We start from the raw sequence: 72,089 nt of genomic DNA, 5'->3' as shown, positions 1-72,089 counted from the left end.
TTGTTTTGTGGGTATCTTGTGTTTTTGTGTTACTGCTATGAAATTGAGGGTTCTTGTTGTGTGTTGCTGATAGCCCATCTATTACTGTTGCATGTGCCAGCTTATAGTAAAAGGTTAGTTTTTAGCCTAACATATAATGGCAATATTCTAGTACTGTACCAAATAATATTCTACAAATTCATAGCACAACAATTTATGATTTACTTAAATGTTTCATTTGGTACTAGTCAAACTTAGAAGTTAGAAGGGTTATGATCATGGGTATGGTATGATATTTCTATTTTGTCTAAATCTACTTTTATCTCCTATTCAAATTGTGCTCAGACTGTTACTTGCTGCCCCTGTTAATTCATAACAATTCAATTTCAGTTAGTGTCCTACAGTATCATAGGTCTTATTTCTTATTATAAGGTGTCACTCTACATGGATTGATTTTAGGAAATCTTGACTTTTGTAACTATATCTGCATGTGCTTTGTCTATTGTCATTGTTAATAGAATGATCTTAGGACTGAAGTTCTTGGAAAATGTGACTGTAGAGGAGGCTATGACATCGATTGAATCAACATTTTCGTTGGAAGTCAATTCAAAATTGGATTAGTGAGTTTGTTATTGAATTTTCCCATAATTGCTTTTGCTTAGTCTTAATTCTTGCATTAATCAAAATGGCTAAGGAAACTATTACTCTTTTTTTTTTTTGGATTAAAATTGTAGCTTTTGATTGACAACGTTATCATGACATTGTTCAAATTGTTTGTTAGGCTCTAATTTATTTAGCCATGAATAATAGTATGCTTCTTTTTTTATTGTTATTTTTATTTCAGTTAATAGACTTAGTTTTCTTTTTCTTTCTATTTTCCCAATTATCCCTTTCAGTTGCTGCCTTAAAAGGGATAATAAATTGGATTTCTGTAGTTAAAAAAGGGCGTTCCAGGGATAAAAATTTAAAACAGTCTCCGAACCACCGTATGGCTCTTATGGACAGCTTCCCTTTCACAAATAGGACTTGTGACAACTGATGAAATGTAATTAGGACGCGTAGGCTTGGGGTTAGAGCCGAAAACGCCTTAAACTTAGTTGGAAAAAAACATTCTGAGGGCAAAAATTCAAAACAGTCCCTGAACCATCATATGGCTCTCATGGAAATCTTCTCCATGACAAATAGGACTTGTGACAACTGACGGAATGTAATCTAGATCCGTAGGTTAGGAGTTAGAGCCGAATACACCTTAAACTTACTCAAAAAATGGTGTTTCGGGGCCAAAAATTCAAAACAACCCCCTAATCACCGTGTGGCTCTCACGAACAGCTTCCCCATGAAAATTATAACCTGTTACAACTGACGGAATGTAATCCGGACCCGTAGATTGGGAATTAGAGCCGAATACACTTTAAATTTACTCGAAAAAGGGTGTTCCGGGGGCGAAAATTCAAAACAAGCCCCGAACCACTACGTGGCTCTCACGAATAGCTTCCTCGTGACAATTACGACCTATTACAACTGACAGAATGTAATTCGGACTCGTAGGTTGGGAGTTAGAGCTGAATACGCCTTAAACTTAGTCGAAAAAGGGCATTCCGGGGGCGAAAATTCAAAATAGCCCCCGAACCACTGTGTGGCTCTCATGGGCAGCTTCTTCATGACAAATAAGACTTGCGACAACTGACGGAATATAATTCAGACCCGTAGGTTGGGAGTTAGAGCCGAATATGCCCTAAACTTAGTCGAAAAAGGACTTTCCGGAGGTAAAAATTCATAATAACCCCCGAACCACCGTGTGGTTCTCACAGACAGTTACCCCATGACAAATAAGACTTGTAATAACTGACGGAATGTAATCCGGACTCGTAAATTGGGAGTTCGAGCCGAATACGCCCTTAACTTACTCGAAAAATGGCATTTTAGGAACGAAAATTCAAAACAGCCCCTGAACCACCGTGTGGCTCTCACGGACAGCTTCCCCATGACAAATAGGACTTGTGACAACTGACGAAATGTAATCCGGACCTGTAGGTTGGGAGTTAGAGCCGAATACGCCTTAAATTTACTTGAAAAAGAGCATTTTGTGGGCGAAAATTCAAAACAGCCACCAAATCACCGTGTGACTCTCACAGATACCTTCCCCATAAAAAATAAGACTTGTGACAACTGACGGAATATAAGTCAACATAGCCTATACATAGCCTCAAAGATCCATCCTTTTTTTTGACAAACAGGACTGGAGCACCCCAAGGCGAAGTGCTCGGACGGATAAATTTCTTGTTCAGCAGTTCCTGAAGTTGAGTTTTCAACTTTTTTAGTTCCGAGGTAGACATTCCATAGGGAGTCTTGGAAATAGGTTATGTTCCCGGAAACACCTCAATAGTGAATTCAATTTCCCTATCAACTAAGTCTCCAAGTAAGTCATTCGGAAACATATCGGGAAATTCACAAGCAACAGGGATAGTTTCTACATTAGTACCGTCAGATGATGCAGTCAGTGTACAACACAAGTAACCCCTACATCCCTTCCTAAGCAGTTTTACAACTTTCATAGCCGAAATCAGATATGGGAGAGGAACTACCCATTCCTAGTAAAAGTAAATTCAGGCATACCCGGCGGTCTAAACACAACAGATTTACTTGCACAGTCAATGGTAGCACAGTATTTAGTCAACCAGTCCATTCCCAAAATGCAATTAAAATGATCAATGTTCAAGGGCAATAAGTCAACATATAACATCATATCGTCAATCCTAATATCACATGCTGGATAAACATGAGCACACATCATAGAACCCCCAGACAGCGTAGATACAGATAACACATATGTCATAAGTTCTAATGGTCTAGTCAATTTTTGAGAGAAAGCATGCGATACAAAGGAATGTGTAGAACCAGAATTTATCAGTACACATGCATTTTGAGAACATACAGAGAGTGTACCTGACACCACAGTATAGGTGTTTTGTACGTCACCAGGCACCAAGGCAAACACTCGACCTTGTCTCGAAGGTTCCTTCCCAGTATTGGCCTTTGCATTTGTTTTGGCTGTAGAAGCGAATCCAGTTGAACTTGCCGTAGGATGGCTAGTATTGTCAGACCTGAGTGGGCAATCCTTCACTACATGACCTGCCTGGCCACATCAGAAACAAGCACCGGATACTCGGTAGCACACACCCTTATGCCTTCTACCACAATCAGAACAGACCGCGATAGACCCACTACTTTGGCTCGAGCTGCTTGTAGATCCCGTGTTCTGTTTCTTGTTGACATAAGACCGGCCTCTTCTAAAACCGAACCCAGACCTTTTTCCTCTCTAATCAGTTGTTGTAGCTACTGGGGCTTTACTTTGTTTCATAGCGGCTATGGTGGCTTCCGCCATTAAGGATCTGTCTAAAACTTCTACATAAGTAAGCAATTTCAATACGCCTACCCGATCAAACACCTCTAAATCTAGTCCACCTTCAAATTTTCGTGCTTTCTTGTAATCAGTATCCACCATATGTGGAGCAAATCGTGCCAGTTGGGTGAATTTGGCTTCATACTCTGCTACAGTCATTCTTCCATGTTTAAGTTCTTGAAACTCAGACACATTCTGATCCCTGAAACATTAGGGAAAATATTTATCATAGAAGACGACATTAAACTGTGCCCACGTCATATTCTCATTGCCACTTCGAATCAGTAACCACCACCTTCGGGCTTCATCCTTCAGAGTATAGGTGGCTAGGAGGACTTTCTGGATTTCAGAACAAGGGAACACCTCATATAGCTTTTCCATTTCTAGTAACCACATCTTCGTTTTCAACGATTCAATTCCACCATAGAACGTCGGCGGTTTCATTTTCATGAATTTTTGTGTCAAGTTGATGATGTCATTATTATCTACTTCAACCAGTGCCGGCGGATGTAGAGGAGGCAAAGGTTGTTGTCTTTGCTGTTGTGACAAAGTTTTAGTCAATGTTACAAGCATTTGTTCCATTTAGCCCATGCGAGCCTCTGAAGATTCGTTTACATCACTTCCCCATGCATTCTCCATATTACTATAGAGACATCAAACGATAATAAACATAGGCATAATCTTATTCGTTTCTTTCAATTCATTTGCTCAAATTTACATTCAGTTTTCACATTCATTTGGATTACCACACACTCACACATGCAGATAGAATGCCCCTAACTCTTACTAGGACATCCTAAGCTCATATGGACTTGTGTATGCGGTAGAACACATGCTCTGATATGACTCTGTCACGACCCAAACCCGCCCCTGTAGGTTTAACATTGTAATCAGCCAGTAATCCGTGGATTACCAAAGGCCTCTTAACAGATCAGCACATAATAAGGGGCGGAAGCAATTATACAAAATAGACAAGGTTCAATGAGCTGTGGAAACATACATGGGACAAAATATTTCAAAACTTATATATATACATAAACGTCTCAGTTGAAGGACATCAATATTACAAAACATTTACAAAAATGTAATTCCCAAGACCCGACTTTACCAAACAAACAGAGACTAGCATAAGTACAAAAACAGCCATGTAACTAGACTTCGATCGGAACCTCCTCGGGAGGCACAACGGTTGGCTGACAAAAACAGAAATGAAGGCCGTCAACTCTAGCCTTGATCACGCGTCGGCTCACCTACATACATAATATAAACTGTGAGCAAAAACTCAGTGAACAATAACAGAGTAAAGGGGTTTCAATGAATGAGTCCGTACAGATTTAGAAATCATAATTTAGTTTCGTATCAAATTCATAATTTGTCCAGATCATATACTGTCACGACCCAAACCTGCCCCTATGGGTTTAGCACCGTAACCGGCCAGTAATCCGTGATTACCAAAGGCCTGCTTAACAGTCAAACAATAATACAGAGTACACGAGCATGGCGGAAGCCAAAACAGTAAATAAACAATGTCCAATGAGCTGTGAGAGCTTGTATGCAAAAAGACTTTTCATACATATATACAATCAGTGCAAAGCAAAACAGTATGTACAACATTTACAATCGTTCAGGACAGGGACTTAATCCCTGTTAAAGCAGTACAGTAACAATGTATACAGTCTATACAAAAACAGGACAGAAAGGGGGAAACTAAAACACACCGTAGCCTTAGCTTGAACGGACTCGGAACCTTGCAGTGAGGCAAATAGGTTGGCTTGACAAAACTGGAGTTTACCCCGACGCTTCTAGCAACGGTCCGGTGCCTGTACACCTACATATATATATGAGCAGTGAGCTAAAACCCAGTGAATAACATAATGCGTAAAGAGGTTAAGAATGAATGTCCTTTCAGTATTGAAAACAGTCAATTGATGCAGTGTATCAGTCATTCAGTCATAATAGTCATATGTGGTACATCCATTAGCAGAACAGTACAGTAAACAGTAGGTCTTGAAAGACCGAACAGTCAATAATGGCCATCAGTAATGGTTCCAAACATGGGAATCGACAGAGATCTCTCTAACAGTAGCAGTAACAGTTCAGTAACAGTATATTGCTAAGGATGCCACAATACAGTTCAGAATAGAAGACAAACATTCATTCAGTTAATAGTAAACAGTTTAGAAAACAGTTCAATTGATCATTCAGAAAATATTCATTTTCGAACATATCTTTACAACATTGTTACTCACAGAGTTCTGGGCTACAGTTAAGCTAGAGTGTGTCCTCAGATGCCAACCCTACACAGTTACAGAGTGAACACACACTAAGCTATACAGTTGGGAAAAATAGTAACTTAATCCCTAATTTGCCTCGGTGTGGTTCTACATCTATATCCTCATTAAGATACATAAACTAGGCCAAGGAATGCCTAGGATAAAATGAGAATGCAAAGATGCACTTAAAAAGCATTTTCAGAAGTTTCAGAAAACAGGGGTCCCGCTCGAGCGTCGGTTACTCCGCTCGAGCGGACATGTAGACAAAGGTTTCCGCTCGAGCGTAGACTTACCCGCTCGAGCGTAGACTTACCCACTCGAGCGTACTGTAAAACAGTCAAAAGTGCTGGATAGGTGAAATTCACGCTCGATTGGGCGCTCAACACCCGCTCGAGCGTAAGACACAATGTCCCTTTCGAGCGTAAATTACCCCACTTGAGCAGACTACAAAACACAACAAAATGCTGGGAGCACGATTTTCACGCTCGAGCGCCAGTCACCCCGCTCGAGCGTGAGTTCAAAATCTGGAATTCCTAGATTTGAACCTCAAGCTCAAATTCAACTTCAAATGTAACAAATTCGATTCTTTTTGGCCCATTTCCTGGAAAACACTTGAAAATACCTAGTATGACATGATTCAAAGCTCAATTTGTAAAATTAAGGCCCAAAGGTGAGGGAATTAAACCCAATTTCAAACAACACTTCAAGAACATGATGAATGTGTAACATCCAAGACTTTAAACCACTTTCAAGCTTTAAATACTTGCTCTATTAAGCCAATTCATCCAAAAACAAGATGAAATCATGGACTTTAACATAAACATGAACATGCATGCACCAATTGCCATGAAATCAACATCCAAATGCAAGGATATAAGCATGCATGCATGGAATGAGCTTCAATTCAACATATAAGGACCAATTCTAGGCTTAAATCACAAGAGGCTCAAGAACCATGCAAGAATCAACTCAAATACACAATCAAGAAGGTAATTACTCTACCTTAAGTCTTGTATTCAAGGTCTAGGAGCTCAATTTGCAATCTATACTTCAATTCTTCAAGTTCTTCAAGCCAATTCACAAAATCAAGTTAAAATCACTCATATTCTCTCACTCTCTCACTCTAGTCGGTTGTGGCCTCTAAAATGGCTGAGGAAGAAATGTTATGTGATCAAGTGCAAGGCTCAAATGTGTTAGGTAGTGGGCCACTAGGATGGCAATAGGGTAAATAAGGCAACTTATGTAATTTAGCTCATTTTAATCTAATCTAATCACCAAATCACAATTCAGATAAATATGCCATAAAATCACATAAATTACGATTAACACATATCACTAATCAATTTCAGATTCAGCCGCCGATAAGGTCTTCAATTTGCAGTTTAAAGCATAAAGTATGAACAGATAGTTTAACAGTCAATAGATAGATATGCATTTAAACTAGCACATTCAATCAATCAGTTCAGTGATTTCAGTTAATTCAGTCAATTATCATAATCAGTCTCAATTTAATAGTAATCAATAGGATTATCAGTAATCAGTAGTGGGGGTTATTACATATACAGAAATCATGAGGTATGCTTAAGTTTACGTGATATATCCATTAGCATTAACAGAACAAATACAGAACATATGCAGGCACGTGAGGGTTACGAATAACCAGTTCCATAAAGGAACCTCCAGATTCGGGTAACAGAAAATAAACACGCTGAGCCCTATGATGTAGCCTCTGATACGAGTAACAGAGTACAGACAGATTAAGTTCCATGATGGAACCTCCGATACCGGGTAACAGCCAACAGATATCACATGATACTAAGGATGTCATGAATACATATCAGAAATTGGACAATCATTCATTGTACAGAACATATCATTTCAGAAAACAGATCTTAATTCATCACATAGAAAATAAATAAAGTGGAACATAGCTTTACTATGTTATTATTCACAGTTGGCCTTGAGACAGATAAACGAAGCAGATTGGTCAAACGGTATGCGGCGCGTGACCTACATAACACATAACAGACACACACTTGAAACACACGTTCTAATTATACATAACTTACTTCGTTGGCTCTTAGTGTGTTTCTAACCTTTAATCCTCATTATGGAATCTTAAACATGACCTAGGAATGCCTAGAATGGAAGGAGGATACAAGAATGCATTGGAAATAATTTCTTAAAATTTGCTAAAAATAAAGTCCACGCTCGAGCGTGGATTTCCCCGCTCGAGCGGACATGCAGACAAGGAAGCTTCACTTAAGTGTGACTTTCCCTGCTCGAGCGGACTGCTAACTTTTGAAAAAGTACTGGATGCCTGATTTTCACGCTCGACGGACGCTCGACCTTCGCTCGAGTGTGAGACTCAGACCCTCGCTTGAGCATAGATTCCCCCGTTCGAGCGGACTGCAAAACACAAGAACTTCTGGGTATATGCATTTTACACTCGAGCGTAAAACTCGACGCTCGAGCGGAGGTGCATGTACTCAAAGTGCACGCTCGAGCGTGGATCAAATTTCTGGAAATTCCAGATTTGATCACCAAGCTCAAATTCGACTTTTGAAGCATCAAACTCAATTTCCTGGGCCTATAATTTGAGGAAATACATGAAAACTCATAATACAACATGTTTAAAGAATCATTTTAAGAAATCATGGCCCAAGAGGAAACCAATTATGCACAAACTCAACTTAAATTTTGTAGGTGGCCCAAAACATGACATGCATGAAATGATTTAAGCTTCAAGCCTCCAAATCATGATCAAATGTTACCAAATAACATGAAAATCATTGTTTTCCCAAAGTTAAAGTGAAATCAGAACATACACGAGGGAATCCTTTGAAAATTAAACTCAAAACATGGAAATTTATGCATGCATGCATGGATTGACTTAGTTCCCTCAAATCCTAGCTCAAACCTTACATGAATTCAATTAATTTGCTTCAAAACTCACAAAATCTAGTTCGATTACATAACCAAGAGCTTGTTGTCTTACCTAGTGACGTGAATTCTCAAGGGTTGAAGTTAAAGTCCTCTAGTTCTTCATAATTCACCAACCAATCTAGCAATTCCCCTCTTGTTGAATTCAAATCTTTCACGTTTTTGGGTCTTAGAGAACTCAAAGGTGCATGTAAGATGAAGAAAGGAGTAAGTGGAGTGTCAAAGTGGCTTGTAGGAGGGTAGCAATTAATCCAAAAGTAAGCTAAATGATCAAAAGTAAGTACATAGCATTAATTAAATCTAACTTAATCGTTCCGAACCGAATTTTAATTAAACCTACCATAAAATTCTATAAATCCTAACCAGCACATAAATCAAGTCAATTTCTGATTCGAACGCCGATAAGGCTTTCAATTCGCAAACCGAAACTAAAGCGTGACCAGATCTTTCTACGCCTAACAGATATAGACACAAACAATGCATCACACACATGCAATTTAATATAGAATTCACCTCAATTGCTAATTAGGCATAATTAATCATGGATTAACGTTAATCAGAGGTTGGGATTGTTACAGTAGTAAATGTAATTTTTATATAAGGAGGGCTTTGATTTTTGTATGATTTTATATTTTGTACGGAATTATTATTTTAGTTTGGACAATAGTTGGTTTGTATAGACTTTGACATTTAAAGTTATTTATTTTTTGTATATGCATACAGATTGTGGAATGGTTGATAGTATATGTATCATTTTGTTTATATATGTATTACAGGTTGCATGGAATATAAACAGGTTATGAAGAAATTATAATTTTACGATAAAACATAATATTATGTTTTTGGCGACTAAACAATTGGTAGCTAAAAAGAAATTGGGAAGATAGTTTGGGCGACTAAAAGTTTTGTATCAAAAGAAAAGCAAAGATTTAGCGGCTAAAAGTTTTGTAGCCAAAAGAAAATCAAACATTTGGCGACTAAAATATTTCGTAGCTAAAAACAAAATCTAAAGAATAAAAACACTTTTGCCGATTAAAAGTTTAGTAGCAAAAAATGTGGGACTTTAGGTGATCAAATATTTAGTAGCCAAAATAAGAACTCTTTGCTGACTAAAATTTTAGTAGTCAAAAATATGAAATTTTAAGCGACAAAATATTTAGTAGCCAAAATAAGAACTCTTTGCTGACAGAAATTTTAGTAGCTATAGATGTGGGACTTTAGACGACAAAAAGTTTAGTCACCGAAAATGTACTTGAGAGGGAGATTTATGATCTAGTTTCGGCCAAACAAGATTGGGCCGAGGTATTTGGCTTCAGGATTGTGCCATGGTTTTGCTCAGTAATGGCAAAGGGCCTGCGGAGCCGAGCTACTTGGGCTCTTTGGTATGAAGGCCGGTCAAGTTAGAGCTCGGCTGAGACGTCCGCGGCCTAGAAGGGCATCATGGTTCGTGCGTTGCTCGGTCGGAAGGCGCGCACCCATAGCTCGGCGTGAAGATTCGTGCCTGAAGCTCGGCAGGAAGGCCCCTGGTTGACCGGAATGACCAATCCCGTGGTATGAAGGCCGGTCAAGTGAGAGCTCGGCTGAGACGTCCGCAGCCTAGAAGGGCTTCATGGTTCGTGCGTTGCTCGGTCGGAAGGCACGCACCCATAGCTCGGCGTGAAGATTCGTGCCTGAAGCTCGGCAGGAAGGCCTTTGGTTGACCGGAATGACCAATCCCGTGCTCGGTGTCGCCAGAATGCGGTCGAGCACGGCTGAAACGAAGCTCGGTTATTGGAAGCACTTGGTCTTGAAGTGCAGTATGGCTGTTGGCAGCCGAGAAGCTGCAGCCCGGCTGCCGAGCTCCCAGTAGAGTGGGCTGGCAGTTGGGTTAGGTGGTGTTCAGCAAGGTTTATGCTGACAGATGGGATAGCGGAGCCACGTGTCAGGAGATGACTGGGAGTGGATATGGGGCGCAGAGGGTATATAAGTATGTCTACACCCCCCAAAGGCCGGTCAAGTTAGAGCTCGGCTGAGACGTCCGCGGCCTAGAAGGGCTTCATGGTTCGTGCGTTGCTCGGTCGGAAGACGCGCACCCATAGCTCGGCGTGAAGATTCGTGCCTGAAGCTCGGCAGGAAGGCCCTTGGTTGACCGGAATGACCAATCCCGTGGTATGAAGGCCGGTCAAGTGAGAGCTCGGCTGAGACGTCCGCAGCCTAGAAGGGCTTCATGGTTCGTGCGTTGCTCGGTCGGAAGGCGCACACCCATAGCTCGGTGTGAAGATTCGTGCCTGAAGCTCGGCAAGAAGGCCTTTGGTTGACCGAAATGACCAATCCCGTGCTCGGTTTCGCCGGAATGCGGTCGAGCACGGCTGAAACGAAGCTCGGTTATTGGAAGCACTTGGTCTTGAAGTGCAGTATGGTTGTTGGCAGCCGAGAAGCTGCAGCCCGGCTGCCGAGCTCCCAGTAGAGTGGGCTGGCAGTTGGGTTAGGTGGTGTTCAGCAAGGTTTATGCTGACAGATGGGATAGCGGAGCCACGTGTCAGGAGATGACTGGGAGTGGATATGGGGCGCAGAGGGTATATAAGCATGTCTACACCCCCCATACGCGGACAGATGAACATTTGGTGAGACATACACTAAACACTCAACACTCTTTCTTCTCTCTATCTATCCCCTGGTGTGTGTTCTAACTTGACCGTCGGAGGGGTTTTTCGGCCACACACCGCCGGGTAGCTCACCCACATTGTGCTTTCAGGTGATCGGACAGAAACAGAGCTTGGAAGAAAGGAATACGGGCTTGCCTGAATATTTGCTCCCCGTACAATTGGCGCCGTCTGTCGGAACCTTGACAGACAAAACCTTGTCTTCCAGGCTCGTCTGATCGCCGTCCATGGCGAACAACGATGAGTTTCCGTTGTCTGCCATAGACGGAGCCACCCCGGAGTATACCCGAAGGAGAGAGGGACCTCTCGCCATCCATCCAATGGCGGACTTGGAGACGCCCACCGGAGGACAGTCAGGAGACGCGCGAGATAAGCGCGGAAGAAGTTATGGTCATTCACGAAGTCCGGACGGTCATCGGCGGCGGAGAGAATCACATGCCCGACGTCTGGAATACAAGTTGAGGGACCAAGACGCTGTCATCCGACGAATGGCAGCGGAGATGGAGGAGCTCAAACGGCATGTCAAAGGGAAAGGTGTAGCTGGAGTGGGTGACCACAGTGAGCGCACCCCATCCCGCCGTTCAGGCGGACAGAGTCAGCGACGCACTCCATCCATTTCTATCACCAGAAGTTACCAGGTTGGTGATTATGACCTGTATGCAGAGAAGTCTAGCGCGCAAGACAGCACCTACCGACCCTCGCGTCCGGTGACAACATCGAGGTACTCTTACTCCCTCATTCGGAGGATTTGCGGGCGGTCTTGAAGGAGCGGGCTCGCCGGCGCGAAGCCCAGAGGATACCGGCATTCCAGCGGTTATCCTACGGGGTTCACGCCAGCGAGGAGGTCGGAATGCCTCCACCCCGCCAGGTAGCGCCACTCCTAGTGGATTCAGATTTGGCTAGGTTAAGTGCCACCCCTTTTTCCCTGGAAATAGAGACAACACCGCTTCCGGCAGGCTTCCACCAGCCTAAGTTCACACTCTACGATGGAAAAACCGATCCTTACATGCATGTAAGCCACTTCCGACAGGTTATGGCCGGACATAGGCGAAATGACGGACTTATGTGCCTGTTCTTCCCGTCAAGTTTAGGTGAGCTGGGCTTGAAGTGGTTCGAGAGGTTGCCGGAAGGGAGCATACAACAGTGGCATCAGTTGGCCGAAGCCTTTGTGACATGCTTCAAAACTAACACAAAAACACCAAAGGAAGTCGATCATTTACTTAGTGTCAGGATGGAACCAAGCGACACTCTCAAGGCGTACAACTCCAGGTACTGGGATACCTTCAATGAGATCCTAGATTGCCCAGTCAAACTGGCAATCACCCAATATAAGCGCGGTCTCCCGCTCGGACATAGGCTGAGGGATTCGCTTACAATGAGCCAGCAGACATCCATGTGGCACCTAATGCAACGCATCAATGAGCACATCCGAGTAGAGGACGATGCAGCTAGGGGTGTGCGCGGTGCGGGTCGGTGCGGTTTGAGAGAAAAATAGAAACCGTATGGCGGGTGGCGGATTGATAAAAGTGTCACTAGAATTTGCCATTTTTCTTATCTAAAACCGGCGGTTCGGTTGGCTAATAATGGCGGATTTGCCTTGGCGGTTCGGGCGGATTGGCGGTTTGTAAAAAATATAATTCAAATTACAAAACTTAAATCAAAGAGTAAAAAAAAAAGAGAGATACCGTGATGTTAAGCATCTTGCGAAACTTTCTTCTGATGCAGCAAGTATAGCAACAACATGATAATATCAACGACTATGCCATCAGTTCATTACAAGCATCTATGGAAGCTACAATGATCAAATACAATACATAAAATTCCCCTCGAGCAGTAATGTAATACTATATTCTAAGGTATAGAACAACAAGCAAACTTAAGTAAAAAATAATTTTTAGAATCTTATAAAACATGATTTAATAGCGGTGCGGGTCGGTGCGGTTTAGAAGAAAAATAGAAACCGGCGGATTGATAAAAGTGTCACTAGAATTTGCCATTTTTCTTATCAAAAACCGACGGTTCGATTGACAAATAATAACGAATTTGCCTTGGCGGTGCGGTTCGGTGCGGTTTTGGCGGTTTCGGCGGTTTCGGCGGTATTATGCACACCCCTAGATGCAGCGACGTCCACCGCGGAGACAACCTCGATAGCCACGGGCAAGTGGGCGAATGGGTTTTAAGGAAGGTCATGGACAACGCACTAGTGCCTGGTGAAGGCAAGCTAGGGGCAAACTAGGAAGAGCCTTACAAGATAACCGGGCAAGGGGGCATACCACTTAGAAGATTTGGATGGCAAAGACGTACCCCGGCCATGGAATGCGGCCTTATGTAATTTTTTGAGGGACTTGTTTCCCCTACACTTCCGAATGCAAATACTCTTTTTGTCAATATAATAGAAGTGAATTACTTTTGCTGAAGAGCTTTGTTGTGTCCGAAATAATAGTGGATGAGGGGCCTACTCTCCTGTTCCAGCCGAGATGATTTACTCCGACTGAAGAGTTGATGATTTGTTCAACTCCGAGGTTCCAGCCGAGATGTTTTACTCCGGCTGGCGAGTTGATGATTTGTTCAACTATGAGGTTCCAGCCGAGATGTTTTACTCTGGCTGACGGGTTGATGATTTACTCAACTCCGAGGGTCCAGCCGAGATGATTTACTCCGGCTGAAGAGTTGATGATTTGCTCAACTGCAAGGTTCCAGCCGAGATGATTTACTCCGGCTGAAGAGTTGATGATTTGTTCAACTCCGAGGTTCCAGCCGAGATGATTTACTCCGGCTGGCGAGTTGATGATTTGTTCAACTCCGAGGTTCCAGCCGAGATGTTTTACTCCGGCTGGCGAGTTGATGATTTGTTCAACTGCGAGGTTCCAGCCGAGATGTTTTACTTCGGCTGAAGAGTTGATGATTTGCTCAACTACGAGGTTCTAGCCGAGATGTTTTACTCCAGCTGAAGAGTTGATGATTTGCTCAACTGCGAGGTTCCAGCCGAGATGGTTTACTCCGGCTGAAGAGTTGATGATTTGCTCAACTGCGAGGTTCTAGCCGAGATGGTTTACTCCGGCTGAAGAGTTGATGATTTGCTCAACTGCGAGGTTCCAGCCGAGATGTTTTACTCCGGCTGAAGAGTTGATGATTTGCTCAACTGCGAGGTTCCAGCCGAGATGTTTTACTCCGACTGAAAAGTTGATGATTTGCTCAACTGCGAGGTTTCAGCCGAGATGTTTTACTCCGGCTGAAAAGTTGATGATTTGTTTAACTTCGAAGTTTCAGCCGAGCTAATGTTGCTCGCCAAGAAGGAAGTCGCGGAGCGGATGTTGCTCGCCTTCTTTGGAGTTCCTTGGCCGAGCTGTTCTTGTCCGCCAAGAAAGAAGTGGCGGAGCGGACCTTGCTCGCCTTCTTTGGAGTTCCTTGACCGAGCTGTTCTTGTCTGCCAAGAAAGAAGTGGTGGAGCGGACCTTGCTCGCCTTCTTTGGAGTTCCTTGGCCGAGCTAATGTTGCTCGCCAAGAAGGAAGTCGCGGAGCGGATGTTGCTCGCCTTCTTTGGAGTTCCTTGGCCGAGCTGTTCTTGTCCGCCAAGAAAGGAGTGGCAGAGCGGACCTAGCTCCCTTTCTTTGGAGTTCCTTGGCTGAGCTGATCTTGTCCGCCAAGAAGGAAGTGGCGGAGCGGACCTTGCTCCCCTTCTTTGGAGTTCCTTGGCCGAACTGATCTTGTCCGCCAAGAAGGAAGTCGCGGAGCGGACCTAGCTCGCCTTCTTTGGAGTTCCTTGGCCGAGCTGATCTTGTCCGCCAAGAAGGAAGTCGCGGAGCGGACCTTGCTCCCCTTCTTTGGAGTTCCTTGGCCGAGCTGATCTTGTCCGCCAAGAAGGAAGTCGCGGAGCGGACCTAGCTCACCTTCTTTGGAGTTCCTTGGCCGAGCTGATCTTGTCCACCAAGATGGAAGTCGCGGAGCGGACCTAGCTCTCCTTCTTTGGAGTTTCTTGGCCGAGCTGATCTTGTCCGCCAAGAAGGAAGTCGCGGAGCGGACCTTGCTCCCCTTCTTTGGAGTTCCTTGACCGAGCTGATCTTGTCTGCCAAGAAGGAAGTGGCGGAGCGGACCTTGCTCGCCTTCTTTGGAGTTTCTTGGCCGAGCTGATCTTGCTCGCCATGAGGGAAGTCGCCGAGCGGACCTTGTAATGTAATCCCAGTCACGCTAGCGCGGACGGAATTAAGGGGCAATTGAGAGGGAGATTTATGATCTAGTTTCGGCCAAACAAGATTGGGCCGAGGTATTTGGCTTCAGGATTGTGCCGTGGTTTTGCTCAGTAATGGCAAAGGGCCTGCGGAGCCAAGCTACTTGGGCTCTTTGGTATGAAGGCCGGTCAAGTTAGAGCTCGGCTGAGACGTCCGCGGCCTAAAAGGGCTTCATGGTTCGTGCGTTGCTCGGTCAGAAGGCGCGCACCCATAGCTCGGCGTGAAGATTCGTGCCTGAAGCTTGGCAGGAAGGCCTTTGGTTGACCGGAATGACCAATCCCGTGGTATGAAGGCCGGTCAAGTGAGAGCTCGGCTGAGACGTCCGCAGCCTAGAAGGGCTTCATGGTTCGTGCGTTGCTCGGTCGGAAGGCGCGCACCCATAGCTCGGCGTGAAGACTCGTGCCTGAAGCTCGGCAGGAAGGCCTTTGGTTGACCGGAATGACCAATCCCGTGCTCGGTGTCGCCGGAATGCGGTAGAGCACGGCTGAAACGAAGCTCGGTTATTGGAAGCACTTGGTCTTGAAGTGCAGTATGGCTGTTGGCAGCCGAGAAGCTGCAGCCCGGCTGCCGAGCTCCCAGTAGAGTGGGCTGGCAGTTGGGTTAGGTGGTGTTCAGCAAGGTTTATGCTGACAGATGGAATAGCGGAGCCACGTGTCAGGAGATGACTGGGAGTGGATATGGGGCGCAGAGGGTATATAAGCATGTCTACACCCCCCATACGCGGACAGATGAACATTTGATGAGACATACACTAAACACTCAACACTCTCCCTTCTCTCTAACTATCCTCTGGTGTGTGTTCTAACTTGACCGTCGGAGGGGTTTTCCGGCCACACACCGCCGGGTAGCTCACCCACATTGTGCTTTCAGGTGATCGGACAGAAACAGAGCTTGGAAGAAAGGAATACGGGCTTGCCTGAATATTTGCTCCCCGTACAGTACTAATTTAATTTTATGTCCAATCTTTTAGTGACTAAAAATTTAGTTGAAAATTGAATATATTTGGCGACTAAAATAATTTTAGTCGCTAATTACCTTTACCGACAATTCTTCGACGACTACTTCTATGACCGAATAATTTAGTCGCTGAAACCTTTCGATGACTAAAAATTAATTTTTAGCGACAAAAGATTTAATCGTCAAAAAGTAAAAATTCTTATAGTGAAACCTAGGAACCTTCCAAAATTGCAGGCTTAAAGGAACTACATTAATTGCTTTAAGCCAACCTCCTAGCTTATTGGTTTACTTGTGATTATGAGGGAATACAACAAAAAACGCATACATAATTTGTATGCAAAATAACATGAATAGTCATTTTAAAACAAAATACCCCTGACACTGACTATCATTTTGATAGAAAAACATGCATGAAAATTCTAATAAGTAATATTCCAAAACAAATGTCTATATTCTTTCTTCCATTGTAGTATAAATATAAATTTATCATTGACAAAGCAAATCATAGAAATCGTGAGGGGTATATATATCAACCAAAAATTGTCGTGTTGTGGTGGGCTGAAGTGAGTAGCCACTTTGTTTCCCTTTCTCTTTCAGTGAGTAGTGGATTCTATTTTCAAGTTATTTCTTTGAAAGTTGGTTTAGATTTTCTCTTTGCTTTTTCATTCATATCTTATCACTTGAGTGAATAATAGTTCTATGATGCTCAAATTTGTCTATTATATTTTATTTATCATTTTATATATTATAATTATATTGACTTAATGATATCGATATATCATTCATATATTTTTTTTATTATCAATGTAGTGACGATGCATCCTGTACGGGGAGCAAATATTTCGGCAAGCCCGTACTCCTTTCTTCCGAGCTCCGTCGATGTCCGATCACCTACGAGCAAATAACGGTGAGCTACCCGGCGGTGTGTGGCCGGAAAAACCCTCCGACGATCAAGTTAGCACACACCTTAGGATGGATAGAGAGAAGGGAGAGAGTGTTTGAGTGTAAGAATTCCTTACAGAGATGTTCGTGTCCCGTGTATGGGGGGCGCAGACATGCTTATATACCTTCTGAGCCCCATATCCACTCCCAGTCATCTCCTGACACGTGGCTCTGCTATCCCATCTGTCAGCGTAAATCTTGCCGATCATCACCTAATCTCAACTGCCTGACTTCACAGCTGGAGCTCGGCAGCCGAGCTGCTCTACCACGGCCATGCCATGCTTCATACCCAAGCGCCTAACCGGATAAACACATGGAGGACCGGGCTAGGCGGCATCCCGGCAGAGCCTAGCCCGGGTACCTCCTTTGGTCGGCCTTCCTGCCGGTCAAACAGTCTCCTCGGTTGACCACGCCTTTCCGGGCGCCGGTCACTCAGCTTGTCTGGCTTCAGCCATCCCCTGATCAGGCAGCTCGATCCAACCAAGCGCTATCTAGCCGAGCTCCTTCTTGGGCCGGGGCGGCTCACACTTGGCCCAAGTTCTGCCCGGCCCAGGTTCTGGCAGCCCATTTCTTGGCGGATGGTCAATCATCTCGGCCCCATGCACCGTTGGGCTCTCAATCTGCTCGGCCGTTACCTCGGCCCAACTCCTGATCATAAATCACCCTCTCAATTGTCCCTTAATTCCGTCCGCGAAAGCGTGACTGGGATTATTCACTTCGACCGAGATAACATCTCTCCGGTCGCCAAGAGGCCAGAAGGCAACCGGACTGGTTAACAACTGTCTGCAAACTTGACCGGTTGTCCGCCACGGATGACGTCCTCTTCTTCAGAAGTAGCTCGGTTGGCTCTTCGACTCTTTAACCCGTCGCTTCAGTACTGACATTGCCATAAATAGGGACACGTGGCGGGCTGCCATTGGTCATCGAGCAGCCAACCCGCCGTCCGTGCCAGAATTTTGAATTTGGGCGGCCTTTCGTGCTTACATATACACGACCCTCCTAATGCCATTTCTTCCTACTGCCTCTCTACTACCTAACGATCCAAAGCTCAAGCCATCTCTTCTCATTCTCGACTGCCATTCTTCGTGCTTGGAAGGACAGCTCGAGCCCTTCACAGGTAAGATCTTCATTCCCTCTTAAGTTGCTGTTTTCTTTCATAATACACGCATTAGGGCACAAAAACGTAGCTTTTAGGGCATAGGCCTTAGAATCCGTACCAAACTTCCCACTGTTCTTGGTGTTCTTCATCCTCATGAAGAACACTGAAGAACTGGGGTGAACCGGGCTCCTGGTCCTCTTTCGATCCAAAAAACCAGCCCAACCGAGCAAATAACAAGTTTGTCTCAACCCCAGCAAAAACCGAGATACTCAAAAGGACTTGGTCGCTCAACCGGGCTAACATCTGGTCTGCTTGGGCGACTGGGCTCCTTAGATAGAATAGACAACCGAGGTGGTTTGGCACTCTTAAGGACCGAGCTCAAATCCAGCTCCTTTTGCGCAACCGCGCTCACACTTAACACTTGCCATCCTTTTCCTGCAGAGTCCAAGGGGACCGCTGTCATTCCTGAGGCTCTCAGGACCGAGCAGCATCCAATAACCAGTGCCAAACCCCTCAGCCGGGATACACTAAGCCGGCCACAAATGGGGAAATTCCGCTTCCTAGTGGATACTCCGGCCGCGCTAGCTGCTTTCAGAGAGGATTACGGCATCCCGGCCGATGTTCATCTCGAACTGGCTGAAGAGGAGACCACTCCTTGGGGCAGACTTGACCAATGCCCCTTCACCGTGCTCTCCATTATCGAAGGGGGCCTCCGTTTCCCGCTCAACCCTCTTATCACCGAGTTCCTTCGCTGCACCGGGCTGGCTCCCACACAAGTGTCCACTAACACCTATAGAATTATCAACGGTGTTCACGAATTGAACAATCGGCTAGGCATCAACTTAGGTCTAGCCGAGATATTAAGGCAATACACAATGGGCCACACCGGCGACGGCCTAGCATATTACTTAAAGATAAGACCGGGCAAGGAAAAAATTGTAACCGGCACCCCGGATAAAGATCTGCACGACGACGATTTTTTCTGGGTGTCGGGCAATTACGAAACAGCCGAGGTGCCGAGCTGGTTTATAAACAAGGGCTTCGGTTCTTCATGTAAGCCACTCAATTTTGCTCGGTTAGCTTAACTCTTTAATTTGTAACTAACCGGTTTTCCTATTCCTTTTGCAGCAATCCAAGCCTTGCAAGCCAACTATCAATTTCCCAACGTCGAAGGAATTCGGACCGTGCTTCGGTATCCGAGCCGAGATTGCAACGAATTACTTGGCTACACACCGACCTACAGGTATTTTGCTCCCCGTCGGAGTAGAGTAACTGACTTCCTCCGCGCTCTTTCGCCTCCTCCAGATCCTTCCCTTCCTGACGTTCCCCTCATTCGCCTGACCGAGGAACAAGAAATGGCCAAGCGCAGCAGAATCAAGAACCTGCTCACCGCCACATCCGCCGAGATGCCGAGCGTAGTAACTCGCTCGCCAGCCGCCGGTCAATCCAGTGGCGCTGTGGTCGCCCTTGCCTCTCAATCCACCAGGCAATCCAGCCGAGAACCCTCCGCCCGACGTGCCGGTAAAAGAGCTCGGGCAGACCCGTCCGCCGAGCTAGTCGCCGAGCTTACCACCGAGCATCCAACTGACGCCCCCGCCCCAGTGTCGGCCTGGCGCCCACATTTGAAGCACCGGGGTCAAGACATCCCGGCAACGGCTTCGATCAAGGCTGACAAAGAACATCTGCTCGCCTTCGATCTGTCCAAAGCCCTGCTACTACTGAGCGACGTGGTCGGCAGCGACCACGTCCCCGACACCCGGTTGGTCAAATCGTCAGTGAAATCCATGGCCAGGGTAAGTCAATGCAGCTCTGAAAATTTTCCCAAGTGTTTGCCCGGTTCCGTTTCTAATCAAGTTTGTTTTTTTCAGGCCATTCAAAAACAACACCTGGTTTTGGAGCCCATCCACCGGCTTAGGCAAAAGGCAAACGACACAGCCAGCCAGGTTGAGAGCCTTCAAGCCGAGCTCGGCCGGGCTAAGGCTTCCCTTGAGATGGCCAACGCTGATAATAACAGACTGCTCGGTCAGCTGAATGCAGCCGAGAAAAAACAAAATGAGCTCCAGACCGAGGTGGACACCCTGAAGAAGTCGAAAAAGAAAGCTTGCCGGGCTGCCAATAACGCGGGTTTCAACGAGGCCGAGCAGAGCTACAAGAAGCAAGTCTTTGCGACACAAGACATATACTTCAAGGCTGGCTGGAAATCCGCTTGCGAACACCTCGGCCAGGGCTCTGACACCGACGTATTTGCCAACCCTCCTCCAGCTTCGCTACCGGTCTATCTCGTGCCTTATGCAAACGACGTCTTCAGCGCTTTGCAGGCTGAGGCCGAGGAAGGACTCGAAGAAGGAGACGGGGAGACAGATTCTGAGGAAAAAGAGGCCGAGGTGCAAGAGCAGCCCGGCAATGAGGAGCCCGGTGCCCAAGATACCAGTCCAACCATTAACCTGGATGCCGGCGAGGACGAATTCACCAATCTATCCCCCTTAGTTTAGTTTTCTTTTCTTTTTTGTATTTTTGCTTTCAACACTTTTGATGTAACCGGGCTCTGTCCCCACCTTCTGTAGTGATTTTCTTATCAATGAAAAGTTCAAATTTTGCCAAGTGTTTGCACGGTATTCACCCAAGTTATCTTCATCAAAACATCTCGGTGTAAATCATTATTTGAACAAAACATCTCGTTGACCGGAATTCACACCTCGAACGAAGCACTTAAGCAGAACAAAACAAATTCATGAACCGAAATAACCATCTCGGTTGTAACAAAGTTGAACAAATCAACACTTCCAACCGGATTAGATCATCTCGGTTGGGAATCCAAAGTTGGCCAAAACACCAACTCTTCCGACCGAAGTACATCATCTCGGTTGGAAATGCGAAGTTGGACAAGACACCAACTCTTCCGACCGGAGTACATCATCTCGGTTGGGAATGCGAGGTTGGACAAGACACCAACTCTTCCAACCGGAGTACATCATCTCGGTTGGGAATCCGAAGTTGGACAAAACACCAACTCTTCCAACCGGAGTACATCATCTCGGTTGGGAATCCGAAGTTAGACAAAACAGCAACTCTTCCAACCAGAGTACATCACCTCGGTTGGGAATCCAAAGTTGGACAAAACACCAACTCTTCCAACCGGAGTACATCATCTCGGTTGGGAATCCCAAGTTGGACAAAACACCAACTCTTCCAACCGGAGTACATCATCACGGTCCGTAACATTAAAACAACAGTCCAAGTGATAAAGCAAAATTACTTCTATAAATTGACAAAAAGAATTACATGCTGTGGTGCAAGCCAAAAAATTTCTTTGCACAAGAAAAGAAAGCAGAAGCTTAAAAATAATACAGTTTCAAGTTGGCCGCATTCCATGGCCGGGGTATTGCTCTTCCCTCTAAATCCTCCAAGTGGTAAGCCCCTTTGCCCGCCAGACCAGTGATCTTGTAGGGTCCTTCCCAATTTGCCCCTAGTTTGCCTTCTCCTGGCACCAGGGTGTTGCCCATAATCTTCCTCAAAACCCAATCACCAACTTTGAACGGTCTGGGGTGCACCGTCTTGTTATACTTCTTTGAGAGCTCCTGTTGGTAGGCGGCCACATGGATGAGGGCCTTCTCCCGACGCTCGTCCACTAGGTCCAGCTCCAAGGCAATAGCCTCGGTGTTCAGCTCGGGCTCAAAACTGTCGCTTCTGAGGGTGGGCATTTCAACTTCCAAGGGTATGACCGCCTCCATGCCGTAAGCCAAAGCAAATGGAGTTTCCCTGGTAGAACGTCGCAGGGTTGTTCGGTATGCCCAAAGGACGCTAGGTAATTCCTCAGCCCATTTGCCCTTGGCCTTTTCCAGCCGTTTCTTCAACCCATCCAGTATAGTCTTGTTCGATGCTTCGGCTTGACCATTGGACTGCGGGTAAGCCGGGGTGGAGTTGTAGAATTCTATCTTCAAATCTTCACAAAATCCTCTGAATAGGCGACCGTCAAACTGGGTGCCGTTGTCAAAGATCAAAATCTTGGGGACGCCAAACCGTGTGACCACGTTTTGCCAGACAAACCGCTTCACGTCTTTCTCTTTAATGGTTGCCAAGGGCTCAGCTTCAACCCACTTTGTGAAGTAATCTGTGGCCGCGATGAAGAATTTCCGGTTGCCCGGTGCTTTGGCAGTGGTCCCACTATATCTAGTCCCCACATGGCGAAGGGCCAAGGACTGGTGAGGAGAAGAAGTTCCCTGGCTGGCTGGTGGATCTGATGAGCGAATTTCTGGCATTTTTCGCACTTGCGGACATATTTTTGTACGTCGGCCTGCATGCACGGCCACCAGTATCCCAGCGAAATAGCACGGTAGGCCAAGGACCTGCCTCCTATGTGGCTGCCACAAATGCCTTCATGAATTTCGTACAAGAAGGCCTCCACACTATTCAGGTGCACGCACTTTAAATAAGGACCAGTGAAGGACTTCTTATATAACGCGCCGGATGAAGAGAGCCAAAACCGCTCTGACTTCACCCGGATTTTGTGTGCTTCTTTCTTGTCAGTTGGAAGAGTCCGGTCTCTGAGGAACAAGATCAAGGGGTCCATCCAAGAGGGACCGAGCGCGGCGCAGAGTACATCTGTCTGCCCGGCGTGTTCAATGCTTGGCCGCGGAAGAAAGTCAATCAAAAGAGGGTTTGGAAAAGTATTATCCACCATAGAAGCGAGACCGGCCAGTTCATCAGCTCGGCTGTTTTCTTCCCGGCCAACCTGTTGGACTCTAATTGCCTCAAACTGCTTGATATGTTCCCTGACCAGAGCCTGGTACTTCGCCATCCTTTCGTCCTTTGCTTCATAAATCCCAGAAACTTGGTTAACCACAAGCTGGGAATCACTGTACACCAGGAGCTCGGCAGCCTTCATTTGAATTGCGCTCTTGAGCCCGGCGAGGAGTGCCTCGTACTCATCCTCGTTGTTAGATGCCGAGAAGCCAAGCGTGATAGAATGTTCAATGGTTAGGCCATCCGGGGAGATAAGAACGATACCTAGGCCGGCACCATGGCGGTTGGACGCTCCATCAACAAAAAGCTTCCACATGTCCCCCACAAAAAGCTTCCAACAGTCGGATGGGTCCTGAGAGTTGCAAAGGGCAATGGGATCACAACTGCTCGGCTGTGCGGTGTCAAGTTCGGTGTTGACCGGTTCAAATTCAGTGCCCCTTGGTGATTCGATACCGGACTCGGCAAGTTGTTCGGTAATGCTCAAGTCCGTGGGCGAATCATCAGGTTGCGGTGTGAAGCCGGCCGCAGGTTCTGAGCTGTGTGGATCCATTCCTTCCCCCCTTGATGATTCGGCACCGGACTCAGCAAGTTGATCCGTAATGCTCAAGTCCGTAGGCGAATCATCAGGTTCTGAGCGGTGTGGTTCAATTTCTTCCCCCCTTGGTGATGCGGGACCGGACAGAGTGGATGGGTTGGTGATACACAACTCCGTCATCGTAGCACCGGGTGGTATGACCGCGCAAACTGAGGGAACTTCGATGGTGCGCGCTAACTCCGCGGCGCTACCTCCTCCAACTGGTTGTACCTCGGTTGGCATTGCGTGCATCTGATCATCTGCCTCGGTAATGTCGACCAGGCATACCGGATGAGTGCCAGGTGAGAACTCGGTGACAAAATCTGCCAAGGTCTGGGCTTTGATAGTGGTGCGCGGCTGGAACTTCACATCAAACTGTCCCAACTCGACTGCCCACTTAAGAATTCGGCTTGAAAAGTCCGTGCGTTCAAACAAAGCCTTGAGGGGAAACTCGGTCAGTACGACGATGGTATGGGCGTGGAAATAGTGCGCCAATTTTCTTGAAGCCATCATCAAGGCCAGAGCAAGCTTCTCCAACGGAAAGTATCTCGACTCTGCCGGTAACAAAGTTTTGCTGACATAAAAAATTGGGAGGTGCTTGATTCCTTCAGCCCGGACTAGCACCGCACTGACTGCGTGCTGGGAGACGGCAAGGTAAAGGTAGAGTTCCTCACCCGGCTCTGGTGTAACCAACAGCGGCGGAGAAGACAAATAGTCCTTGAGCTCGGCCAAAGCTCGGTCACACTCGTCGTCCCATGAGAACTTTGACTTCAATGCTTGAAAGAAAGGGCGGCAGCGATCTGATGACCGGCTTATAAATCGATTAAGCGCGGCGGCCATACCGGCCAGATGCTGCACGTCCTTAGCCGAGCTGGGCTGCTTCAACTCTTGCATGGCTCTGATCTGAGTAGGGTCTGCTTCGATACCCCAGTTCGTGACTAAGAATCCCAAAAATTTTCCGGATCCCACGCCAAATGCACACTTTGAGGCATTCAAGCGCAGCTTGTGCTTCTTTAGAATGGCAAACATCTCGGCTAAGTCGGACAAATGGTTTGCCTCATGTCGGCTCTTGACCACCATATCGTCGATATAAGCCTCCATTGTCCGGCCAAGCAACGGAGCAAACATTTTGGTCACCATCCTCTGAAAGGTTGCCCCGGCGTTCTTTAAACCAAAAGGCATGACTCGGTAGCAGAAGAGTCCCCTTGGAGTCGTGAAAGAGGTGATCTCTCGGTCAGGCCCATGCATGGCGATCTGGTGATAGCCGCGGTACGCATCCAAGAAACTGAGCCGATTGTGTCCAGCCGTCAAATCCACTAGCTGGTCAATGCGCGGCAAAGGGAAGCTGTCTTTGGGACAAGCTCGGTTGACTGTCTTATAGTCGACACACACTTGCCACTTTTCGTTCTTCTTAGGCACCACTACTGTGTTGGAAATCCACCGAGGATAGTGCACTTCCTGAATTGCTCGTGCCTCAAGCAGGCTCTTTACCTCCTCTGCAACTACCTCGGCGTGATGCAGTGCCGATCTCCTTGCTCGCTAAATGACTGGTTTTGCTCCAGGGAAGACATTGAGGTGGTGGCAGATAAAATTTGGGTCGAGGCCAGGCATGTCGACCATGCAAAGACTTCGATATTCGCCATTAGAAACTCAATCATCTCGGTCCTCTCCATGGCCGTGAGGCTTGAACCGAGCAAGAAGAACTTGTCCGGCTGCTCTGTATCAATCCGCACCTCAACCAATTCTTCAACAGCCTTATCTTCGGCCTTGGTGCCCACATCATCCAAGACACCCTGGTCCTCCGGTCCCTCAATCATTTGAACGAATCCTTTGGCAGCCCGGCTTCCGTTGACCGCCACGAAGCACTGCTTGGACATGACCTAATCGCCCCAAATCTCCTCGATTGCCCCCATAGCCGAGGGGAATCTCATCACCTGGTGATAAGTCGATGCTACAGCTTGCATGGCGTGTAACCATCCCCTTCCAAGGATAAGGTTGTACGTCGAAGGCACCTGTAGCACCCAAAACTCAACTTGTTTGACAACGGATCCCGCTTTGACCGGCAGGATAATTTTTCCCAAAGGCCACTCCGGTTGCGAGTTGAATCCGACCAGCGGCGAAGTTGCCGGAGCCAAGTCTGTCTCCCGGAGTTTAAGCTGCTTGAACGCATCATAGTACATGATCTCGACTGAGCTTCCCTGATCGATCAAGATTCGCTTAACATCGAAGTCCTTGACGCGTAGTGTTACTACTAGGGCATCGTTGTGCGGCGTCTGAATACGTTCTAGATCCCTTGAGGTGAAACTAATCACGTCTTTTTCTTCTGTCTTCCCCCTTTTGATGGCAGGCTGTACCGACAACACTTCCCGCATATGCTCTGCCTTTTTTATCATGCCCCGGAGTTCGCAGACACGCTCCGGTTCCACGATGTCGTGGATGACATTAATAACTCCTTGCGGCGGTGCGTCTCGGTCATCCTGTCCCCGGGGATCGACCGGAGCCTGATTCGGCTTCACGCCGCCATCAATGTAAAGGTCTAGATGCCCGGCTGCGACCAGCTCTTCTAAGTGTTGCCTCAAAGGCAAACAGTCCTCAGTCCGGTGGCCTCTCTCTCGGTGGAACGTACAACGATACCGCGGATTATAGCCCTTTTGTCCATCGCCCAACTTAGCAGGAAACCGGACATACTCCTCGTCTCGGATTTCACTAAGTATGCGATAGATTGGAATCTTGAAGACCGTAGTTATGCCAGTCCTCGCCTTCATCCTTCTGTTTGCGTCCTCAACGTCATCTCGGAGGTAGTTATCCCGGTCATTCCGACGTCCTCTACCCCGGTTTTTACTATTTGAACCACGGTCTGATTCCTCTGCTCGGTCACTTGAGCGGCTGGACTCTTGCCCAACTGCGTGCACTTTGCCTGCTGTCTTCTTGTCTGTTACTACCGGACTGGCCTTCACGGTAGAAGCTGACGCGTCATCCTCAACACGGATGTGCTCATTGATGCGCTGCATGAGCTGGCCCATGGAGGTCGGCTGGTGCATGGTAAGCGAGTCCCGCAGTCTATGTCTGACCGGGATACCGCGCTTATACTGCGTGATTGCAAGGTTGACCGGGCAATCCAAGATCTCTTTGAAGGTTTCCCAGTACCTTGAGTTGTATACCTTCAGTGTGTCGCTCGGTTCCATCTTAACACTTAGCAAATGATCAACTTCCTTTGGTGTCTTTGTGTTGGTTTTGAAGCGTGTAACAAATGCCTCGGCCAACTGATGCCACTGTTGTACGCTCCCTTCCGGCAACCTCTCGAACCACTTTAAGCCCAGCTCGCCTAAACTGGACGGGAAGATTAGGCACATAAGTCCGTCATTGCGCCTATGTCCCGCCATGACCTGTCGGAAGTGGCTCACATGCATGTACGGATCGGTCTTTCCGTCGTAAAGTGTGAACTTAGGCTGGTGGAAGCCTGCCGGAAGTGGTGTTGTTTCAATTTCCAGGGAAAAAGGAGTGGCACTCAGCCTGGCCAAGTCCATATCTTCAAGGAGTGGCACTGCTTGGCGGGGTGGAGGCATTCCGACCTCCTCACTGGCATGAACCCCGTATGAAAGCCGCTGAAAGGCAGGTATTCTCTGGGCCTCGCGCCGGCGAGCCCGCTCCTTTAAGACTGCCCGCAAATCCTCTGACTGAGCAGAGTAAGAGTACCTCGACGTCGTCGCCGGACGTGAGGGTTTGTAGGTGCTGTCTTGCGCGCTAGACTTTTCTGCATGCACGTCGGAATCACCAACCTGGTAACTTCTGGTAATAGATATGGACTGAGTATGTCGTTGACTCTGACCGCCTGAACGGCGGGATGGGGTGCGCTCACTGTGGTCTCCCACTCCAACTACACCCTTCCCTTTGACATGCCGCTTGAGATCTTCCATCTCCGCCGCCATTCGCCGGATGACAGCATCTTGATCCCTCAACTTGCTTTCCAGTCGCCTGGCGTACGAGTCTCTCCTCCGCTGGTGACCGTCTGGACTCCGTGAATGTCCATGACTTCGTCCGCGCTTGTCCCGCGCGTCTCCTGACTGTCCTCCAGTGGGCGTTCCCAAGTCAGCCATTGGGTGGACAGCAGGAGGTCCCTCTCTCCTTCGGGTATACTCCGGGGTGGCTCCGTCGATGGCGGACAACGGAAACTCGTCGTTGTTCGCCATGGACGGCGATCAGATGAACCTGGAAGACAAGGTTTTGTCTGTCAAGCTTCCCACAGACGGCGCCAATTGTACGGGGAGCAAATATTCCGACAAGCCCGTACTCCTTTCTTCCGAGCTTCGTCGATGTCCGATCACCTGCGAGCAAATAACGGTGAGCTACCCGGCGGTGTGTGGCCGGAAAAACCCTCCGACGATCAAGTTAGCACACACCTTAGGATGGATAGAGAGAAGGGAGAGAGTGTTTGAGTGTAAGAATTCCTTACAGAGATGTTCGTGTCCCGTGTATGGGGGGCGCAGACATGCTTATATACCTTCTGAGCCCCATATCCACTCCCAGTCATCTCCTGACACGTGGCTCTGCTATCCCATCTGTCAGCGTAAATCTTGCCGATCATCACCTAATCTCAACTGCCTGACTTCACAGCTGGAGCTCGGCAGCCGAGCTGCTCTACCACGGCCATGCCATGCTTCATACCCAAGCGCCTAACCGGATAAACACATGGAGGACCGGGCTAGGCGGCATCCCGGCAGAGCCTAGCCCGGGTACCTCCTTTGGTCGGCCTTCCTGCCGGTCAAACAGTCTCCTCGGTTGACCACGCCTTTCCGGGCGCCGGTCACTCAGCTTGTCTGGCTTCAGCCATCCCCTGATCAGACAGCTCGGTCCAACCAAGCGCTATCTAGCCGAGCTCCTTCTTGGGCCGGGGCGGCTCACACTTGGCCCAAGTTCTGCCCGGCCTAGGTTCTGGCAGCCCATTTCTTGGCGGATGGTCAATCATCTCGGCCCCATGCACCGTTGGGCTCTCAATCTGCTCGGCCGTTACCTCAGCCCAACTCCTGATCATAAATCACCCCCCTCACATCCAATATTTTATTATGTAAAAAAAGTCTCTTGCTATCATGATATGTGTTTTGGTATTATTGATCCACTTTGCTAGATATTATAATTATGATTTTTTTCCCATTGAAATTGTGAAAATTAAAGATCAAGTTCCACCCTAAAGTTCCGCCTAAGACATGGGCTTTTTTTATTATTATTATTTATAGTGCTGGACATGGACTTGACATTTTGCGAATTTGTGTTGTATTCATGGCAATTCATTTTCCGGCAAAACAACAGTTAGGAATCACATGCAATGTAGTCCGATTCAAGTTTTTTTTTTTTTTTTTTTTTTTTTTTTAAGACTTGAAATTCCCATGTGTTGAACTTTATTTTTGCACTGAGAGTATTACAATGTATGTTTAATTTTTTCAAAAAAAAAAAAAAAAATAGTGATGAGAATCACATGCATCGATTAGACTATATGAAATCCAAAAACAAAAATACAAAAAGAAAGAGGTTGCACCTTATGTTAATATGATAAAATTTTGGTAACGGTCTTACATGATACGCGCGAGATTGACCAACTCAATCCCTTTATCTGGACTATATATATTAAGTAAAGGGAATTTTTAACCCCTAAAACTTGTGAAAGTTTTAATATGTCAATTTTAATTTTTTAATTTTTTTTTAAAAAAAAAATTAATCTCAGCATTTATTAACTTGGCTCAATCTATAAGACTTTTTGACTTCTCTCATAATTACTGTAGTACCTTTTCCAAAACGAATAATTTGCATATTAAAAAAAATTTAAAACAAATATAAATATCTATATCTATATCTATATCTATCTATCTCTAACCCACAAGTTTTGTCGGAGTTCCAATATTTGAACCTTAATTTCTTAATTTTTTTAATTTTTTTTTAACAAAAAAAAACTTAGCACTTATTAAATTCTTCTAAATTTTTTTAACTTCTTCAATACACACACTCTTTTTAACTTTTCACATACTTATTGCAAACAGTGAGTCTCCTTTTTGTTTTCTCCTTCTTGACTTCTCACTTCTACACTTTCAACTTCAGTAACCACGTATGCAAACAGTAAGTCTTCTTTTTGCTTTCTCCTTCTTGACTTTTCCTTTTGTTTACTGTTTTAATATTGTAGTTAGATAGCGCATAAAAATATTTGTGATTGAAGTTAATTAAAAAATCAAATTATAATTTTTTTATTATAATTAGTTGAATAATTTCTTTTTTTTTTAATGTGATTGTAGTTAGTTTAATAGTTATGTTTTTTTCATTTATTTATTTTATTATGTGAAAAATGTGATGTGATTGTAGTTTAGTTTAATAATTCTTTATTTATTTATTTATTTTATTATGTGAAAAATGTGATGTAATTGTAGTTTGTTCAATAGCTCTTTTTTTTTTTAATATGATTGTTGTAATTAGTTAAATTGTTTTTTTAATGTTATTTAATCTTTTTATTTACTATTTTAATTTTATTTTTGATTTTTTAATATGATTGAAGTTAGATAAATATAAACCCTCACAAAGAGAAAAATGTAATTATAATTATTATAATTTTTTTATTATAATTAGTTGAACGATTCTTTTTTTTTTAATGTGATTGTAGTTCGTTTAATAGTTCTTTTTTTCATTTATTTATTTTATTATGTAAAAAATGTGATGTGATTGTAGTTTGTTGAATGACTCTTTTTTTTTAATATGATTGTTGTAGTTAGTTCAATGATTTTTTTTAATGTTATTTAATCTTTTTATTTACTATTTTAATTTTATTTTTAATATGATTGAAGTTAGATAAACATAAACACTCACAAAGAAAAAAAATGTGATTGTAGTTAGTTCCATAGTTCTTTTTTTTTTTTAATGTGATTGCAGCTAGTCAATGATTTTTTTTTTCATTTATTCATTTTTGGGTAAATTACATTGACACCCCCTGAGGTTTATATTTATTACAGTTTCCCCCTCACCTTTTGAAAAATACATCCCCTTCCCTGAGGTTTAAAGTTTCATTACAGATTGCCCACTCCTTACTGTAATGATCATCATACATAAAATTAGATTAACAAGGGGTCAGTGTAATTTCCCAAATGTGATGGAGGAAACTATAATAAACATAAACCTCGGGGGGTGTTAGTGTAATTTACCCTTTATTTTTTTAATTATGAAAAAAATGTGATGTGATTGTAGTTTGTTCAATGGTTCTTTTTTTTTAATGTGATTTAATCTTTTATTTATTGTTTTAATGGTTTTTCTTTTATAATTATTTATGAAAAAAAATATGATTGTAGTTAGATAGCATAAAAATATTTGTGATTTAATTTGATTTTTTTTTTTGATTTGATTTTTAAAGTACCAATTATTAATAATGATTTGATTGTATTTTGAAAAAAAAAATTGTAATTGACTTTTTTAACTCACTGTGTGTTTTAAAAAATGTCATTAATTGTTTCAGCGACAGTTTGAAAATTTTATCTATACTATATATTAAGAAAAATGAGGTTTTTAACCCCCAAGGCCTATGGGAGCTTCAATATCTCAATCTGAATTTTTTAAATTTTTTATTTAAAAAAAAAACTCAGCATTTATTGATTTGGTTAAAATCCCCTTATCAGCATTTATTAACTTTTTTCAATTTACATGTCTTTCCACATGCCTACATTTATTGATTTGGTCAAAATTCCCTGATCAGTATTTAAAATCCCCTCATACAAATAATTATAGATACAATCCATATATAGTTATTGCAGTACCCTTTTCAATTTCTTCCATACATTATGGTTAGTGATAAGATTGTTAAATTATTTTTATAAAAAATCTTAAAAAACATAATTTATATATTAAAAAAATCTAAAACAAATATAAATATCTATAATTATCCCGTGCATAGCACGGGTGATAGGCTAGTATATATTAAGAAAAATGGGGTTTCTAACCCCCCAAGTCTTGTGGGAGCTCCAATATCCTAATCTAAATTTCCTGATTTTTTATTTAAAAAAAAAAAAATCTTAGCATTTATTAACTTCTCTCAACCCCCAAGTATAAAAAAAATTCTTTAAAAAGTCCAACACATATGAATTCTTTGAAAAGTCCCAACACATACGATTATTATCTCTCATAATAATACTTTAATACATTAAGAACAATTATAAAAAAAAATTCTTTGAAAAGTTCAACACATATGAATTTCTTAAAAGTCCAACACATATGATTATTATCAAAATATTACACTTTAATATAATATAAAAAAAGAAGACATTTAAAAAAAAAAGACATTTAAAAATCACAATTCACATATATAGAAATAATTGTAAAGTACATATGAATTCCTTGAAAAATCCAATACGTGATTATTATCCCGCATAATAACATTTTAATGCATTAAAACAAGCATGAAAAAAATTCCTTGAAAAGTCTATCACATATGAATTCTTTGAAAAGTCCAACACATATGATTAATATCAAAATATTAAATTTTAATAGAGTATAAAAAAAAGAAAAAAAAAAAAAGATAAAGTGGTGAAACACAACCCGTGCACAATACGGGTGATATGCTAGTTCATATATGAAAAAAAACCAAGTTTGATATTTTTCATTTAATATGTGTGAACAAAATAATTCATATAAAATAGTGGAGTTTATATTTTTAAGTAGGATAATACACTTTTTAAATAAATGATTAGTTATTTTATATTACTCTAGATTCTGTATTTTTATTCATTTTAATAAAAACCTATACAATTATATTACAAAAAATAGAAACAATATACAAAATGGAACATAGATGTACGAATAAACAAAACTTTATAAAAACTTGTAGGTAGAAAGGGTTCTTAAAATTATTCGACCTGATTTTATTTGTCCACACCTGATTTTAATAAAAAAAGGTTCGGGATGAACTTTGATAAGTTAGGATAAAATACAAAGGTATGCACGTAAAATTTATCAAGATTAAGATAAAATATGAAATTGTATCATTAAGATAGATGAGTTTAAAATCAAGAACTCGTGTGGGAAACTCAAAAAAAAAAAATCCAACCCATTGTCATTTTAATCCACTCAATTTTATTTTATTTTTTTTTATTCATTTATAAACAATGTGTGTCCAATTAGATGATATGTTTTCGGAGAATTATTCAAAGCTATATGAATGCATCTTTGTAGTGGATGAACATGACCATACTGATCACACTTCCATTTGGGGCCAATGTGAACAAAGAGAAATTCCAGTTGAAAGAGATTAATCTAATTGTTAATGAGACACTGGATGCTGCAATGAGCATTACACATTTTTGATTGAATGAACTGAAATCCAAGATATTATATGTATAAAATAGTCAATCACGTGCCAGAAAATAGGACTTATTTAGTAGTAGTAGCTAAGGTGTATTTAACTCAAATTTTGGGTGGTTGTCACATTCAGAAAATAGGGTAAACATATACATATATATGGACTGAAATTTCAACACATCTCAAAATCAAGTCTTTTCTATCGCTTGTTTTAATTAATTAGTTATAGGCTTCATTGTCACCATTTCATGCCCCCTTACTATTTTTCAATGGTGTGAACTCAAATTTTTTATTTAAAAATTATTCAAAATTTCAATGTACGGCGTATATTTAAACTTAGGTATGGAGTGAGTCACATTTAAGATGAATTTAAACCACATATTCATTTACTTCTATTAATCCAAATATGCAATTTTCATTACCACAATGTAAAATTTTTATTAATTGATAATATCACTGGTATTTCAAATATTTAGGATTATTTTCATAAGTTAGTTAAAAGTTGACTTTTTAATTTTTTTTGAAAAATATTTAAAAAAATAAAGAGATAATCTAACCTAAAATATGTTAAAAGCTAAAATTATGACTTTTAACCATCTATCAAAAAAAAACATGCCACTAATTAGTTTCTCGTGGAGAGGTTATTGGACTCCAACAGACATTCAACTTTGAACTCAATTTTGTGACTTTTGTCAACTTCATGCACAATGGTAGGCCGACCCAATATGATGTTGAGAACTTTGCCATTTCACTGGGCTAGATTCATGGGCTTCAGCAATGGCCCAAAAATTTTAATTTTAATTTTATTTGTGCAAAACTTCAAAGTTTGATCGTGTAACAAATCAAAACTCAAATTTTCAAATCTCTCAAATCAATCCCATGGTCATTTGTTTGTGTTGAATTGGAAGACTATTTGTTGATTTGTAGCAGGAGGTGGAGCACACAGTGGTGGTGTTGGGGCGGTGGTGGAGTGGGAATGGGCCAATTCTTAAATTTCCCATTTTATTTTATTTTTTGTGGACAATAAAATTGTAGGTGAGAGACAAGAGAAGAGCATTGAATTGAAAAGTAGTATAATATCAATCCCTTCTTTTATGATCAATAAATATTACAATTACATAGAACAAATAAAATACACTCAATAAACAATTTGAACCTAAAAACTCAGACCATCATTTAGTTTTGTACCATGAACTAATTTAATTACTGAGGCTTAAAGAAGCTGACTTTAATACCAGTGTCAATCACAACATATACTCCAGCAGCGATCACTACCCCACTGAGACTTATTCCAACAATTCCTAATCCCCAGTTTACAAACCACATGGGGCTATAAACCTTGGGCTTCTTAATCTTAATCCACATAAAACACGGATAAGCGAAAGTCACCGGCAACGCGATCCCTCCGATAAGGCCGGCCACGCTTCCCAAGAAAGGGATTGCCACGGCGAAAAAGAAGCAGCCAAAGCCGAACATGGCTCGGAGGATTGCACGGAGCCACCACGTGCACGGTTTCTTCAATCGGGTGGTGAACTTGGACTCCATATCATCGAACATTGGCATGCCATAGATTTGGAAGGAGCTCACGGCATTGATTATGACAAAGATGCTTGTTAGTCCTAGGATGAACCGCGATGTATCTTTACCGTGAAATTGGAACAGAGCTGTTAGCATGCCTCCATCGGGTATCTGTATTCATATATACTATGCATAATAAATTTTATATCTCATTCTCATAATACAATACAAGAATTCATTTATTTATTTTTAATTTTTTTTGGGGATAGAAAATTAGATAAAGCACATTCAATTTGAAAAGTAGGAGGAGGAAATTAAATTATACCTGGCGACCATAGGCCCAATAGCCACCAATTGCAATAGGGAATAAGCACATTGCAACCACAGCATATGCAAACTTCACACCCTTCCACATTGGCACACGTGATGGGTGCTTCTCACTTGAAGGCATGGTTGCCTGCACTCAACCAAATGTATCCAAAAATTAAAAATGTGTATTAAAAAATTAATGTATAATCTGCATTCATTTGGATTGTACATTAATTTTTTTCTTTTTTTTTTTTCTTTTTCTTACACAACATTTTTTGGTCATGGCACGTAGCATTATTGACATGTTTATAAATTACATGGTCTTGTTGAGGTGGGTGGTTGGGTAATTAAAGCTGGGGACTAAAACCATGGTGCATGGTCAAAATAATCCATCCAGCTTTTGCAACACTTGACTAGTACTAGAGTATATAATAAAAAATAATAAATGAATAGCTCCAAACCAAAATTCAACATCTTCGGCCCGTAAGTGTCATAAAACGTCAGACTCACACACTTAATAATCTCTGAGTATGATGCATTATATATTACAAAAATATATTAGTTCGGTCAAAACTCAACTTTCAAACTGGTGAGTTTTTTACATACAGTAAGTTGTATTACTAAATTTTTTAATTTTTTTAACAATCACAAAAAATATATATATATATATATATATATATCTAACTTTTTCACGTGAAATTGTTAGTAATGGTTGTGAAGCACAAGGCCATTGGCACATAAAATTCAAGTATTTTTGTCTGCGAAGACTTTGGAGTTACTTGCATGTTGATGACAGGTCCTTATTAACAGTGGAAGAAAAGTCATCATATGCCTCCAAAAAAGAGTATCCAAGTGTAGTTTGTTTAATTCAGTCGGGTCTCTGAATTTAATCGGATTTATATTAATAATTTAAATTATTTATATTTTAATAAAAAATCAAATTAATTTGATAAAATAAAATAAAATCAATAAAAGAGTTTAGGAACTTGATCAAACATAATTAAACTTCTCTTAGATAGCAGAAGAATCGATTCCTTATAACGTAAATTTAAATTTAATATAATATAAATTATATCTAGAATAAATTTGATTAACAAATTTAAATTAATTTTGATTTCGATTTTGAATCTCAAGTTTGGCATTTTAAATTTTAATATTGCAACATTACTAAGAAGAAGCACAAGCATGGTATGCACAGTAAGTACCTGAATCTCAAGTGTGAGATTGTGGCCTCTGAAAGCAAAAGCAATGATCCCAATAGCATTGAGAAGATCAAAAGCGTTAACCATCTGAGAATGGGATCTCACAGGCTCGTACGACACGTTCGGAAGCCGACCCTTCGCCACCGACACCACCCATATGATTGTGCAATATCCGACGGCTGTGATTGCTCCGATCAGCGACACCCCAGCTATGGAGTTGAGGTTCGGCAGCTGAGACAGCAACACTGCGGCGCACGTGAATACTAGGTACCACTCCACGATCGTTAATGGCTTGAGCGAGCAGTTGGCCCCACATGCCAGCTGAAACAACGACCTCATCGTTGAACCTCCTATGATGATCAGAGCCACACACGTGCCCCCTGATAGGTACGCGATTGGAAACAGTGCCAGCAGCTTAGCCAGCTTGTCCCCTGAAATATTGGATCATAGAGGAGTTGTTCAATTGTTTTGAGGTAGACTCAGCTTATTAATTTATAAGTTGAACACATGGTTCTCTATTTTTTATTTTTTTTAATTGATTAAATATACAATACAGATCTAGAAAAATAATAATAATAATAATAATAATAAATGTTTTTGGTACAAAAGAGGACTAAACTCAAAGAGGGAGATGTGATCAGATTTCACATAGCATTACTAGAGATGATATAGTTCAATAAGTTAGAGATATGTAAAATTTTATTTTTATTTTATTTATTAATTGATAATACCATGATATTACAGTTGCACTCATGTAGTTATTTTGGTAGTTTTATTTATTTATTTAAGAAAAAATTAATTGTTAATAAAATTGATACTTTCGACAAATGTTAAAAAAAAAAATTTTTGTCATTGGAAAAAGTGGGTGGGAAATTTTTTTTTTAGGACAAAAATAGTGAAAAAGTAATTGTTTAAGCCATTGCCACAAAGAGAATCAACAACTTACCGAAAGTTGCACTGCTTATCTGCATGTATCTGCTATAGCGAATTCCAGTTTCAGTTGATTCATGGAGTTGCACCAACAAGTAGAGGGTGTAAAGTTGCCATACAAACCCTAATGTCAAAAGTATGATTCCCCATGTCCTGCAACCAAACAAACAACATTTATATACACAAGTTATTAAAAAGATTGGAGTAACCAGACCTAAACCCAAGTGGGTTCAGAGACTGAGGCCTCGCTTCGCAATTAAAAATTTTAGTTAAAAAGTCACTACATCACTCTCTCTATATTTACGTATTTCTTTTTATAAAAAATTAAAAAATTAATAAAATAGTCAATCTTCAAAGTTTAACTTACCATCCAAGAATGGTGAAAGCAACAGGAAGCACCAGGGCTTGAATTCCAATCCCAGAACACAAAGTATGAAAAGCAGCATAGTATGCGTTTCCATTTCTCGACTCAGTGATGGGAAGCCAAGCATCTTGTGGGTCGAGCTTGGTCATCTTGAGAGCTTTCCTGAGTGGGCTTCCCAACGGAGTAATGAACCGTGGGGTCCTGATCCTGGGGGTCTTGTTTGGGGTCTTGTTTGCGGTGGTTTCGGGATGGTCGGCGGTGGAGAGCAGCGGCGATCGAGACAGAGAAGGAGAGTGGAACTGAGAGGGTGGACATGATATGGGTGGTGTTGAGGCCATAGATGGCGGCCGAGGAGTTATGGGGGCGGACCTTACCTCGTCAACCTCACCCATTTTTTAGTTTTGTAGTTTGCAAGGTCTATCTCTAGCTCTAGTACTCTGGCAACTTCTATTTTCCCTCTCCTGCCTTTGGCCACACAAACAAGGCTTGGAAGTATAGGCCTATATATAGGAGTTGCATGTACTGTGGTGTATGGTGCTTTCATGTGCTCAAAAAAGATGTTGGATTAGCTTGACCGACTCAATTGTTCATACTCATTGGGGGCGAAGTTATTGGTTGGTTGGTCCAGGCCACGTCATGTGTTGCTATATATGTAACAGTAATGATAGACTATTAAAAAATATCATTACTAATAGCTCTAATGAGTTAGAAAATATAAAAAATAAAAGAAAAAAAAAACACAAGAAACAACCATCACATCAAATGGAGAGCCACCTCATTAGTACTCCTCTAGTGGTCCCTTTTTAGTGCTCCCAAGCATTAATCTATTTGTAATTGGTAAAAAATGTGAGACTTCAAATTTTATATTAAGTGATTAAAGAATATGAAAGGGACTTGAAGGTTTGTGATTGGCTTGAGATATGGTCATGTGGTGTCCTAGGATCAATCAATAATTTTTTCTCATTGAGGGTTTATATTTTAGTTGTTGTTTTTTTGATAAATTACAAATATATTTTTTGAAATTTGTTTAAAATATAAATTGTTCCCTATAATTTTGAAAATTACATCTCACCCATTCAAAATTTTAATTGTATAACAAATTATCTTTTTTATTAATAAATTATTAAATCAATTAACAGTTTTTAATGATATAATAAATATATTTCGATTAATAATTCAAGTAATTTTATTATTGTATAAGAAAATAGTTAAGAATTTTATTTTTTCTGGTAATTTTGTTAAATAAAAAATTATGAAATATTTGTAATTTTCCAAACCAAATGGAGTAATCTGTATTTTAAGTAAATCTCAAAAGGTCTATTTAGAATTTATTTTTTACTTTTAAATTTTTTCTGAACAGATTAATCACGCCAAAAAATGAGGTTGATCAGGCATCCATAATCACTTGATCAGATCATATTTGTCTAAAAAATAAACTATCTGTTAATTATTTTTTAAACGAATATGACCGATCAAATAGCTAATAATATCCATTCAATCTGATTGTTGGCGTAGATAGTTTGCTCGACGAATTTTACAAAATGATCAGTGGATTGGTGATCTAGTTGGCCAAGCACAGTAAAGATATGTATGCAAAATTTATGCACAAAAATATGTCTAGAAGATTACTATGTGGTTTAAATTTAAATTTTATGTAGTAAAACTCACGTCTTAAATTAATTTTTGGGCAAACTTTATTTTAGTCCTTGTGGTTTGGGTCATATATAATTTACCCCCTTAATGTTTGAAAATGACCACATAACCTCCACCTAGTTTGTGGACTAAAGTGTATTGTTAGATCCATTAACGACTTAATGAAAAAGATTAAAATAACCCTGTATATAAGTAACTTAAGCGTGTGAATTATGAATATTTTCGTCATTTGTTTAGAAGACAAAACACTTCAACTCCCTGTGCTCTATTCTATATGCAATTTACTCCTTTAAAATTTGAAAATAAACATATAACCCTTTTATGTCTGTCACGTATTTCACACTTATTGTTAAGTTGATAAAATGTTTAACAATACACTTTAGTCCACAAATCACATAGGAATTATATAGTCATTTCTAAACGTAATAGGAGTAAACCCTACATAGCCCAAATATAGGTAGTAAAATGAAATTTATCCTTAATTTAAATTATACATTAAGGCACTATTTGGCATCTCCTATATTAGCATAATTTTTTATCTTTTTATTAACCCACATCACTTCTCTATTTTTTTATATATCTTTTTGTAAAAATTAAAAATATATATTTATTTAGGTCATTTTAAATTTCTTTTAAATATTATAAATATATATATATATATATATATATATATATATATATATGTGTGTGTATAAATTGTGTCAAACGTAACATTGCTAAAAAAGAGGCAGCGGGAACAAAAGGGGAGGTTGTTAGAGTAGTAGTCGTATGTATGCTGACCAAGATTTCGCAGACAATTTGGAACCACCGGCACTGAATAGAGAAAAATATATTAAAGAAATGGGCCTAAAATAAAAGCAAGTGGGCTTGTTGACGAGCCAGGTTGGCCATTGGCTGCTATAATCTTCTTCCTGTATGTTGAATGTGTATTATTATAATATCTTAAATTTGAGAGCACCCTTTTGAAGACTTAAGGTGGTTGATCATCTTTATTTCAACCGTAAATTATAAAGTATAGTTCAACCTTATCTTTTAATATTGGCTTGACTTAGACTTGTGTTTTTCCATTTTTTTTTTTTTTTTTTTTTAATTTGGGAGGAATTACGTCGTTAATTTTTATAATTTGTTTTTTATGTCAATTTAGATTATATATAATTTTAATTAACTTAATTTTACCAATGATTTATCATTTTATTTTAATTTGATTCAATAGATCTCATTAGAGTTTTCGATAAAAATCACACATGTGAACAGTATATATCATATTTTTAGAGCAAAATTATAACTTTTCTCATATCTCTATCCAACTCAATGAGTTAACTTTAGTTAGGATTTACAGAAAATTATTGTACTTACCTTGATAAAAGTGGTTCAACATGGAAAATTAATGGCAATGTGAATAGTGGGGATGGGCGTAATTTCTTTGAATAGTCTGAAGATTCATTAAGTTTAATATATAACACCACACTTTAGTGTCCAATGAGTCAAAGAAGTTAGAAACAAAATGAAATTTAAGCATTAAAATACACACACAACAATTAGGATCACCAGTGCATGCTTTTGATTTTCATGTTGATGTAGAGCTTTATTATTCTTTTTGACTTTGTGAAAATTAAGAACAGAGAAAAATAGTTCAATTCAAATATGGCCAGCTCAAGCACCTATACGCAAGCAGATAGAAGGAATTAATGGTAATTAAATAAATATTTTTAAAAAAAAAAGAAGAGAAGAAAAGTAAATAAATAAAGAGAAGAAAAAAGAACCTCCATAATTGACTGATCATCTCACTGAAAAAATCAACCATTTTATCTAATATAGTAACATTGTTTGAATTTTTGGTGTTATGCAATTCACAGAGTCATAGTTGGCTCGTTTGTTTATAATTTATAAAAATTTTATATAAAAACTTGTTTGGTAGCTGTTTTGTTTTTTAAAATTATAAATAATTTATAAAATTTATTAATTTATTGTAACTAAAAGAAAATTTTACTTGTTTAGATTATTAAATTTCATTTAGTTTTCCTTCTCACACCCTCTTCAACGAGTACCCATCACCACCAACGGCTAGGGCTGGGCAAGAAATTTGTATAATTTATAATTTGATAGCTCCTCTGAGCTAACTCCTCCGGACGGTGTTCCTCTCATGATCACTCATGCTCTCAAGCTCCTCTGAGCTAACTCATGCTCCTCTGAGCTGACTCACAGTGGGTCGTCGCATCGCGACTTCCTCCTCCACTCGAGTTGTCGACGCCCTCGTCGACTCAATGCAAACCAATAGTTGCTCCTCAAAATTATAGCTCAAAGCCCTCCGGCAAGCTCAAAGCCCTCTGGCTGATATCTTCAATACACTGAAGTATCTCTATATTGTGCCCTCTGGCGAAATGAAAGCCCTCTGGCTGCTGCTCATAAGCAAGCTCATGCCTCTGAAGCCTTCTGGCTGATGCCCTCTAGCAAACTCAATCTCTGAAGCCCTCTTGGCTATTGCTCTCTAGCAAACTTTAAAACCCTTTAGCTGAAGCCCTCTGGCAAATTGTAGCCCTCTGGCCAATGCATTCTTTGCAAACTCAAATTTTCTCATGCTCTCTAGCAAAATGAAGCCCTCTGGCTTAACTCAAACTCATTCCCTCTGGCAATGGGTAGCCCTCTTGCTCCCAACTTATCTCTTCTGGCTAGAATTTAACTCATGCTGCCCAGTACCTCAGCCACTGCCTTCACCCGAGTCAGTTATCTCATCAAGCTCAAAGATTTCGCCTTTCAAAGGCTCACCGCTCCTGCCACCCACAAAGCTAGCCATTTCAACAATGCTGCTCAAAATGGTGCGCTGATCCTGGCACCAAATTATGTCTTGACTTTGCAATCCCGCTACACGATTGTTCTCCAACAACGGTGATTTCATCCATCACCCCGCTCTCTAACAAGCATGTACACTCGGTGCCTCTGCACACGGGAGTCAAGATCTCAAATTTTTGTCTTGAAAATTTTCCGAACAAACCCTCTAAGAGTCAACAACCATGTGTCTGAAGATGCAAAACCACTGACAAGCACAAGTTGCAAATGCCACCACGAACGGTCGAAACATAGGCCCCCTGAAGTGAACCAGTGATAATGTCATAGCACGTGCACGGCTGCCAACGAAAATTCGTCTCTAAGGCTCAATAACTGAAGATCACATGCCCACAATCTGATACAAGCATTCCACAAGTCCAAACTGCGGTAGAAATCCCCATATAGCTAACAAAGGAACACAATCATGCCAACCCTGCTGGTTAGGAAGCAACCCGTCCATAAATATAGCATACTCGCGCCACAGTGTGCCCACAGTGTAGAAATGCTCACCAAGTCCACAAAGTGAGAGGGAAACACCAAGTTAGCAAGGAAACACTAGATGCCACAATGCTGCTCAATTCGTACCCTCGAGAACGGTTGTTGCGTTTAAGGCATCGCTGAAGAATAGCACAATAGGCACGGATGCCCCAAGACATCACTAATCAGCTCCCACAGTTCAAACATGACTAGAAAACCAACGGCGGTCTTGTTTAGAGTCTAGGATGTCATACACGTCCCCCAGGATGAGTTTCATGCATAACTCCTTCAAACAGCTGCATCGGGGTCCACGGAAGAATGATATCACAAGATAGTTGCATGTCCGCTCTAGATCGAGCTCACCCCAAATGAGTGATCTAGCTCTGATACCAATTGTCACAGGCCGACTCCTTTAGAGGCACAGCGGATCAATTTTTGCTGTGTGGCGCTCAAACTCCACCAAGTTTAAGCCCGCCATAGCTCGTTGACAAATCGAGTGTTAATGATCTCACCCGTTTGAAAAGTAGGCCCCAATGCTTTGTCAAGCAAAACAACTTCACAAGGAAGCTCCATCTCCACCCGGATGCCACAAGTAGGCCTGACGCCTCAAATGCACCAAGCACGGCATAAGTCGCTTCATAGCGCCAAGCTTATCTCAAGCAAGATGCTCGCCCAACTTAGGTTCATGTCATCAAGGTGCCTAGCCACACAACAATGTGCTAGCAAAGGTCCTCAACTTAGTCGACAAGCCAACGTTGCATGTTGGGTCTTTAATAGCCTCTCGAAGTGTCATAGGGTCAAGCATGCCTCAATAGATGCATATTGGATGGCCACTTGGTCATGCACGGCCCACAAGCCACCGAGGGTTAATCTCTTGCCCACGGCGTAGTCCTCGTGCCAACACGTGTGCTAGATTCCGCCTAAGGCCGTTGCGCACCTTAGCGTTGCACCAACGTGTAGCATAAGTAAGGCAACATCTCAATCCGTAGCTTGCTCGTAGCATAATGTAGTCCCTTAATGGACGTAGTCATTGCATAGCTTGATGCATTCATTCGATAGCTCACATATGCGGTGTTGCCTTCCAACCGCTTATCTTAAGCCACGAGATCCCCTCGTGCGAGGTTGAACCCAAACCAAGCACTAGAGTTGGCACACGAGGCCTTTAGTGGTGCCTCGATAGCCCATTCGGTCCAAGACAAGTCCCAAAGATACCATATTGCGTGGCATAGTGGAAACAACATAGTGGACCTCTCACCCGGGAGGGTCGCGCAGTGCCTACATCATTGCATCGTCCACGGGGTTCCCAAAGCCACATGGAGACTCTAGACACCCCTCTGGATGCCTAAAGCCCGCCTTTGAGTTGCCCCAAGGTTGCTCACTTCAAGCCCAGTTTGGGCGAGGAGGTAGGTAGGTAGCACACCATACCCCCTTATATATGCTTGTTAAGCAATTTTCCATCTGGCAGGAGGAAACATCATACATGTCCGAGGAGTCATAATGACTGGTTGGCTATTGGCATGGACTGCGGCTTTGCCGTTTGCTGGCTATTAGAGGCTTACATGCCTTGGGCTACTTGGGGCCAAAGTTAGGCCACGTTGGGGCACTTCCAACGGCCACTCTTGAGCACTCAAATGGCCACACCACCGCGAGCGAAACGTCACGGAGTTAGCCTTGCAAGGCAACCCGTGACACGTTTGGATTGATTTTTTGAATGTGGTTTGGTTCCAGATTAGAAATTTAAAAATCCATAGGCCACAGGTCAGTTCTGGATTGAATCTCACGGTTTAGAATTGAAACCGATCCGGACCGTATACAAATAGTCTATATTTATACTATAGACCCTCCCACATAATATTATTTCTTATTCCATATAAAAACTAAACCAGTTTTCTTATTACTTTTATTTGATGTTATGTTTAGTTTTAATACAGAGGAGAACTTTACTTTGTGTAATGTGTATCCAGTTTTATTGCTTTTGTTTGATACTTTTGTTTGATGCTATATTTATGTTTTTATGAAATTAAAATATTCTATATTTTTTTTGTTATTTAATTATGTGAATCCGTGGTCCTAAACCGATTCAATCCGTATTTAAACGGATTGGTTCCACGATTTAAGCAGATTGGATTGGTTCTAATTTTTCAGGAACCGTAGATAACTGTGTTTAAATGGATTGGTTCTACGATTTAAACGGATTGAATTGGTCCTAATTTTATCCCAATCCGGACCATACTCACCCCTACCCCTACCGATGGCTACCACATTTGACCACACCCCACCTCCAACTACCATCATCCGTGATCTTTAGCCACCGTCATCAACAATCTCTTTCGGCAACCGCAACCTCCCACGGCTGACAGTCACCTTCTACCGTTAACAACCTTTGATCACCACCCTCTGCAGCCACCCCCTCTCACTTATTTTCATACAGATTTTTAAACACAAGTGAGTATTATACATGTTTTTTGTTTTAGTTTTTTTTTTCAAAAAATTAAAAGAAAAAACATATTTAATTTTTTTGTTATAATAAGCTGTAAATGTTACAAAACGATACATGTGGTCAAGTTTTAATCTGTGCCTATGATTGCTATACCGAATACTGATTTCTATTTTACATTCTAACTACAAGAAAAATCTTACCAAATTGGTAGAATGAAATCATAGACTAGCTGCCGTGACATGAGTCTATGTCATAATTTTTTTGGTATAAAGTCTATGTCATTTAGTTATATGATGCAATCAACACGTTTTGATTTCGTAGCTTTCAATTATTTACAATAAAACAATGAATTTTTCGTATGAAGGAATTCACAAAAAAAAAAAAAAAAAAAAAAAAAAAGAGTTAACGTGTGCTGGCGGCTATCTGTGGACTAATTATCCTCTTGTTGACCAGCAATTACATATATCCATGATATTTAGATTGCTTAATGTAATTAGTTGGTGTGATGTTATGTACTGAAAGAGAGGTGTTGACCATAAACTCTTCAATATGAGAAGTTACATATATGCAAAACACAAAACCTCTCAAGACAAAAATATTTTCTATATGAAAATAGATTAAATTCAATCAGATTTACTGGATAAATTTCTTATTTAGAGTCCACTATTGATGAGTTGCCACATCAACTAAAATCTACAGAAATATAGGAATGGGGTAGTAACACATCAGCTAAATGACCCACAATAAGTTATTTTAAAGAGTTTGCTTGTAATAAAATGGCCAAAGAGTTGCTTGAAACGACTTGATTTGATTAACATAGTCAACAGGTTTTAAACTGTTTGATTTCACTAACATGACTAACAAGTTATTTTAAACAGTTTGATTTGAATAAAATGATCAAAAGGTTATTTTAAAACCACGTGCTTTGATTAAAATGGCCAACAGATTATTTGAAACAATTCAGTTTGGTTAAAATGATCAAAAAGTCATTTTAAAGTACTTGATTTTAATTAAAATGATCAATGGGTTATGTTAATTCACTTGATTCGAGTAAAATGATTGAATGTTGTTTCAAACTGTATGCTTTGAATAAAATAGTCAAACAATTATTTTAAATTACTTGGTTTGATTAAAATGGTGAAGGGGTTATGTTAAACTCTTTAGTTTGAGAAAAATGATCCACATCTTATTTTAAATGTTTGCTCTTGGAAAAATTGTCAAAGAGTTATTTTAATTTTAACAATTTTTGTCCCAAAGTAAAAGCAAAAAAAAAGTCAAAATCTTCATACTACAATAATATCGTGGACCATTTACAAAATCTCTATGATGAATATGGATCTAGAAGCCACAGACTAGTAATTGCTGACAAAGATTTTCTTGATGAAGAGAGCATGACATTGAGCATCTGCTATTTGCTATAGACATGAGCAGAGCTTTCTGTATCTCTTTTGTTGCGTGGCGTTGGAGTAAAGAGATCACATAGTCCGTGAAAATCGCCTCACATGGCAATGTAATAGGTCCATCACTTGGTAGTCCAAACTCTTCTTCAGACAATTTCAGTAGTTCTCTGAAAATGTCACTGTTAAGATACACTATTGGGAAAACAAAGCGCCTTTGATCGGCTGTGTACACAACAAAATGGCCCTTATTGACATCCCCATTGGCTCTTGGTAGTGAAATTCTTTTCCTTCTCATCGCGGCCACTTTCTTCCACTTTCTTGCCATGCTGAGGAGTTTCTTGGGATTGATCATATTGTGTTGATTTATGAATCAGAGAAATAAGAAGAGATTGAGAGCTTGAAACAATGAAATAGTGTGTTGTGTTGTGCTGAGTTGAAGATAATGGAAGTGGGTTAGCTATATATATTTACAATAGCAAAGACACTACTTTTGAAGGTAGCTTTCAGTGTTGGGATCAATGGATTCAAGAGCATGTGCAGAGTTGGGTGAAGAGGATGGTTGGATAGTGTGTCCTGTGGCCATGTTCAATTCTGTTTCGAAATCACAAGCCCTGGTGGGTCTGAAAGCTGGTGATTTTCTTGATTGCAAGTCCTGAGAACCACACAAATAAAGCTAAGAAATTGATTGAATTGCTGGAGTGTATATCTCTTTCTAACCACTTTCATGAATATTTATGAAGACATAGCTTGGCCATTAGATGAGAGTGAAAAATTTGGCAGGCATTGAGCATTTGCAATGCAATGGATAATGTCGAACACAACATGTGGGCATGAGCCTACCAAACAGGAGAGAAATATGTGACTGGAAGTAGATGAGGCTGTGGCCCTTAAGAGATATAAAGACCGTCAAACTTTTTTTTTTTTACCAAATACAAGTTATTTTGAGACAAAATTCTCAAAAAAACCAAGCAATTTTAAACTTATTTTTCGAACCCAAGTTGTTTCATGAAGTTGTGTTTTCAAAATTTTACAACAAATTAGTTTGAGTTTATGAATTTTTTTTAAAAAAGCCTAGGTTTGGTAAAAAAAAAAATCATAGGAAAATCAAGTGATGCAGATTACTTTAAATGGTTAAGGAAAATCACTGAGATTGCCTTCTGATGTATAAGATTAGTTCTGGAAGAAGAATTTTAACATTTTTCAGAGAACTGTTTTGGAAAATAATTTCATTTAGTTGACATGGATAAATTGCTGTTTGATTATTTATGGAGTTGAACCCAAAAATATACGAACAAAAATGGAGAAAGATTTTAAAATTACTGAATTAGAAATGTCCTCTGTCCTGAGAAATTCCATTAGATGCTGTCCAAAATCAAGCTTCTCATATGTTAAGTACACCATTTTCAATGGAACAAGAACCAACATGAACATAAACTCTTGTGAAATTTCATTAATTGTATCAAGCTAACTACATTGTTTATCATTGACAAAACTGAAGTACAATTGACATCATTAGCTGCAGACTGCTAATTTTTTATTGCATTGTTCTTGTTGGAGACACGAGGATGATAAGCACCGCCCAGTAGCAATGGACATGAGCAATATTTTTTCTAGATCCTTAGCAGCATGCCTTCTTATCAAAGAGACTGCATACTGCATAAAGACTGCATCACATGGCAGTGTGATAGGCCCATGACTCGGCAGTCCATACTCTTCCTCTGCCATTTTTAGGAGCTCCTTGAAAATTCCCGTGTCGAGGTAGGCCAAGGGAATCACAAAGCGTCTCTGGTCAGCAGTGTACACAGCAAAGTGACCCTTTTGAACTGTTGATGTGTTGCAATTGTCTGCATCATCAACACCCCTTGTGGTTCTCGGAAAGATGATTCTTTTCTGACTGATAGCAGCCACCTTTTGCCACTTCCTCGCCATTTTGATGAGCTTCTTTGAACTGATCATGCTTGTGTTTTTCTTGTGAAATGCTAGAAAGGGTATATTTTGTTGATTTGGTTCTTAGAAGAGTGAAATGTTGTGTATCTGTGCTTGATTGGAAGTGAAGGAAGTGGGATAGGTTTATATTCAAAGCAAAGCCATGTGATAGTTGGATGAGGAGCAATTTGGGAGGTGGGCATGTTTGGTTGTGTTTGGCAATCAACACATCAAAGTGGAACATATCTACGCCAAATTTCACTCTGTCAAGTGGTTAAACAACATATTGGGTCCAAAACTGGTGGTGTCTTGTGAACACAGGTGACTCTATGAACCACATAGAACAAAGATACACTTAGAACCACAGAAATCTGAATTTTCTGATATAATTGTTTTCACTAGAATATAGTGGAGAGATTGAAAAGTTGGTGGTAGAATTTCTGTACTTAAAATGTAGGCAAAAGACAAAACAAGCTTGACTCATCATGTCCAAGAACTATGGGCAAGAACCGTGTTATACGGACTTGTAAAATCCTACACCTTCACATGATGATGGTGCAATATTCAATGTCCACATTAACATCTCATTGCACCGAAAAAATTGATGTTGCTATGAATGGTTGTGGTGAGAGAGTAGCTTAGGCTGTATAGAGGATGCAAAATCAGACAGCTGGTAATCTGGTCTTTTGTGAGGATAGATGAGTGGTGTCCCGTGGTTGTCTCTACTGGTGGATGGTATGCCCTCTTTGGCATATATTTAATTTATTTACAGTGAAAATAAATAAATAAATAAAAAGATTCAGTGAGAAAATCATACATGACTACATTGAGATTGTTGAAGTATTGTAAACTTGTAGGCCATTATATAGATCATCTCTGGTATTGGTCCAAAGTCAAGGGTGTTGTAATGCATAATTTGGATAAAGATATGTGTGGAAGTGGATATAGAATATTCCTTCAATCCAAACAAGTTGTTGGAAAATCACTCCTGTTGTGACCTGAAATAAGAATAAACCTCCGGATGGTGGTGCCGGAATAAACACTCCGACAGTCTAATTAATTTCAATAGAAGGGCTCTTTTCTAATTTCTTGGGATTTAAGGTTTCTTCGCACATGCCTTCTTTTTGGACTTCCTCTCCTTTTTATATTGTTTATTCTTCTTGATCTTTTCTCCAGCTTAGCCTTTCATCATTACTCTGTCAGACTCATCTCCCTATAATATTTTTATTGAAAGATTTTATAAGAGATGAGCCATCCGGGTTCGTCTAACCTGATAGACTCGGCTCAACCTTGCAGCTCAGATATCATCAATACGGCACTCTCCATACTTACTGTGTGTACTCGGCAATGGTCCAGCATTTGATGGGCTTGGGCTTTGTTTGGCCCACAATTACTCAACTCCCACAAGATCTAACCTTTAACATCATACGCACAAAGTGGCTTCTCTTAGACACAACCAACCCCCTTAGGAATATTACACCCTGAGAATTTACCATTGCATCAAGAAGTCACCCTTTATTACAAAAAAAATTAAAAATTAAAAAAAAAGAAAGAAAAAAAAAAAAGTGGCATGATGTTGCTGCAATAATTCTTCTAGATTCAACAAGATATGTGATGTGTAGGATACTAAGCTAGCAGAAGAAGAATTTATCAATTTTCAGAGACCTGTATTTGAATAAAATGTCATTTAGTTGATAATGGGGAAGTTATAGAAGGATTATTCATGGAGTTGAACCAAATATGCTGAACAAAATGGAGTTAGTTTTTTAGATTACAGAACTAGACACAGATATCTACTGTTCCTGTAAATTCTGTTAGATGCTATCATCAAACACATTCATCACATACACAAATAAGTAACCATTTTCTCAGTAGAACAAGAATCAAACATGAAGAAAGTCCTTGGCAGATTTCATTAATTTGTTGTATCAAGCTAATTACATTGTTTCTCATTTACTCAACTAAAACATAATTCACATCAGAAGCTGGAGACTAGTAATTGTTGACGGTTTAGTCCCTCTTGGAGATACGAGGATGACAAGCAACGACCACTAGTTATGGACGTGAGCAGCTCTCTCTCCAGTTCCTTAGCTGTACGCCTTCTTACCAAAGAGACTGCATAGTCCATGAAGACTGCATCACATGGTAATGTGATAGGCCCATCTCTAGGAAGCCCATACTCTTCCTCTGCCATTTTTAAGAGCTCTCTGAAGATGTCATTGTTGAGATTGTTAATATATTATTATATGTTAGTATTGTTAGTATATCAGTAAGTATGTTTAGTATATCATTATGTTTAGATTTAATAATTATACGTAGCTTTAATAATTATATGTCCCCCCTTGCTTTATACTTTCGGTGCCAAATGGCATCTTATGATTGCCTCTCCTCTCTATAAAGAGAGTGTACATTTCTTTGTAAATGTACACAACATAATAGAAACAATTCAGTGTCTCTCTCTTTCTCTATCAATTTATTTTACATGGTATCAGAGCGAGGTTAAGAACCTGGTCATTCTGCTTCACCGGCGGGCGGCAGCCTCGCTTTGACCGCCCGCCGGACCTCTACACATACCTTCACTCCGCTGCCACAAATTCCATAACTGAACTGAACTCTTGTCTCTCCGAGGGAATAATCAACACCTTCACACCAGTGAGGCCGTGGATATGGATCGCAGGTCCGTCTATGTTGTAGCTTTATCTGCATTGTCGTCGCCGGCGTTGGAGGTCATTCTCCGGCCACACCTCCTGTGGTGTCCGCTCCGCCAGTTTCAGCTCCACCACCATCCACTCTCTCTCTCGGCAACTCTCTCTTCCGGAAAACACACAGACAGCGTCACTCACCTTGACTGCTTCATGTTCTTCTTAGGCCGAACCTTCCACCAACAAAAAGATGCTCACACACACACCCATCACCTCTCTCTCTCGGCAACTCTCTCTTCCGGAAAACACACAGACAACGTCACTCACCTTGACTGCTTCATGTTCTTCTTAGGCCGAACCTTCCACCAACAAAAAGCTTCTCCTCCTCCGGCTGTTCCATCACCACCACAACCTGCTGCTCCACCTGTTCAGGTTCCGGCCCCAGCTCCGCGCAAGAAGCCAAAATCTCCGTCGCCGTCGCCGTTGGCAGTGAGTCCTCCGGCACCGCCGACGGCAGCACCAGCGCCGACCAACGGGGGGGCTACATCGCCTTCACCGTCTGCTCCCGAAACAAGTGGGGTGGAGAAGTCGTGGTCCATGGAGAAGATGGTCAGGAGCTTGATCTTTGGATGGTCTCTCCTTTGTTTGCTATTCTGAGATGACAACTTTTTCTCATCAGCTACCCACATGATCCCACTAACCAACACTTTAAACTCTCTCTCCACTCAAGCACACCCACTATTTTGCCAACTTTCTTTCTTTTCTATATATATATATTATATCTCTTTTTCTTTATTGATATATTACCCACACATTCCACGACAACATTTTCCACTCACCATACAACCTTTGCATCTCCCCTTTTCTTTTCTTTTTTATTTTTTTTTATTACTTTAACCGTGGCCAACACACCCACGTGACCCACTCTTTCCCTTTATTTTTCCTCTTTTTTTTTTTTCATTATTATGTCTTTAACAAAAAAAAAAAAAAAAAAAAACCCAACGACGCAGATGAACTGCCAACCAACCTCAACCTCATTTTATTCATGTCGGGGCTCACCCCGATCACCATACAAAAAATAAATAAATAAAAAAAAAAAAAAAAAAAACCACACCAAAACAAACATCCATTCTTATAATATATTTCCACTACCCCTAATTTTATTTTATTTTATTTTTTATTTTTTCTATCTTCATTTTTCCATCAATATTTCATTATTATACAACTCGTTAGTGAGCATCACCCTTTTTCCCTTATCTTATTATTATTATTTTTTTTTATATTCCACCCCCCCCAAAAAAAAAAAACAAACAAACAAACAAACAAACAAAAAAAATTGATCCCCTTTATCAATCTCTTTATTTCAACCTCAAATAGGTTTTCTCTCTTCACACCTATTTGAGTTTGAGGGGGGTTCTACATATATCATGGTGAGCATGATTACATACTATGTGAACCACCCAAGCTGATGAGCATGGTTATATACCATGGGAACCACCCAAGCCACCCCATGGCGCACTCCCTAAGTCGCCCCCTTGGTGCACCACCAAAATCTTTTACATCGGTCCGGCATGACCCCGTAAACTGTCCCGACATTGATTCCGGTTAGCTTCTACAACGGTCCGACATGACCCCATAAACTGTCCCGACATTGATTCCGGTCAGCTTTTACATCGGTCCGGCATGACCCCGTAAACTGTCCCGACATTGATTCAGACATTCTCTGCTACAACGGTCCGACACGACCATACAGTGTCTTCTCCAACGGTGTGACACGACCATACTGTGTCTTCAACAACGATTTGACACAACCATACAGTGTCTCCTATCCTATTTTATTTTATTTATCAGTTTACTTTCCTGTTTTGTTACTCTCTCCAAACTCAAGTTGGTTAGTACTTATCCTCCTTGAGTTTGACGGGGGCTGTTAATATATTATTATATGTTAGTATTGTTAGTATATCAGTAAGTATGTTTAGTATATCATTATGTTTAGATTTAATAATTATATGTAGCTTTAATAATTATATGTCCCCCCTTGCTTTATACTTTCGGTGCCAATTGGCATCTTATGATTGCCTCTCCTCTCTGTAAAGAGAGTGTACATTTCTTTGTAAACATACACAACATAATAGAAACAATTCAGTGTCTCTCTCTTTCTCTATCAATTTATTTTACAGAGATAAACCAAGGGAATCACAAAGCATTTCCCGTCAGCTGTGTACACAGCAAAGTGACCCTTATCAACTGTTGATGTGTTGCAACTCTCTGCATCATCAACACCTCTGGTTATTCTTGAGAAGGTGATTCTTTTTCGACTGATAGAAGCCAGTTTTCGCCACTTCCTCGCCATTTTGATGAGCTTCTTAGAACTGATCATGTTTGTTATTTTCTTGTGAAATACTAGAAAGGGTTGATTTTGTTACTAAAGAGAAAAAAGGGGATTTAGTTCTTAGAATACTGAAAGATTGTATCTGTGCTTGATTGGAAGAGAAGGAAGTGGGCTGGTTATATATTCAAAAGCCAGTGATACTGCCTTAAATGTACCTAACTTTGTATTAAAATTTAAGGGAAGCAAAACCATGTGATAGTTGGATGAGAAAGGAAATTTGGGTGGCGGGTATGTTTGGATGTGCTTGGCAATAAACGTATCAAAGTGGAACATACCCCAAATTTCACTGTCAAGTGGTTTGACAACATATTGGGTCCCAAACTGGAGGTGTCTTCTGGTGTCTTGTGAACACAAGTGACTCTACGAACCACATAGACCAATGATACTCCTAAAGCCACAAAAATCTGAATTTTCTGATTTAACTGTTTCACTAAAACATAGAAGAGATTGAAAATTTGGTGGTAAAATTTACTACTCTGTACTTGAAATGTAGGTCCAAGTACTGCCAGACAAGAAGCGTGCTGCATATCTATGCGTGGTTGTAGAGAGAGTAGCTTAACATCGGACAGCTGGTAATCTGCTCTTTTGTGAGGATAGATGAGTGGTGTCCCCCATGGTTGTCTATAGTACTGGTGAATGGTATGCTCTCATTTATTTACAGGAAAAAAATTTTGAGGTGAGAGAAAATCATACATGACTACTTTGAGATTGTTGAAGTGTTGTAAAAGTTTCAAGGCCATTTTATGGGTCATTACCCAGTACTAGTCCAAAATTGAGGGTGTTGTGATGGGTAGATAGGATGATCACATAGGACTGCATTGAATTTGTTAGTGTATTTGTAAAATTTTATAGGCCGTTACATAGATCATTCCAGGTGTTGCTCCCAAATCAAGGGTATTGTAATGCATAAAATGGATACTGATCTCACCTTTGACATCACATGCACACATTGGATTCTCTCACACTCGAACCGACACCCTTAGGCATATCACAGCATGAAAATTTAATATTACACCAAGCAATCACCTCTTTTTACAATTTTTTTTTTTTTAGTTTAAAAAAAGTCACATGGGATGTGGCTGCAACAATTCTTCTAGATTCAACAAGAGATGTGATGTGTAGGATTAGCTTGCAGGAAGAAAAATGTATTGATTTTCAGAGACCTGAATTTGAATAAAATGTCATTTAGTTGATAACGGGGAAGTTATAGAAGGATAATTCATGGAGTCGAACCAAATATACTGACCAAAATGGAGGCAGTTTTTTTAGATTACTGAACTAGCCAGGGATATCTACTGTCCCAGTAAATTCTGTGTGATGCTATCATCAAACACATTTATCACATACACTAATAAGCAAAATTTTCAGTAGAACAAGAGACAAATATGAAGAAATTTCAATGGAGATTTCATTAATTTGTTGTATAAAGCTAAAGACATTGTTTCTCATTCACCCAACAAAAACCTAATTCCATCAGAAGCTGGAGACTAGTAATTGTTGATCGGTTAGTCGCTCTTGGAGATAGGAGGATGATAAGCAACAACCACTAGTTATGGTTGTGAGCAGCTCTCTCTCCAGATCCTTAGCTGCATGCCTTCTTATCAAAGAGACTGCATAGTCCATGAAGACTGCGTCACATGGTAATGTGATAGGCCCATCCCTTGGAAGTCCATACTCTTAGCCATTTTCAAGAGTACTCTGAAGATGTCATTGTTGAGATAAACCAAGGGAATCACAAAGCATTTCTGGTCAGCTGTGTACACAGCAAAGTGACCCTTATCAACTGTAGATGTGTTGCAACTCTCTGCATTATCAACACCTCCGGTTGTTCTTGAGAAGGTGATTCTTTTTCGACTGATAGAAGCCAGTTTTCACCACTTCCTCGCCATTTTGATGAGCTTCTTAGAATTGATCATGTTCGTGTTAATGGTAGACTAGAAAGGCAATATATGATTCTTGAAAGACTGAAATGCTGTATCTGTGTGCTTGGTGGAAAGCAAAGGAAATGGGCGGGTTATATATGTTCAAGATTTAGTGACACTGCTTTAAATAAATGGGAAGCGAAGCCATGTGATAGTTGGGTGAGAAGGCTGGTTTGGGTGGTGTGGTTTGAATGTTTGGTTATGTTTGGCAATCAACACATCAAGGTGGAACAGAGCACGGAATCATTTTATTTCACTCTGTCAAGTGGTTTAACAACATATTGGGTCCAAAACGAGTGGTGTCTCGTAATCAACAAATGGTTCTGTGAACTACAACGCTGCTAAGATCCGTGAATTTACTAAGAATTATTTCATTATATGTGAATTTGCTGGTATATGTAAAAATGGTTAATAACTAAATGTGGCTTACGTGTGTTGGGATTGTTGGGCTGCAAAACCATGTGCTTCTTTTTCTTTTTCTTTTTTTTAAAAAAAAAAAAAAAACTAATGTGCTTTGTTGCTTGTCAATTAGAATGTCTGTCTGGGAGGTTTGCGCGTTTGTTTCTACTTGGAAATCAGCACTAGGAGAAGTGTGGCTGAGAATCACATATCCTCTTCTGCTAAGTGAATTAGAGTCAAATTTGGACCAGTCAAATAAGCTCCTAGCTATTAAACCACAAATTTCATCTAAAATTTCAAAATTATGATGTACTTACATATTGGCACCACTATGATTTTAGGACAGCTTATGTGTACTAGAGATAGTGATCCCTAAGAGAACTTCAGAGGGAACTTTAGAGGGTTAGGCATGTTTTTTTTCACCCCCCTCTTCTGTTCAGCTTTCTATCACTTTCTTGATATTTCAAGTAAATTATCTGATAATTCAATTCTTACATTCTTCTTACTGGGTAAGATGGGAAACAAGGGATCAGTCTGTAATCAAAGGTACTTGTACACACAAATGATTTTTTAATTATTTTTTCTAAATTGAGTTTGTGCATTAGTCAGTATGTGTACGACTAATCGTACCAGATGCCACTGGGCTTCAAGTGCTTGTCTGATCCATATAAAAAGTCTCTACTGTCTCAATGATCCATTGTCCTTCAAATGTTTCTGGTCAATTAAAAACTAGTACTGATTAAATTTTGTTGCTTGATTTTTCACATACTACTTGATTTGGAATTTCCACGATTACTTATGAACAACCAACTGATGGAATTTTGAGACAGAGATTATATTAGTTCATAATAAAAATTATTTTGGTTGTCAAAGTGATTAACTTGGTTTTTTCTGACCATAATCTACAAATTTGTATGTCACTATCATCCACAGGACAATATTTATCATTCCAAAGCCAGAAACTCAACTTCACTACAATAAAAAATTGGAAATGAAGGTAAACCCTCGGAATTTTTCATAATATGTATCAAGTTAGAACTGCACTGATCATTTACACCACTAAACTTCAATTAAATCAATACACGAGTAATTGCTGGTTTGTCTTTCCATGGTGGAAAAATGACAATGATGATGAGCAGAGACTGGTAGCAACTGACATAAGTAAAGCCTTCTCTAGATCTTTAACTACACCACGCTGAATCAATGAGACTATGTACTCCATGAAAATCGAATCACATGGCAATGTAATTGGTCCATCCATCGGGAGCCCAAACTCTGCTTCGGACAACTTGAAGAGCTCTCTCGTGATCTCCTTGTTAAGATACGCTAGGGGAATCATGAAACGCTTTTGATCAGCGCTGTAGACAACAAAATGTCCCTTATCTGCCACGAATGAAGTACTACAGTTACTTGCAGTGTCCACATTTCTGTGAAATGAAATTCTCTTTGTCCTCATGGCAGCAAACTTCTGCCACTTCCTTGCCATCTTGACGAGTTTCTTAGCACTGATCATGTTGTCGTGTTTAGAAATAAGAGGGAATAAAGATTTCAAGAGACTGAAATGCTAAAGATGCAATGATTTGAATGCAAATGGAAATGGTTTATATAAAAGAATGCCTGAGACAGTAGTGAAATTGTAGCTTTAAAATTGTTAGAATTTGTGGGTTGCAAGACCATGTTCTGGTTGGGTCGCAAGGGACAGCTGAGGGTGGACATGTTTGGCTACTTGGTTTTGTTCTGAAATCAAAACAAACATATGTGGTTTATCTCTTCAAATATGATTAGTGGTGTTTATAAGTTTGTACATGGTTATATCATCAAATATGCTAAGTGGTTTGGAAACATCACGGCCCAATCAGTTTTGCTTTCAGTTCATGTAATTCAGAAAACCATACGTGGGTACAGTGGTACACGGAAACAATGACAAGTGCTTAAGGCACAGGAATGGTGATCATTGATAACACGTTTGGTCAGACAAGCAGGCAAGGTTTCCGAATCTCTGTTGAGGGGTCCAATTGAGTCGCTTCCAATAAAAATGCGACAAAAGAGGCATATTTTCAATTTTTGCTTTCCAAAACTTGTCAGCAATGATAGTTTACTGTAATAGCTTCGGGGTTTTTAATGTGATTGACATAAGAGGATATATGTGAGTTGCATATGATTTGTACTAGTTATTTGCTGCAGCTATATTTGATGAATGAATTCTTAAGTGGTTCAGGAATATATCAAAAATCTTTTACCAGCGAGATTGTAACATAGGAAATACAATGTAAATAATCTGATGAGGTTCCAAAAATGATCGTTATATTGAAATCTCAAAGGGTGATTTAAATGGCTGGCTCAATTTAGAGCCTTCATGACATGTTTCAGGACCTTTATGACAAAACCAGAAAATAAAATATCCCAATGACTTGAATTCAGATGATTTCAAGAACAAATGTTACAACAAGTTCTTAATAACAAAAATTGTTCTTTGTTGATCTGCGGTTCGAACTTCAGAGAGTTTTTTTTAAGTCATGAAACAGTGCTACATGATATCCTGTGCCCAACCATGATAGTTACCGAAGTTGTTTCACTCAATCCATAATATACAATTGGAAAGAACCAAACATGGATAAATTTTTTGGATTTTCAAAGTATGTATCACCCTCTATTAAGTTGTGATTGTTACATACAAAATTTGCACAATAACATTACAAATTAACCACAAAACAAACATCTACTTGTTTGCTCGTTTCTTGTTGAGTACAAAAGGTAAGGTGCCTCTACAGCCAACAACCGAAAAGACCAAGGCTTGCTCTAAATCTTGAGCTAAATCTCTCCGGACAAGTGAGAGTATGTAATCTATAAAAACTGCATCACATGGCAACATAATAGGCCCATCTCTGGGCTGTCCAAATTCTTCTTCAGACATCTTGAAGAGCTCTCTGAAGACGGTGTTGTGGAGATACGCCAAAGGAATCACAAACCGCATTTGATCAGTGCTGTATACAACAAAATGTCCTTTATTACACCTGTCGGTGTCCATAGTAGTCCCTTTGGTTCTTGATGAAGAAATTGTTTTCCTTCCAATGGACACCGCTATCTTCTGCCATGTCCTTGCCATTTTCGTGAGCTTCTTGGGGCTTATGATCACACTGTTTTTCCTTTTTTTTTTTTTTTTTTTTTTGGGGGGGGGGTGGTGTGGGTGGGTGGTTTAGGAGGAGATTTGGGTCTTAAAACACTGAAAAGGTGTTGATGTGTTGAGTGGTATGAACTATTTATAAAGAAGGCTTTGAGAAACAATGGTTGCCGTTGTTTTTATTTTTTTACTTTTATGTTGGGGCTCATGCCTCGTCAAACTATGTGATTAGTTGTACTAAAAATGTATACGGTTGCAGAATAAATCACACACACAAAAGCAACATGAATCGATCACATATAAAAAAAAGCACAACATGAATCGATCACATATAAAAAAAAGCACCACACAAATTTAGGTGGTCCAATAAGATTATTTTATTAAACGAAAATAAGAGAGGAATACAATGCAATTGTTTGGATAGACAACAATAATATATGTGTTAGGGTTTATATTAACAAATTATTAGTAATACCCTTAATAAAATTCATCTTCGGAGTACAGTCTCCGTCCAACTCCTGCCAACTCGCCGCAGAGTTGGATCCAGTACTAATTAGGCTCCACAAACCTAACAATTGGCATGTTCATTAAGTCTTGTGCAATTAACTCAAAAAGAGGAAGGATAAGAAAAGGTAAATTGTTAGATGAAAAGGATAGAGGGGAGAAACTAACATGTACCAATTATCTTTAGAGGGCAGCCACAGAAGCAAGCCCCTACCCATTGGGAGCCGAACAAGAGGGGCTAAATGGACCTAACAATGCGAGGAAAAGCACACAGGCGATTCACAACATGAGGAATTTACATTCTTTTTCAAGATACTTAAGCCATAGACTAACTTAAGATATATCAGTAAAGAGTCTCACCCCGAGCATTGTCCTAGAGACTCGAGTCCATGTCCTACCAAATTATATGGAAATCTTCATAAAGTGGTTTATTACTAATTTATGGCCCAAAGGACAATGCTGAGTTTGCTATGTAGGGTACTTCAGAAACACCATTTGATGAAGCTTTTATTGTGTGTTGGGATTCATCGACAACAAACCATGTGAATTTAATTATATCTGTTGGCTTTTTGGCTTTCGAAGATTATTATGTAATTGCGAGTGTGCTAGCAAGGATCAATCAGTCCTTATAGAAAAATAATTGCTAACAAATTATCAGATGATTGTGTTTTAGTTCTTTCAGCCTCAATGAAGAGAACTTTTACTGGTGGCTTGATTTAGGAGAATTTAAGCAAAATAACAGTTAAATGAGGAACAATTAAAGCATTTCATTGAAATGAAAAACTTACAATGATCCAAACTCAACCTCGTTGAGGTTTACAACAATAATCTACTTGAAACTACTCCTATCGAACGAAGTTCAGTGCAGGAATTTTAAAGTGCAGAAATGTAAAGAACTGGAATGTAAAGAACAAGAAATGTAAAACTGGAAAAGAAATAAAGTAGAATTAGACTGGTTTTTTGGATTTGAGTCTGAGATTTTTTTCTAGGGCCTTCTCTGCTATTTATACTTCTCAAGGATGACCATCGAACTGCATTTCGAACCGTCGAACTGCTCATCCATGATCGTTGATCATGTTGCCTTATAATTAGCTCCACTACGCCATCACTTGCAGTTAGGCTTTCCTCCTAAATTTGAATTTAAATGTGAGTAATCGTTGAAGCCACATCACCTTGCATCTCTTTGTTGATCCACTGCTACCCAGATCTTGTAATAACCAATAATAACTGCCACGTGTACAATCAGGATCGAAGACTTAAATAATCTTCCAGTATTACCCTTATTCTGCCACGCATCGAACTGTAATTGGCTTGTACAAAATATGTGGCCAATATTACTCCCCGCACTAATATATCTAATACTTGGTGATATTAGTGGATCAAGGTCTTTTATCTACGTCTTAAAACGTTCATGGGCTTTGCATTCTCCCAGGAATGCAACTGTCATTCATCATCTGCATTAAACTCTCCTTCAATCTTTTGAACACCCCCCCACCTTAGTATTCGAACAGACTGATACATTTTTTATGGCCGAATCAATTTTCTCCTCCATTGATCAAGCACACAAAGAGTCATATGATGATGCTGTTCCTCCTCGAAAGAACCTCCATGCATTAATTAGCCACCTTTACCCACCTTTCTACATTCAGGTCATGGATGCCTTTGCAAATTATCAACCCTTGGACTTCGAACACATTGCCCTTGATCCTTTGATTCAGAAACTTACAAATATGGACATGGGAAGTTCTTCTTCTGACTCACCCTTGGACTACGAATAAACTGCTCTCAATCCTTTGATTCAGAAAGTCACAAATATGGACATGAGAAGTTCTTCTTCACAACTCTCTGTATGGGATAAGGCTGCAGCTTCTTCCTCTTCTAGGGCTTCTAACTGGACAAGCTGGTCAAAACCTGAGGCCTGTGATTTAAGGGAGCGAATCAACCATCATTTTGTTGAGTTCACTGACCCTTTAGAGTTCCCTTCCTATGCGCGAAGCTCAGTGGTCTATCCCTATGGGCCCATTGACCATCGACGCAGTTTGGAGGAGAATCTGCTTGTAGCATGGTACACATCCTCCATGCCTACAAAGATAGTGCACGCTGCCCGACGCCCAGAAGAGACACTTAGGTATAATCCATCGTTCTTAGCCCAGAAGGCGAAGCTTTGCTCTTCTTACTGGCTCGATTATATTAATGTCTTTGTTCCTTCTGCCCTTGCTCCATCTCCTGAAATAGAAGCATCCACACCTTCTCCTCCGCCAAATCCTTGCTGGACAGAAAGACTGAGGCTTGCCCTCTCTGCAAATAAGGTCTTTCCACCTTACAAGCCTCCACCTTCCCCTACTCCAGCTGAACGGAAGCAAGCACAACTTCTGCTCGCGGCCTTCTCTCACTTGCCCTTCAATGTTCTTGAGGATGAAGTCCCTCTCAAGAACCTTCGATGGGCATGTGACATTCTGACTCGAGGTCACATTCTAAACCCCCTCGCCCAAGCAGAGCTTCACATGTTTTTGGACCAACTTCTATTGCCTCTTCACTGGCATCGAACTTCTGCAGCCACCACTCAATCTTTGGACCAACTCTCATCTCTTCGAGTTCATGCCCTGTACGATGCAGAGAACTTCATTGAAGAATTTGATGACTTCAAGAATAAAGATTCTGCGTATTGGGATGACTTGAATATAGACGAGTTGGAACAAGGATTAAGGGAAGCAGCATTCGAAATAAAGGCTGAAGAGCCCTTCTATGAAGTGAGAGCACATCAACTCATGCAGCCAACCCTAGAAGAAATAGATGATAGAATAAAAAAAAGAACATAAATTCATTGATCACAGTTGGACAAAATTTCATGATCTTGTTATTTATTCTATTCCCTACTTTTATGAGCTTGAATTTGTACCCAAAGAGGGCCATTCAATGTAATTGCTTTTGCTTTAATACAACTAAGACTTTTTCTTTGTTTGGCATTGTCTGATCTTGTCTCTGTCTGTCTTTAAAAGAAAATCTAGGGCTTCGAACTGAATAATCTTATCCTTCGAATTTGGACTCAATCGTTTTAAATGAAAACACTACAAAATACCAATATGAACTTTTCCAATTTATGGAATAAAGTTGATAGTTTTTGCTAATTTTCATTTAGAATCAGTGCTTCGAATTTAACAATTCTTACCCTTAAAGCTTGTTTTAATCATAACCAACATATGGTCATGGTTAGTATGATCAATCAGTTTTAAATTGACCATTTTTGCTTCGAACAAACAGTCCATACTTTCAAAAATATGGAAGTTCCTTTTGAAGACTGCACTGTTTTAGTTCGAAAAACAATCTCTTTCTGTATATATATAAACCAACTATTGGTTTTGATGTTTCGAATACCAATTCCCATCCTTAAGGGGTCTCAAGTTTTGCTTCAAAGGACATTACTTTTGTTAAGAAACCTAAAACAGGTCTTTAATCCCTTTTAAGTAAACAAATACTTGATTATTCTTACATCTTTAGGTATGGAATATGCTTCGAAGCCGGCTTTTCTGTTTCAAAGCCGTTGTTATTTGACTTTTGGCGCCCAAAATCTGGTTTTGAAGCAAAATATTTTACTTCGAAGCTGGCATCAACATCTGGGCTGTGTTTTCCCTCCAAAAGTATCAATATTGAAGGAAACTCTTCGCATTCGTACTTTTAGTACTCAACGAATTACGCGATATATCTTTCAGACACAAAGGGTATGTTTGGTTTGAATTTGGGAGATGAGTTTTAGAGATAAAAAGTACGAAAAGTTGTTTGGTTTGGTTTTTTTCAAAAGATGTTTTGGAAAATTGTTTTGAGAGAAAGTTTTGAAAAAAGTGATTGATTTGATGTGTATGAGAGAGAGATTTGTTTGGAAAACTTGTAAACCAAACAAGTTTTGAGAAATTTTTTTAGAAAAATTTGTTTAGTTTGATTACTTTTGAAAACTTATTTGTAGAGAATTTTTCCCAAAAATTTTTGGGAAACACAAACCAAACAAGGCCAAAGGCTTTTAAAACCCTTTTATTTCGTGCTCTGAAATCACTCGCTCGCTCAAAACACAAACCCTTCCCCTCTGTTAACCCTCTCTTCCTCACTACTTGCCACCAATGGATTCTTCTTCATTGAAAGTGCCAGTCGTAGAGCGTGCAAGTCCATCTGTAGCCCTGAAAAGGATCATTGATGCAGAATGTGAAGAGTACAAGGCTGGGGAGAAAAGCACCATCGACGGACGCATCTTTATCCATCGTCGTCATGTGCAACAAGACTATGTGGTTGGGCCCATATTCAAGGAGATTCTTACTGAGCTTCCAGTTCTATATCCACATCTGGAAGACCATTGTCTCCTCTACGAAGGTGGCCTTGATTGGAGGAACTGGAGGACGAACCGTCCCCACCGATGCTGGCCCACGGTGAGACCGGAGTGGCAGGAATGGTATGATCAGGTTGTCCCTGCTAGGACTCTGGACCTTCAGGAGCTCTGCCTTCTCGATGCCCTCCGACTATCCAGGTTAACTATCTCAAAGGACCCTTTCTTAATTCCTGCTGCCCTATGCTTTTGGAATTCTGCCTTTAATTTCTTTCAATTCAGATGTGGGATGATGGCCCCTACTGTTCTTGACATTTGTCATCTCTTAGGATTATCCCCCATTGGTACCCCCATTGGACCAGATTATCCTGATCTAACAGTCCATTTTTCCCTCCCCTCTCTTAATTCATCCTATAGTGATTTCGTCAAGGCCGAGAATAGAAGAGAGGGCCTTGTGACTGATAGGGAATTCTTTTCTTTCATATTATATTTGCTTTGCAAATTCCTTTTCTGCACCCCCTCTCAGAGAATCATGCCTGAATTTGCCCCTCTTGCCAAAGCCCTTGTTTTACAGAAGAAGGTGGCCTTAGCTCCATACGTTCTAAGTCACGTATATAGAGTCTGTTCTCTTTTCTGTGAGAAACCTTTAGATGTCAATCAAGGGGGGCCATTTTGGATTCTTCAACTTTGGTTTTTTGCTTATTTCACTGAGTTACAATCCAAATGCCTTAAATTTTTTGAGCCAAACCCTCCTACTCATGGCATGAGGCTAGCCAATGCTTCACTTTATCCTTCTACCTTTGCTTTTTACTTCTTTTTCTTCCACCAACTTCCAGCTTCCCTTCCTTCTTACAGCTTTCGACCCTTCGAACCTACCATTGGCCCATCTTGGTTGAAGAATTTCCTAAGTGATAGGTTCTGTGCTTTACCTGCTCACAAAGATATATGGGCTTCTATTCTGATCCCTAGAGAGTTATTTATTAGGACCATGAACCCCAGAGCCTACAAATGCATTGCTGAGCCCTATTGTCCTGCTCAATTTGCTAGACAATTTGGCTTCTCACAAAGGGTCCCAATACCTCTCTGCAGTAACACCAATCTAAGTCTCACCAATAGAGATTTGAAAGTTCGAAGGTCCAGACTAAAAGAGGCAACTTCTAAGTTTATACAGGAATTGATCGATTTTTCCTTCCTCAAGGTAACCAGTTGAAGAGGTACCAAAACTGGTGGGTGACCAATATGGAGGTACACTTGGCCATTTCTCCTCAAGACCTACTAATGGTGTTGGATGTGCCCAAACCCAAAGGAGCTGGAGTTGTTACTTCTTCCACTGTTCTTATCACTTCAGTTCCTGTGTCTGTCACCACACAGTCTGTTCCTGCTGCCTCAACTCCTCCTAGAGTTACTCGGGCTGCCTCGAAGAAAGGTATATATCCTTGTTTCTTCTCCTTTTGCCTTTTTTATAATGCTTTTAACCTTATCTTTAATTCTTCTTTTGTGAAGGTGGTGCAGGTGCCTCACAAGGGGACTCTCCTCAGAAGACTCAAAAGCAAACAACAACAAAAGAAAATGAGACTTTTACTTGATCCTGAAAAGGAAGCACCTGAGGTTCAAGCAAAAAAAGAAGAAGAATAAGAAGAGGCAGATCAAGAGCAGGAGTCACCCTTAAAAAGAAGGAAAAGAGTGACTGTCTCTTCTTCTGATTTGGTTCAAGATCCCACTCATGAGACAACTGCCAGAGTAGTAGAAGAGGAACTCACTTCTGAGGAATCCGAATCCCAAATTGAAGAGAGAGAAATTGAGAAGGAGCAGACAATACCAATACAGAGAAAAAAGAGACGAAAGATGATTGTCTCTCCTTTTGAGTTGGTCGAAGACCCTATTCATAAAGCAGCCGTCAAGGCAGTAGAGCAGGAACATTCTAAAGCCATGATTGTCTTTGAGAGAGCTGAGAAGAGACGGCAACAGCAATTTTTAAAAGATGAAACTGCTGCTGCTGATGCAATTCAAAGGGAAACTGCAAGAAGGCAACATATTGCTGAGCACTATTCCCTTCGTAGCTCTCCCATTGTTGCTATCACTCCTGGAACAAGTAACTTCTTTCATGCCTCTACTGTTTTTCCTTGCCAAATTTTGATATTTGAGACTTGACATTACTTTGTACTTCTTCTTTTACAGCAACAACTACTGAGCCTATTCTTCCAATAAAGACTCTCTCAATTTCAGTTGAAGTTGATCAATTTCAGAATGTGAAGTCCATTCAGATAATTCTCCCACTTCCCAGGCCTACATTTTCTGTACCCTTTTTTAGGCCAAGTATTCCTAAATCTCTTTCTTTTGACTTAACTCCATATCTTCCTTACTTGTCTTTTGATCTAACTCAATTTAGTTCTCTTTCGAGCCTTGTTCTTCCTCCTCCTCCTGAGGAAATTCCAACTGCTGCTCCATCTCTGATGGCAGTTGATCCCTCTACAGAGGGTGCTGGTAGCTCTCAAACTCATGGTTTATTACCTTTACCTAGTTCCAGCCCTTCTTCCCTTGATCTATTGGTGGCTAGGACCATAGAGACTGCTGAAGATACTCCACTCATTCTCCTATCCCTATACAGTCCTTTGTGCCTTTCACTACAGCTCTTCCTGCACCCCTCATGTCCACGGATGAGGTAGATATCTTCGAAGCAAGACTAGCCAATCTCTTCGACATATCTTCTACCTCTCCAATAGTTAATGAAGAGACTGAGCCATTAGTTCTGGCCGACTCCTTGCTAGAAATTTTCAAGAGCTCTTCCTCCACTAGCAAGCCTTCTTCACCTCTGATGGACTTAAACAGTTGTCTGGAGCTGTTAACATCTTTTTCAAGGATTCCTTTCGAGGCCCTAGAGAGACCTATAATACGAAATGGCTTCCTTCAATGCTGCAAGATCGTTGAACAATCTAGCATAACTGTTTTAAGTCATTTATCTCAGGCAGCAGCCACTATTGACTTTTACATCAACATTTGTCATGCTGCCAAGGCTGCAGAGGAGAATATAGTGAGAGACCAGAGCTTTGTTTCTAAAGTACATACTGAAGTATCAGGGCTAAAGGAACAACATTCCTCTGTCTCCCATTTTCAAACTCAACTATTGGAGAGGAAAGCTCAACTTGAGGAGGAGCTATCTGCAGTGAACCAGGTCTTAATCCGAACTGACACCAAACTGCAGATCACCAACCAAGGACTAGCCGATCGAAAACAAGAAATGACCACAGCCATCCAGTTGTTTTCATCATTTAAGAGTAGGACATCTGTTGTAAAAGAACAGCTAAAGCATTGTAATGATTTCTGGGCCAATTTATGGCAGAATGTATTCAACTCTTTGTGAAGAACAAATTCTTATTTATCATTTGAGTATTCTTGTGTTCTTGTACTTAGTGTTTATTTTATTCCTTGTGTTTCCCAAATGGTTGGAAAATAAGGCTTCAGATATCTGCCATTAATCTTTTTGGGGTGTACATATCCATTCAAATTTCTCAAATGGTATGCTTCAAAAGGCAGGACTCTATGAACTTGATATGGTCCTTCCCAATTAGGTGATCATTTGCCAAACTTATGGATTTTAATCCTTATTGGAAGTATTGTCTTCCATACCAAATCACCTTCATCAAAGCCAATGTGTTTGACTTTCTCATCATAATTTTTGGTTGCTTTCTTCTTTTGAAAAAGAATGTTATTTAATGCCAGAATTCTAGCTTCATCTATGCTTTCTAATTCCAAGCACATACTCTGATGGTATTGCTCAGGATCTAATTGGTCTTGGCATTTTACCCTCAAGGACTTAACATTAATTTCCACAGGTAACACTGCATCATGCCCATATACTAAGGCATAAGGAGTGACTCTTGTACTTGACCTTGGGAAAATTCTATAAGCCCACAAAACATCCAACAATAAGTTATGCCAATCCCTAGATTGTCTTCCATAACCTTTTGTATTCCTTTTTTCAAGGACTTATTGGATGATTCAGCTTGGCCATTGGCTTGGGCATAATATGGGGTGGAATTAACAAAACTAATTTCAAACTCTGCCACAAAAGACTTTACCATCTTCCCATCAAATGCAGTCTCATTATCAACAGTTATAGTCAGTGAGATACCAAATCTATGGATCAAATCTTTAATGAATCCAATGACCTCAGTCTGGTCTACAGCCTTGTATGGCTTAGCTTCGACCCACTTAGTGAAGTAATCAGTGGCCACTAAAATGAAACAATGATGCTTCAAAGAAGGTGGGTGTATTTTTTCCATCATATCCATGGCCCATCCTCTAAATGGCCAAAGCTTCACTACTGCATGCAGGTCAGTTATGGGCACATGCCTTATTGTGCCATGCTTTTGGCATGCCTGGCAACCTTTTGAATATTCTATGCAGTCTTTAAGGATATTTGGCCAATAGTAAGAATGTCTTCGAAGTAACCATCTCATTTTCACACCAAGCTAATGAGCACCACAGATGCCTTCATGAACCTCAGCCATAGCTGTTAATGCTTCTTTTGGGCCTAAACATTCCAGTAATAAACCATCTCCTCCTCTTTTGTAAAGAGCATTACCATACATCATGTATTGCATAGATTACAATTTAATTCTTCTGCTGGCCTTCGAAGATGGGCCAGCTAAGTACTGCATTATTGGATGCCTCCAATCTTGTTCTTGTAAGTCATTATGATTGACTTTCAGGACCACATTTCTTTTATTCAAGGGTGGTATTAATTTCTGATATGTTGTTTGGCTTATGTCCCTTTGAGCATTATCCATTCTCTTGAAATTCGAAGCTTTCTGAGCCACATCATTAGCTCTATTATTCAAGAATCTTGGGACATGAGTTACATTTGCTATTTGAAACTGAGAAAGCAGATGTAATGCAACAACATAGTATGGCAACATGCTTATACTTTGACATTTGAAAATCCCTTTTACTTGGTTAACCACCAATTGAGAATCTCCAAATATGTCAACTGCATGAACTTGTAATTCAATAAGAATTTCCAATCCCACTATTAAGGCTTCATATTCAGCTTGATTATTAGAACAAGTAGCTTCATCCACTCTAAAACCATGTGTGGTTTCTACTCCTCGTGGTGACTTAATCACTATACCAATTCCAGTTAGGCCATTGGCTTTTGATCCATCGAACCACATTTGCCATGACTCAACACTAGCCATACCAAGTTCCATTATCTCTTGGCTTTCTGTTTAAGATGGATGGTCTGTCAAAAAATTAGCTTAAACTTGTGCTTTTACTGCCTTTTGGGGAACATATTCTAAACGAAATTCTGATAAGGCTAGTATCCATTTGCCAATTCTTCCCCTCAATATAGGTCTAGATAACATATACTTAACCAAATCTGTGGTTGTCACGACCCAAACCCGGCCCTATGGGTTTAGCACCGTAACCGGCCAGTAATCCGAGATTACCGAAGGCCTGCTTAACAGCAATACAGTAAAACAGAGTACAGGGCCTGGCGGAAGCCAAAACAGTAAATAGACAATGTCCAATGAGCTGTGACAGTCTGTATGCAAAAAGACTTTTCATACATATATACGATCAGAGTCAAAACAGTATGTACAACATATATAGTCGATCAGAACAGGGACCTAATCCCCATCAAACAGTACAGTACAGTGCTATCAGTCTATACAGTTATTACAAAACAGATACAGAGACAGACGGGGGAAATTAAAACACCCCTAAGCCAAAATGTGAAGAATTCAAGCTTTCTCTACCTCTCACTCTCTTAAGTCGGCAAGAACAAGAGAAATGGCTGATGAAATGTTTTGTTTACATGTATGCAAGCCTCTAAGTGTGTAAGGTAGTGGGCCACTAGTGTGGTGTTTTGGTAATTAAGCCAAACCATGCAATTTATCAATATTTAATCTAATTAAATCACACCAAATCACATTTTAACTGAATATGCCATAAAATCACATTAATTCTAAGGAACGCAAATCATCAATCAATTTCAGATTCGGCCGCCGATAAGGCCTTCAATTCGCAATTTAAACACAAAGGCATGAAAAGATAATCAAACAGTCAACAGATAGACATACAATTAAACAGGTATACTCAGTCAATTCAGTTTCAATTTCAGTCAGTCAGTTCAGTAGTTTATTCAGTTCACTTATCAGTCATAATCAGTTTCAGTTTAACGGTAATCAGTGGTTGTTCGGTAAACAGTGACGAGGGTTGTTACAGTCTCCCTACCTTATAAAGAGTTTAGTCCTCTGAACTCGAGTTACCTTCGTTTTGGAAGAAAACAGGATTCAGTGGAAACAATTCAGGATATCTTTTAGCCATGTCATCTTCCCTTTCCCAAGTGGCATACACGCCACCATGGTTTTGCCAGTCGACTTTCACTAGCGGGATCTCTTTGTTTCTCAACTTCTTGATCCGTCTGTTCACAATCTGTATGGGCCGTTCCTCGTAAGTGTAGTCATCACTCAGCGCTACACGAGTAGGCTCTATCACATGGAAAGGATCCCGGAGGTAGTCCCTCAACATAGAAATGTGGAAGACGTTATGCATATGCTCCATTTCAGGAGGAAGCGCAACTTGATACGCCACCGGATTGATTTTCTCAATAATCTCGTACGGTCCGACATATCTTGGCGCTAACTTGCCTTTGACTCCGAAACGAGTCTGGCCTTTCATTGGTGTCACTTTCACAAAAACGTGATCACCCACTTCATACTCTCTGTCTCGTCTTCTAACATCAGCATAACTCTTCTGTCTGCTCTGCGCAGTTTTCAGTCTCCGTTGTATCAGTTTCACTTTCTTGGTTATTTCATAAACAATCTCGGGCCCAAGCAAAGGCCCGTCTCCAACTTCTGCCCAGCAAATCGGCGATCTACATTTTCTGCCATACAATGCCTCGAAAGGCGTCATACCAATGCTTGAATGGAAGCTGTTGTTGTAGGCGAATTCAGCCAATGGCAAATGACTTTCCCAGTTTCCCTGGAAATCAAGGACACACATTCTCAGTAAATCCTCCAGAGTCTGGATGGTCCTTTCTGACTGGCCATCTGTCTGAGGATGGTAGGCACTAATCAGTCTTAATTCAGTACCCAATGCAGTCTATAAGCTTTGCCAAAATCTCGATGTAAACTTCGAATCCCTGTCAGAAACAATGGACACAGGCACTCCATGCAGTCTAACAATTTCATCAATATAGAGTATAGCCAATTTGTCCGCATTATAAATTGTCTTAACAGGTAAGAAGTGAGCAGATTTAGTCAGTCTATCAACAATAACCCAAATTAAGTCCATACCTTTACTGGAGCGAGGCAATCCCACAATAAAATCCATGGTGATATGTTCTCATTTCCACTCCGGTATAGGTAAGGGCTGTAATAAGCCTGCGGGTCGTTGATGTTCGGCTTTAACTTGTTGGCAATTAAGACATTTTGATACAAAATCGGCAATTTCTTTCTTCATTCCCGGCCACCAGAAATTCAATTTCAAATCTTGGTACATTTTCGTGTTCCCTGGATGGATAGAAAATTTTGAATTGTGGCCCTCTTGCAGAACTCTTCTTTTCAGTTCAGTATCATTCGGTACACACAGTCTTTCTTGAAATTTCAGTACCTTATTTTCAAATTTGAAACCCGATCTAGGTTTAGTTTCCCTTTCTTCGATGATCTTCTTCAAAAAGTCATCCTGTTGTTGTTTCTCTTTAATTTCTTCGATCAGTGCCGGTTGAGCAGAAATAGCAGCTATTGTTCCACCTTGTTCTCGCAAAACAATTTTAATTCCATATTTTTCAAGGTCGCAAAGCAATTCTTTCTGCCCGGTGAGCAAACAGGCTAAGTTTCCAATCGATTTCCGGCTCAGTGCATCGGCAACGGTGTTGGCTTTTCCCAGATGGTACAAGATCTGTAGGTCATAGTCTTTAATCAGTTCTAGCCATCTCCGCTGTCTCATGTTTAGTTCTTTCTGTGTGAAGAAATACTTTAAACTCTTGTGGTCGGTATATACTTTACATGTCGCCCCATACAGATAGTGACGCCAGATTTTCAGTGCAAATACTACTGCAGCAAGTTCCAGATCATGGGTCGGGTAGTTCTTTTCATGCGGTCTCAATTGTCGGGAAGCATAAGCAATAACTCTCCCATTCTGCATTAAAACACATCCCAAACCCTTATGAGAAGCATCACTAAATACAGTATAACCATCTATACCTGAAGGTAAGGTAAGAACCGGTGCAGTCACAAGTCGAGTTTTCAACTCTTGGAATGTTGATTCTCTTTGGTCAGTCCAGTCAAATGATATCCCCTTCTGAGTCAACTGAGTCAATGGTAAAACAATTTTGGAGAAATCTTTGACAAATCTTCTGTAATACCCGGCTAATCCCAAAACGTTTCAGACTTCTGTCACATTTGTTGGTCTAGTCCAGTTCACTACAGCTTCAATTTTCTGTGGATCAACAGAAATTCCGTCTTTGCTAACAACATGCCCCAAAAACATAACATGATCCAGCCAAAATTCGCATTTAGACAATTTAGTATAAAGTTTCTGTTCTCTTAGGGTTTGTAGGGCAAGTTTCAGATGATATTCATGTTCTTCTACACTTTTGGAGTAAATCAGTATGTCATCAATAATACAACAATAAAGTCAT

At 40.7% G+C, this 72,089-nt stretch overlaps 3 protein-coding genes and 2 pseudogenes across 3 annotated transcripts; all 5 read right to left on the bottom strand.

Moving 5' to 3' along the window:
- Positions 1–34,161: 34,161 nt before the first annotated feature.
- Positions 34,162–38,054, bottom strand: LOC114264789 (lysine histidine transporter-like 8). The gene is made up of 5 exons (XM_028205502.2): positions 37,432–38,054; positions 37,081–37,217; positions 36,138–36,565; positions 34,949–35,080; positions 34,162–34,794 (listed from the first exon to the last, which is right to left on the bottom strand). Exons 1-5 carry the CDS (start codon positions 37,818–37,820, stop codon positions 34,309–34,311), a joined length of 1,572 nt encoding a protein of 523 aa, XP_028061303.1. The 5' UTR covers positions 37,821–38,054; the 3' UTR covers positions 34,162–34,308.
- Positions 38,055–46,162: 8,108 nt separating this feature from the next.
- LOC114264791 (auxin-responsive protein SAUR67) lies at positions 46,163–46,519 on the bottom strand. The gene has a single exon (XM_028205505.2). It carries the CDS (start codon positions 46,517–46,519, stop codon positions 46,163–46,165), a length of 357 nt encoding a protein of 118 aa, XP_028061306.2.
- A 3,521-nt stretch (positions 46,520–50,040) lies between these two features.
- On the bottom strand, positions 50,041–53,354 carry LOC145815397 (auxin-responsive protein SAUR67 pseudogene; annotated as a pseudogene).
- A 3,226-nt stretch (positions 53,355–56,580) lies between these two features.
- On the bottom strand, positions 56,581–57,018 carry LOC145815396 (auxin-responsive protein SAUR67-like). The gene has a single exon (XM_082912044.1). It carries the CDS (start codon positions 57,016–57,018, stop codon positions 56,581–56,583), a length of 438 nt encoding a protein of 145 aa, XP_082768170.1.
- Positions 57,019–58,224: 1,206 nt separating this feature from the next.
- On the bottom strand, positions 58,225–58,611 carry LOC114264846 (auxin-responsive protein SAUR68 pseudogene; annotated as a pseudogene).
- Between the last annotated feature and the right edge of the window lie 13,478 nt (positions 58,612–72,089).

Source organism: Camellia sinensis, unplaced genomic scaffold, assembly GCF_055761805.1.
Source record: "Camellia sinensis isolate YWXY unplaced genomic scaffold, ASM5576180v1 Unanchor2, whole genome shotgun sequence".
In the NCBI taxonomy this organism is placed as follows: domain Eukaryota; kingdom Viridiplantae; phylum Streptophyta; class Magnoliopsida; order Ericales; family Theaceae; genus Camellia; species Camellia sinensis.
This window is presented reverse-complemented; position numbering and strand designations above follow the sequence as displayed.

What these genes read in the sequence shown, in the direction of transcription:
- LOC114264791 (XM_028205505.2), bottom strand. Translation starts at nt 46,519, where the DNA reads ATGAGAAGGAAAAGAATTTCACTACCAAGAGCCAATGGGGATGTCAAT.
- LOC145815396 (XM_082912044.1), bottom strand. Translation starts at nt 57,018, where the DNA reads ATGATCAGTGCTAAGAAACTCGTCAAGATGGCAAGGAAGTGGCAGAAG.
- LOC114264789 (XM_028205502.2), bottom strand. Translation starts at nt 37,820, where the DNA reads ATGGGTGAGGTTGACGAGGTAAGGTCCGCCCCCATAACTCCTCGGCCG. An exon ending in ATCTCACACTTGAGATTCAG is followed by an intron (nt 35,081 to 36,137) that starts GTACTTACTGTG and finishes GGTTGAGTGCAG; the next exon opens with GCAACCATGCCTTCAAGTGA. An exon ending in ATTGGGCCTATGGTCGCCAG is followed by an intron (nt 34,795 to 34,948) that starts GTATAATTTAAT and finishes ATATGAATACAG; the next exon opens with ATACCCGATGGAGGCATGCT.